Source organism: Sminthopsis crassicaudata, chromosome 1 (assembly GCF_048593235.1).
Source record: "Sminthopsis crassicaudata isolate SCR6 chromosome 1, ASM4859323v1, whole genome shotgun sequence".
NCBI lineage: Eukaryota > Metazoa > Chordata > Mammalia > Dasyuromorphia > Dasyuridae > Sminthopsis > Sminthopsis crassicaudata.
This window is the reverse complement of record NC_133617.1, coordinates 530,927,514-530,999,602: the sequence shown is the minus strand read 5'-3', so window position 1 is coordinate 530,999,602 and position 72,089 is coordinate 530,927,514. Positions and strand designations below refer to the sequence as shown.

At 34.0% G+C, this 72,089-nt stretch overlaps 2 protein-coding genes across 5 annotated transcripts; one reads left to right on the top strand and one right to left on the bottom strand.

The window, feature by feature from the left end:
* Nucleotides 1–26,577: 26,577 nt before the first annotated feature.
* On the bottom strand, nt 26,578–41,446 carry LOC141560608 (dnaJ homolog subfamily A member 1). Of its 4 annotated transcripts, none has more exons than XM_074299161.1 (10): nt 41,416–41,446; nt 40,429–40,589; nt 37,545–37,686; nt 37,126–37,303; nt 34,374–34,478; nt 32,991–33,218; nt 32,005–32,119; nt 30,431–30,546; nt 30,022–30,122; nt 26,578–27,200 (listed from the first exon to the last, which is right to left on the bottom strand). In XM_074299161.1, exons 3-10 carry the CDS (start codon nt 37,674–37,676, stop codon nt 26,982–26,984), a joined length of 1,194 nt encoding a protein of 397 aa, XP_074155262.1. In that variant the 5' UTR covers nt 37,677–37,686; nt 40,429–40,589; nt 41,416–41,446; the 3' UTR covers nt 26,578–26,981. The 4 variants fall into 4 exon arrangements, with proteins under 4 accessions (XP_074155262.1, XP_074155337.1, XP_074155425.1 ...); XM_074299236.1 differs by having other exon boundaries at nt 41,322–41,430; XM_074299324.1 differs by having other exon boundaries at nt 40,717–41,424.
* Nucleotides 41,447–41,467: 21 nt separating this feature from the next.
* Nucleotides 41,468–69,374, top strand: SMU1 (SMU1 DNA replication regulator and spliceosomal factor). The gene is made up of 12 exons (XM_074299024.1): nt 41,468–41,618; nt 42,672–42,882; nt 49,370–49,522; nt 53,616–53,726; nt 54,328–54,456; nt 56,046–56,165; nt 57,417–57,533; nt 57,921–58,048; nt 58,588–58,714; nt 63,426–63,593; nt 65,152–65,304; nt 68,831–69,374. Exons 1-12 carry the CDS (start codon nt 41,593–41,595, stop codon nt 68,927–68,929), a joined length of 1,542 nt encoding a protein of 513 aa, XP_074155125.1. The 5' UTR covers nt 41,468–41,592; the 3' UTR covers nt 68,930–69,374.
* The last annotated feature ends 2,715 nt before the right edge of the window (nt 69,375–72,089 follow it).

Here is a 72,089-nt window from a genome sequence, read left to right as displayed (position 1 = left end):
TCTGAAAAGTAGGAATTATTATCACTCTCATTTCATAGATGAGGAAAATGAGACAGTCAGAGGTTAAATAATTTGCCCAGGATCACAAAGCCAATCAATGTCTGAAGTCAAATTTGAATTCAAATCTTCCTGACTCCAGGGCCAAAGTTCTATCCAGTGTGCCACCCAACTACTACAAAAAATAAATACAAAGAAATGGAGGCAACCATATGCTTACAGAAGTCTAGAGGCTGGATGGGAGAACCTGCCCCTTCCTGCACCTGACTCTTAGGAACAATTAGAAATAATCTATATGTTTCACAGGCTGAAGAGAGACAGAGAAAAACAGACAGATGGAGGAGCCTAATCACTCACTTCTATATGTCTTTTCTGTTTTCCCCAAGTCATCAATTCTTTTGGCTTGGTAGCTAAATAGGGTACTCAACATCATTATATAATAGTTTCCTGTCCATGTCCTGAAATACTCCACCATACTACTCCTCCCCTTTCCCCAAACCTGCATTCTCCAAGCTTCCACAGGGTAGAATGATAACAAGAGAATATCTGTGCATGCTCTAAAAAGGCCCTCTAGGCTCTGTGTAACCTAGCACAGTACACATATCCTAAGGAAAAATTGGTATTTCCCATTGCTACTTTCATACTCTCCCATTGCTATCATCACAGCCATATTTTTTCCTCTGAATTCCAATTATGAACATTTTTCACCCTAATTAAACCATGGCTACTACTGTATAGTGGCTTCCCATTCTCCTTTCTTTCTGAAAGAGTTTAGTATCTGGCCCACCTTCCTCAATTCCTGTCCTTATGCTAGGGAACTTCAAAATCCATACTGATGCTCCCTCAAATTCTTTAACCTCCAAATTCCTTAACCTCCTCAATCTCCAATAGTCAATAAACATCTATTAAACAACTATTATATGCTAGTCACTATGCTATGTGCTAGTAATACAGATATTAAAAAAGATAGCTACTACCTTTAAAGAGTTTAAATCTTTTGTACCCAAAAGAAACTTTAAAAGGAGGGAGTTACCCAGTTCAGGGGTAATCATAGAAGTTTGAAAGTAGAACAGCTAGGTGAGAAATAAGGAAATTCATAAAATTTATGAACTGCTCTTTCCATTTACCTTCACTCACACAATACATTAAAATTTACCATTACTCATAAATCTTCTACAACTTAAAAAAATAACTTTTTTAAAAACCTCAAATATTTCTTTATCTCAGAGGTTCTTAACTTGCTAAATAGATTTTATGGGGTCCTTGAATTTGGATTTAAAAAATTAAATCTCAATTTTTAACTAAACTACATTAAATTAAATAAAGCATTTATAATCTGCCAACACTGTGTCAAATACTACAAAAGAAAATATAAGGGAAAAAACAGATACTGATGGGGACATAAAAGGGAATTGAAAAGAGAAATGTAGAAAAATTTAGCAAGAGGGTAAAGTGGGAAAAGTAATCTGCAGTCAGGAGTTGAATTCAGTTAGAAGTAAGCAATGATAGTTTGACACTTCCTCAAATAGAAGTTGTTAAGAGGAGCTCATCAATCAGAGGAAAAAATGCTAGAAGTAGAGTAGAGGCATCTCTCTTTTGAGAAGATTGTTGGTGATGAGGTAGAAAAGTAATCTAATGTCAGGAGTCAAGCTGGTTTATATGACTTATGAATAAAATTTAGCATTTCTTTTAATTATGAATTTAGGCAACAAACCACAGTAGTATTAGCCTTCACTTTCTAAAAAGATCCAAAATACAAAACAGTTAAGATACCTCAATTATCTTGCTGTAATTTCCTGTCATTCCATCTTTCCCTATTCCTCCTTTCTCCTAAATCTATTCATTATGCCAACTTCCAGTTCCTTTATCCACCCACACTTAGTACTTTCTTAGGCAGTTATCCCTGCTATAATTTCACTTTTCTCCTTTCCCAGAATCCACTTATAACTAAGCAATTCAAATCCAAAATAATCCATCTTCTAATCTAGTAGTCCTTCAACTTTTTGTTTCCAGGGTTCCATACTTTCATACTTCATACTTGAGTATTCAAGGAGTTTTTGTTTATGGGGATTATAGCTATTGAAATTTACTATATTAGAAATTAAAATATTTAGTATTATTATAAAAACATAACTAGTTTTGACCTCATGGATCAGCTTCCACCAAGGGATTCATAATTTGAGAATCACTGTTTTAATTCTTTCTTCTCTCTCGATCCCCAATCCCTCCCCCACCTCACCTCATCTTCAATCTTTTCTAATGACTATTTATCCCTTGCCAAATCCCAGCCATGGGTTATTCCTTCAATCTGCCTCCTCTACTCTGAAGGAAGACAAGCAACTGTGCTAATTGGGTACACTATAAATTTATGTTATGTAATTTCAACCATGCCCTCACTGCAGTAATGTAGTCTATCAAATGTAGCAGTCCCTCTGCTACAAACAGAAATCCTTCTATTTTATTTTTCCCTAATTGATTTCCTATCTCACTCCCTCTAATAGCTATTCCAAACCTTCTCTTCTCCTCTCAAGCCTCCCAAATCTTCCTCTCCCCATACTGTCTCAGCTAAGGATGTCACCTCTTTACTGAAAAAAATGAAACTATTCAGTATGAATTTCCTCTCCTCCCCTAATCTTCATCTCAAAATCTTTGACATTCTCCATTTTTGTCCTTTTCCCTAATATCTGATGATGAGATTCCAGAAAGGGCTTTTGGCACTTTGCCACAGACAGTTCTTTTATATCTGCCCTAGAAACCACCTTTTACAATCTTCTCTAGCATATTTTCCTCTCAATCAGCACCACTCCCTTGTCTTCAGCCCTCCTCCATCCAGCTTTTCTCCAATGCCTTCAAATCTGTCCATGCAAAAAAAAAAAAAACAAAAACAAAAAAAAAAAAAAAATTTACTTCAAGAAGACGCTACAACTATCTTATAACTTTCTTCTCAACTCTGGCATTCTTTGATTTTGTGAAATAAAGCTTGAATGCTGAGAAGAAAGCCAGAAATACTTATATAAGGCTAAAAATGGAATTGGACACTTACAGATAAAGTCTAAAAGGTAAGAATGTAGGTAGAAAGTTTGCAGCCAGAAAATTGGAAACATTCATATAACGCTGCAAATAGAACTAGAACATAGGAAATGTATATAGAAAACCAAAAATATGGTTAGAAACCACATAGTACATCTAGACTGTTATAAATATAGTTGAGATATATACCAATCCAACTAAAAAACTGGAAATGTAGACACAATGCTATAAAAGTAGCTAGCAAGCTAGAAAAAAAAGGTAGAAAGCTATAAATATAGCTAAGAAAGCTACAAATATCCAGAAATCTCAATGTCATGAATTGGAACATGAGTGGATGTCCATCAATTGGGGAATGGCTTAATAAGTAAGGCATATAAAAGTAATGAAATGTTATTGTAAAGAAATGATGAACAACAGGCTGATTTCAGAAAAAGCTTGGAAACTGATACTTAATGAAACATGCAGAACTAGCAAAACATTGTACATAGCAACAAGATTGTGTGATGATCAACTATGATAGACTTGGTTCTTCTCAGCAATTCATCAATCCAAGGCAATTCCAATAAACTTTGGATTAAAAATGACATCTGTATCCAAAGAGAAAGCTATGAAGACTAAATGTGTATTGAAGCATAGTTTTCATCTTTTTTTTCCTTCTTTGTTTTCCTTCTCATGGTGCCTCATATGGAAATATGTAAAAAAAAAAAATGAATGTACATGTATAACTTTAAATAAAATTTTTTAATTTTTAAAAAATCTACAGTCATAATGGAAATAATGTTTAAAGACTGCAAACTTAACAAGAACTTTATATTTGAAGCTAGAAACCTCAAAAGAAATTCACAAATGCAATTAGAATGCCACAAAATCATTGAGATAGCCACAAACATAATTAGGAAACTAGACATTAAGATTTCAAAAGACACAAATAGAGCCAACAAGCAAGAGGTACAACTGACAAGTAAAAAAAAAAATTAAAATCACAACTAGAAAATAGAAAACAAGTTTAAAAGTGAAAACATGTTAAAAACTTACAAATAAAGCAACACATATATCTAGAAATACATATATGACAGGAACATTGGAAATTTAGTTTCAAAGTTCAAAGTCATGTCAAAAAGTTTCACATACAACTTTAAATTTAGCATGAATTCTCCAAGTTAGAAATTTTAAAATATTCCTATAACATCAAAAGCCATACTAAACTTTATGTGCTATTATTTGAATATAGAAATAAGAACAGCAATTGGGGGAGTTAAGATGATAGAATAGGAAGGAGTACAACTGAGCTTTACCTCACTACTCCAAACAGATCCAAAATGTAAATCTCTTTTGTAAATAACAAGAAAAAATTATAGTGAATCATTTTTCCATAGAGATCTCAAATCTTTGGATAAAATTTAGAGCAACAAATAAATTTAAAGGACAGTAAATATAGCTAGAATGTTGGATATCTAGTTACAAAGTCTGCTTTTTATCTTCCTAGTCTCAATTCTGCATCTGATCTTCAATCTGATCTTCAAATCAGCAGTATAATCTGAGCTTCAGTCTGAGCAACAAACTTGTAAGCTTGCCCCAGTTTGAAGTACAGTATACTGCTACTTAACTTTGCCACTTATCAGCCACCTAGAAAACTTTCTTCTCATAGTGACAAAACTGCAGGCTCTTTCTTTGTCTGGGATTCTTATGTTATTCCACTGCAGGCTTCAAATTAAGTTGTAACCTGAAACCAAGACCCCCTCTAATCTAGAATCACAGATATACAGTAATAGTTTGATTCTGACGTCATTCAATCAGGGTCTCTATTGGTCCCAAAGCTGGTACAAAATGAGGGAAAGAGGAAAAAAAAATGAGAAAGAAGGAGCTAAATTAGAATATGTAGGCATCTCTTTCCAGGGTCCTAATTTCCTTGCTAATATCCCATTTCTCCCCCTCCTAAACTTCTAGAATGGCCATTTTTCTTACCTCCACCTATTAGAATCCCTGGTTTTCTTCAAATCAAAGTATGGGTAACTATCTCCTTTGGGAGGCTTATCCTGATCTCCCCAGGATTAGACCTTCTCAAAAAAATTACTTTGTGTTTTGTATATACTTGTCTGAGTACATGTGAAAAATATGTATAAGCTCCTGACTGGCACAGACTATCTCCTTTTTGTCCTTGTATCTTCAGAAGCTACAATAGCACAATGCTTTGTACATAGTTGGCAATAAATGCTTGTTGATTTGAATTAAATTGAATTTAGTAGTTTTTTTTCATTACAGGAAGGATGCAATCATGGAGTTTACTCCAGACAGAAATAACTGTGTGGTTTTTCTTCCTTTCTACAATATCATGGAGAAAAGAAAAAGCAAGAAAGATTGAAGGACCATTTTTAAATCAAGTCATGTGAAATAGAGGAAGCTACCCATTGCAGAAAGTAACACTTCTCTCTGGAAGGGTTCAGTTCTTATTAGTAGAGTTTAGGAAGCAAATTAATGCTATTTATTGGATAATCTAAAAGTAGTGAGTTAAGGACCAGTATAAAATCAACTATTCAAAAGCTGTCTAGAACTCCTGAAGTACTAGGACCTTCTTGGAGCACAGCATTTGCCCCTGAAGAATTCTGACACTTCAAAAAAATTACAGAATGAATTCAATGCAATCCCAATGATTAAAACCAGGTTTACATGAAGTAGTGATTCCTAACCTTTGAAATTTAGTCAACAGAAGAGTTGGATGTTTCCTTTTTTTTTTTTTCAAAAGTTTACTCTGTGTTTCATCATTCTTTAAAATATGAATGCAATTTTAGAAATGGGTGTGTAGCTCCCTGTAGGCTATTTCTCCATATCTAGCTCTCTTATCTACTACCAAAAGTCACACTCATCAGAATTGCTTCTGCCTCAACTGTTAATTGGACTGATTACCTAAAAAATGTGACTGCTCTCTTCTCTGATACAAGATGTCATTCATGACATCAGGGAAAGGGACAAGACATGATACTTTTCAAGGGCTTGGTTCCTCTTTCATAACTAACTCTCTCTTCTTTACTACAGAGACTCTGCAAATCTATCTTCTACCCCAACCATCTATGAAAGAGTATGACTTGTTTTTTAAAGGCCTTCAGAACCATGTCAGATCCTTAGTTGGCAAATGGTTAGCTGCCTTCTAATTCTATCTGTTTTAGTCACATAACTTCTTTGTATCCTGAAAATGGTTAACCAAGTATAAACTCTTCTTTATACTTTATTTAAAATATTAACACTTCTTTGTTTTTGTTACTCGACCCTTATCTTCTATGATTTCTTCAACGTGGCTGAATATGAGAAAAGAAAACAATAGATTAAAACATTTTGCTCAACTCCTCCCTCACCAAAAAACAAAAACAAAAAACAAAAAAAAACCCATATTTAATTAACATTTATAATTGTTGACATTAAATGCCTCTCACTGTACAGGATCCTGTTCTTTTTGCATTTTCCTGCATTATTCTGTCTAGGATTTAAAGGAATAAAGTCAGAGTTTCTGCTTCATTGCCACCTTGATACTTCCTCTTAATTAGCTCTGTGGAGTGAAACTATACACATAAGCACCCCCAGGAAATTAATTCTCCCCAGCCAAGTATAGACTGATTCTGTTTGGTTTGCAGTTGTTAGAGGCTATGTGGTTTTATCCTAAGGTAGCAAAGATCCTTTGAAAAATACACCAGTCTAAAGCAATCAAATCTCAAACACCTTTGAATAGATCATTCAGGATTTGTTAGATTATAGCATTATACACAGATTAAGTTAGATTATAGCATTTTATTTATATGTATATATAAGCATTTTACACAGAAGCTGATAGAATTCCTATATTTAATATTCAGTAGTCAGTCCAGCCATCTTCCTCTTCATGCCAACCCCCTTCTCTCTCTGAATGAAGAGGTTTGATCTAACCAATCTCCCACACACCTGTGATAGAAACCAAAGTTACAGGTGACCTTGACTTTCTGTCTCTAAAGCCATTCTTCTAACTTGTTGCCTCATACCCGGACCTTACCTTCTTGCTCTCCTTAATTTTTAGAACAGCTTGTTCTCAGATTCCATTTTGCCACCATCCCTATTGCAATGTGGAATAGACTTACCATTGATTTAATAAATTCAATAAACATTTAAGTTCCTACTATGTACGAGGTCCTGTGGCAAATGCTAAAGTTAATCTCACTAAGTCTCTGCTGCCCTCTGTTGATGGTGATTATGGAAGACTAAAGACTCATGGAAGAGTGTTTTAAAATTCAAGAAATAGTAATTTATTAATTGGGGTGAAGCATCCTTCTGAACAAAGAAAATGAAGGCATGATTCAAGTAAAAACGTTGAAAGCATTTAATGGGCGAGTACAGCAAACAAGCACATGTAGGGAACAGAGGCCTGGTCCATGTACTTCAAATATTGGGGGTTTAGAGAACAGTTTATATGGCTTTACAACAAAGAGAGGCAAGAGAAGAGAAGAAAAACAGAGTATGGGGCATGAGGATGTTTGTGCAAACTTTGACCATTTAATACTGATATGAATCCCTTTGAGCCAGCTCTGTGGTATTAAGCAAAGATGTTCCAGGTTCACCCCAACATGCAAATGATCACTGCTTTGTCATACTTAAGCAACATTGATTTTGATTCCCAGGTTATTGCAGCCTCTCCTGAATAATAAGGGAGCTCAAGCAAATCAAGATGATTAGTAAACTCATTATTCATTCCATTTCTGCCTGATAATGTCCTCTTCTGAAGTCCTTATTCTCTCTAGAACCAAATCTAGTCAGTCTTCCATGAATAAAAGGTATAATCATTTTTATGAAAGAACATTAATTTATGAAACTAAGGTCATTAAAAAAGTTATTATTTGTGAATTCTTATTTAACCCAATTAAGGAAGGTTGTTCTTTGTTCACTTTAAATAAGATTAAAAGAGAAATCCTTAGAGTATTTAAATGTTTAAAGAGGAAGGAATTGGTTTCAGGAAGAGATTTCCTCCAAGGTGTCCAGTGTTATTATTGTTCTATTTGGCAAATCAAAGACCCTAAACTTAAACTATATATCTTGCTTTATGTTGCTGGGGAAATTTCTCCTGTTTCATGATTACTATGATATATAATTGGAAGTAGCTTAAGGAATATAGAAAATTCTGATTAACAAAAAGACTGGACTACTCTCCTAGTAGAAAGACTTATGTATTTATAAATTGTCTCTAATGATTTTTGGTTAAAACACTTGGGAAAGCCCAGTTATGAATTAAAGCATTTTATCAACAGTATATTAACTGGGGCAGCTAAGTGGTTTTGCAATGGTGAAGTGGATAGAACACTAGTCCTGAAGTCAGGAGGACCTGAGTTCAAATTTGGCCTCAGACACTTAATACTTCCTAGCTATATGGCCCTAGGCAAGTCACTTAACCCCAATTGCCTCAGCCAAAAAAAAGGTAACAGTATGTTAACTGAATAAAGAATCTGAAATAAAGAATCCAATCATTTCCAGTTCAAAGGGAAGAGCTGAAATGAAGATAGAGGCACCATATCCTCACCCATTAAAAAAAAAAAAAAAATTAAAGCAGCAAAGAAGAAAGAATCCAATCACAGAAATTTACTATGGAAATAGGGAAAACAAGAATTCATCTTCAGAGGAAGACACTAAAATAAAAGAAAAAGCTTCTTCTGCCCGAAAGAGTAGTATTAAATGGCCTGCCCAGAGAAAATTCATAGAATAACTCAAAATAAGAATTTAAAAATCAAGTCAAAGACACTGAGGAAAAACTGAAAAATAAAAAATAAAAACCATCCAAGAAAAACAAGAAAATTATGGGAAAAAAATTATCCAATTAGATAAGGAGATATACTCTTAAAGATGAAAATAACTCTTTGAAAGTTAGAATTGGGCAAGAAGAAGTCAGTAAGGCTACAGAACAGATTAAGAAGAAAAAAAAGGCTAATTGGACTGTGTGTGTGTGTGTGTGTGTGTGTGTGTGTGTGTGTGTGTGTGTGAATGAGTATATGTGTGGTGGGTGGGTGGGTGGGTGGGTGGATGTATCTATTAAATTTATCTTTGCTTAACTATATAGCCTGCTTGGGAGAAGTGAGATGGGATGAAAAAGGAATAAAGAACTAAGTAAAAAAAAAAAGTATGCAGCAGAGAACAAAAGAACAATCTACAAGGAAGCAAAGAAAAGATGGGACACTAATTTCTTCTATTATTATAAATCCTTTCTTGAACTGGAAATTTATTATCATATATTTTGAATTCTCCTTGATCTTCTGGTTGGCACATAATAGTGTTTTGTTCTGTTCTGTTTTGTTTTATTTTCTTTTCTGTCTTTCTTTTTTTCTATTCATTTTTTTAAATAAGCAGAAATTTAAAAAAAAATCCAATCATTTTCCCTTAAAGTCATTTCATTTCAAATTCAACTATTTATTAGTAGTTTGTATTTTGTAGATTTTATCTATAAAGGCTTACAGATTTATAAATATAATTAGTTCATGTGTTACATTTGACATCTGTGTCATTATCCTTGTGTTTATAATAGAGGGTTTGCTTATTTGCCTGTGAGTCACAGGTTTTATTAAAGATATGGCTGATAAGATCTAACATGTCCTCCTTTCTTCCCTCTCCTTAATAGATCTTCAAAGAGGCAGTCAGAGATAATTTGCATAACCCAGATTAACTGCCCTAGAGGAAGATGGGAGCTAGAAAGAAAATTAATGTGCCTTCCTGAGAAATCAAAAAAATTCAATGAGTTTGAATTATATCATATAGACCATATGCGGGAAGAGAAGGCAAACAGCTATTGAGTCACTATAAACTAACCTGGAATGAAAAACAGATATTCATTTGAGCCCATCAAGAAAGGTGCAATCATACAGCAATCTGAAGAAAGACCCTTTTTCTGAAGGATGGAATTATAAGAACCAAGTATAAAACAACAGAAGATTTAAATAGGCCAGACTTTTAAAGAGCTTTTAAAATGTCAGCTGAAGCTCTAGTGATCAAAGGAAGGGAATCAGAGAAACAGATCTAAGGATCACAAAAGTAACAAAGAGAGCAGTAGGAATTGTGTAAAGGATTCATGATCCCTGCCAGGAACAAAGAATAGTGAAAGAAGGAGAGCAATGACAAGAATAGAGTAGCTTAGGAAAGAGGGATGATACAGACCACTGAAGTGTAGGACAAATCTTGACATTTCCCCTGACATTTCTCTGAAAGTTGTTGTGTATGTCAGAGTAAAATGTGCCCCAGCCATGGGATGGGAGAGACTCCTAACTACTTTGTAAGGTCCTATATATATAAATATAAATATGTAAGTAAAACTAGTCTATATTTTCAAGCCTTGTGATCCCAAAAGCTTTTAAGAAGAACTAGTAGCTATATTTGAAGGATAGACAGATACTTGAAGACTTTGAAATTTCAAGTTTCTACCTGAGGAACAATAAGCCAAATAAGTGAAAAGTTCCTAAAGTATACTAAGTCCTTCTGTGTTAAAGTAAGTACAAAGGTCAAAGTCCAAGTGTGATTTTATGTCAAATGTATGCCTTAATATGTGTTCATAGTGAATTTATTATATTTTAAAATCCAAAAGAATAAAAGTCATACCTTCTTACAATTCTAGCAGTTCAGAACTACACATCTTTTTTTGAGAATGACCCATAAAAAATATCAATTGAGGATGACATAAATAAAAATGACAGAATACATTGTGTACTTTTTAAAAATATTTTATTTTTCCAAACTACATTTAAAAACAAATTTTCACATTCGTGTTTTTAAGTTTTGGATTCCAAATCTTCTCCCTTCCTCTCCTCTCTTGCACAAGGCAAGCAAACTGATATAGGTTATACATTTACATATACATGTACATACATATAAATATGTATGCAAAATGTATTTCCACATTAGTCATGTTATGAAAGAAAATGCAGACCAAAAAAAAAAAAAAAACCACAAGAAAAATAAAAAAAGTTGTTTTTTTAAAAAGTAATACTTCAATCTGCATTCAGACTCCATCAGTTCTTTCACTGGAGGTAGAGAGCATTTTTCAACATAAGTCCTTCAGAATTGTCTTAAATCTATGTATTATTGAAAATAGTTGTCATTTACCATGAATCATCATATAATATTGAGATTACTGTGTAAAATGTTCTCCTTGTTCCATTCACTTTACTTTGATCAGTTCATGTAAGTCTTTTCAGATTTTTCTGAAAGTATTCTGTTCATAAATAATGACAAATGTTGGAGGGGATGTGGGGAAATTGGGACACTAATACATTGCTGGTGGAGTTGTGAAAGAATCCAGCCATTCTGGAGAGCAATCTGGAATTATGCCCAAAAAGTTATCAAACTGTGCATACCCTTTGACCCAGCAGCGCTACTACTGGGATTATATCCCAAAGACATACTAAAGAGCGGAAAGAGACATATATGTGCCAAAATGTTTGTGGCAGCTCTTTTTGTTGTAGCTAGAAACTGGAAGATGAATGGATGTCCATCAGTTGGAGAATGGTTGGGTAAATTGTGGTATATGAAAATTATGGAATATTATTGCTCGGTAAGAAATGACCAGCAGGAGGAATACAGAGAGGGTTGGAGAGACTTAAATCAACTGATGCTGAGTGAAATGAGCAGAACCAGAAGATCACTGTATACTTCAACAACAATACTGTATGAGGATGTATTCTGATGGAAGTGGAAATCTTCAACATAAAGAAGATCCAACTCACTTCCAGTTGATCAATGATGGACAGAGGTAGATACACCCAGAGAAGAAACACTGGGAGGGGAATGTAAATTGTTAGCACTAATATCTGTCTGCCCAGGTTGCATGTACCTTCGGATTCTAATGTTTATTGTGCAACAAGAAAATGATATTCACACACATGTATTGTACTTAGACTATATTGTAACACATGTAAAATGTATGGTATTGCCTGTCGTCGGGGGGAGGGAATAGAGGGAAGGGGGGTAATTTGGAAAAATGAATACAAGGGATAATATTATAAAATATATATATATATAATAAAAAAAAAGTATTCTGTTCATAATTTTGCAGAGCACAATCATATTACATTACAATCATATATCAACTTATTCAGAACTTTTCCCAATTAATAGCCATCCCTTCAATTTTCAATTCTTTGCCACCACAAAGAGTTGCTATACATTTTTTTCAACAGGTAGGTCCTTTTCTTTATTTTTTTATTTTTGGGGGGATTTAGATTGCTGGATCAAAGGATATGCACAGTTTTGTATACAGTTCCAAACTGCTCTAAGTTCATAATTCTACCATCAGTGTAGTAGTATCCCACATTGTACACTTTCAAAACAAAAAATAAAGATTATAAAACTATTTAGTCTGTAGGTATAAAGAATTATAAAAACATGTTTCAATTCTATATTATGGGGGGGGAGTTTTAGGCAGAGTAGAACAGTAGAAGTAGGGATGATGCACAGTGAGACAGAGATGCAAAAGAGGGACAGCTAAAGAAACATGATGCATGGACCTCCCTATCTCTAGCCTCAGAAAGGAACTACAATTTGTCATGAGTTACCGTCCCCTATTCTTTTCTCCTCAAATTCACTCATTCAACCATTCAATAATATTTATTAATGACATATTATAGTGAAATGATTATAATTAGCACTAGAAGAGATTAGCAGTCAGTTATGAGATAACAGTATGGTACTGTAGAAGGAGCAACTGGGTTTAAATGTCTCCTCTTTAGCTTATTGCCTAAGTGATTTTGGACATATTACTTTCTAACCACAAGAGGCAGCTGGAGAGCAAGTTCAGTCACTGGTAGTTCACCATGTTGCTAGGTAGCATCACTGGTAACCAGTTAAAGTTTTCCTTCTAGGCTAGGATTTCTTAACATTTTGTGTGTCATGGACTGCATTGTAATCTAGTCAAGCCTATGAACCCCTTCTCAAAATAATTTCTTATTGTTTAGTCTTTTTTATTCATTTCTGACTATGACCTCATTTTCTTGATAAAGATAGTTCATTAGTTTCTCATTTCTTTTTCGAGCTCATTTTACAGATAAGGATAAGCAAAGTTAAGGGACTGGACCAGAGTCACATAGCTAATAAATATCTGATGCCAGATTTGAACTCTGGAGAGTGAATTTTCATGATTTCAGGCTCTGCATTCTATTCACCATGCCAGCCATCTGCCCCAGTTTTTTTTTAATGCATAAAATTAAATATTAAGAATTACCAAAAAAAAAAAAAAAAAAACTTCTAGTGAAATAAAATTTTTTAAATATTTTTAAAAAAACAAATTCATTGATATTAAATTCTGAACACCTGGTAGGCTATCATACAAAGGAGAGGTCCTTAGTCGTGTATCCTTCCCTAGGGGCTAGTTTTCAAAATGCAGAGAACAATCTGCCACTCAAGCTTCTTTGGCTAATATGGCATTAATTTTTGCTCACAATATGCAGCTTTCTTTGTTGTGATTGCTTTCTGAAAAAGAAAAAAGAAGATATCTCTGACCCTATCTTTCTACATTTGACCTCTGATATTTCTGCAAGGCTTATGGAAGATACCATCAGTCTTCTATCTGGCTTCATTCAGTGCCATGTCTTTAGCTAAGCTGTGGCTTCACCCCCAACACACTAAGCAAAAAGTGTCTCCTATCTTTGGAAGGGGAAATTCTTTCTCTGTCTTTTCAAAACTGTGCACAAAAGAACTAAGCAAAAACAAGTTTTTAAGTATATGCATTTATATTTAAATATATGCATGTATATAATTTCAGGGGGAGAATTTTAAAAACTGAAGCTTTCTCTTTGTCAAAGTTTTCCGCTCTTCATAGAGAGTGAAGAATAAAAGAAGTAGTTAAAGGATTATTATTGCTTGACAGTGGAAGAATCTTTTACCCAGGTTCACAATTGCTTCTGCACTCCTTTGTTAACACCAATATCTATGAGTCTACCACAGTTTCTTAATCCCACTCCTCAACAAACAATTCTAAAAGGCAATTTTCTCTGACCCCCTCTCCAATCCATCATGGCCTTTCCTACATCCATCCACAGAGGTCTCATGGAGTACTTATCCTTCTTCCTACAATCCTTTTAATTCAGCATCAAGGGCAGATTCCAGAATGTGGAGGATATTGGACATAATAGGTTTCTTCCCCAGGTACCGAGTGCCCTATGGGTAAAACCAAAAAGTAAGTTACAACTTAATCTCCCTGGGCCTCAGTTTTTTCATGTGTAAAATATGATGACTAGATGATCCTTGATATTTCTCCCAGTTTTACCATAAACACAAATTTGTAGTGCTGTACAATAATTATATAATAGTTATAGTAAAAAAAATATATATATATTAAGACCATAAAAGAGCTACAAAGGGATATGTGAGGTCAGAGTGAAGAAAGATCATTTTCAGCTAAAATCAGTGAAGGTTTAATTCAGAGAGTGTCACACAAAACCCCAGAGAGCCACATGCAGAAAATGTAAAATTTTACTGGAGTCATATCCCCATCTTGTGGCCTTTTAGTATATTGTCATTAATTATATTTAAAGCAGTGGTGAGAATAGAATCTCCTGATACTTGCCCTGAAGGACAAATAAAATTTTATAGAATGACTTCTTATTCCAATCCAACTCAGTTGAACATAAAATACAGAACTGGGAAGGTTCTGATTTGCTGAGTCCAATACCTTCATATTAGTGACTATAGAAAGAAATAATTGTATGTGCAATTTCATCTCTCAAAAATGACCAATTTTTTATTCCTTCAAATTCTGTAATTCTGTTCTTCACTAAACATTATATTACAAGTCCTTTCTCTAAGACTTTGCACAAACTATATCAGAAATTCATTCCTTCCTCATCTCTTTCTCAAAGAATACATTTTGTTGTTCTTTAGTGGTATCTGACTCTTCATTACCCCATTTGGTTTTTCTTGGCATAGATAATTAAGAGTAGTTTCCCATGTCCTTTTCCAGCCCATTTACAGAACTGACACAAATAAAGTGAAGTGACTTACTCAGGATCACATAGCTAGTAAGTATCTAAAGTCAGATTTGAACTCAGGAAAATGATCTTCCCGACTCCAGGTCTGGCTCTATACCAACTGGCTGGAGATAATGTCAATATTTGGAGTAGTAATCATTTTCATAATTGAGGTTGACATTTATCCAGGCTTAATTTAGGGTAGTCAGGTAATTTAAGTTGGAGAAAGGAACAAAGTGAGAAGTATTTAAGAAAAGGAGATTTACCTAGCCATATCAGGGGAAATGATAGGCAGCAAGGATACAGTACTGGTTCAATTAAACAAAGCGCCATCCAAGAGAATATAATAAAGATGGCAATACTACTTAGCCTAATCTATTTATTTAGTGATATACCAATCAGACTCCCAAGAAACTATTTTAATGGCCTAGAAAAAAATAACAACAAAATTCATATAGAACAAAACGTCAAGAATTTCAAGGGAACTAATGAAAAAAAAAAAAAAAAATCAAATGAAGAAAGCTTAGCTGTACCTGATCTAAAACTATATTATAAAGCAGTGGTCACCAAAACCATTTGGTATTGGCTAAGAAATAAACTAGTTGATCAGTGGAATAGGTTAGGTTCACAGGACAAAATATTCAATAACTATAGCAATCTAGTGTTTGACAAAGCCCAAAGATCCCAACTTTTGGGATAAGAATTAACTATTTGACAAAAACTGCTGAGAAAACTGGAAATTAATATGGCAGAAACTAGACATGGACCTACATTTAACACTGTACACCAAGATAAGATCAAAATGGATCCATGTTTTAGGCATAAAGAATGAGATTATAAATAAATTAGAGGAACATAGGATAGTTTAACTCTCAGACTTGTGGAGGAGAAAGGAGTTTGTGACCAAAGGAGAACTAGAGACCATTATTGATCACAAAATAGAAAATTTTGATTATATCAAATTAAAAAAGCCTTTGTACAAACAAAACTAATGCAAACAAGTTTATAAGGGAAACAATAAACTGGGAAAACATTTTTACATGCAAAGGACTGATAAAGGCCTCATTTCCAAAATATATAGAGAACTGACTCTATAAGAAATCAAGCCATTCTCCAATTGATAAATGGTCAAAAGATATGAACAGACAATTTTCAGATGATGAAACTGAAATTATTTCTACTCATATGAAAGGGTGTTCCAAATCACTATTGATCAGAAAAATGCAAATTAAGACAACTCTGAGATACCACTACACATCTCTCAAATTGGCTAGGATGACAGGAAAAGATAATGCTGAATGTTGGAAGGGATGTGGAAAAACTGGAGACACTGGTACACACCTCTCAGATTGGCTAAAATGACAGGAAAAAATAATGATGAATGTTGGAGGGGATGCAGGAAAACTGGGACACTGATGCATTGTTGGTGAAGTTGTATACTCAGTTTGATAGCCCTTTGGACATAGTTCCAAAATACTCTAGGAAGGAATTTTACACATAGTTTCTCATATAAAGGTCTCATATCTCAAGTATATAAAGAACTTTGTTAGAAGAAATCTGTTAGAATGAGTCATTCTCCAACTGAAATTGGTAAAGGCATAGGAACAGGCAGTTTTCAGATAAAGAAATCAAAATAATTTATAGTCATGTGAAAAAATGCTCTAATTAATGACTGATTAGAGAAATGCAAATGAAAACAATCTTGAGACGTCATTTCACACTTATCAGACTGGCTAAAACGGTTGAAAGGGAAAGTAACAAATTTTGGAGAGGATATGGAAAAACTGGGATACATTCACTGTTGGTGGAATTATGAACTGATCCAAACATTTTGAAGAACAATGTGGAATTATGCTGAAAGAGTTACTAAACTGCCTATATCTTTTGACCCGGCAATGCCATCACTAAGTCTATTTCCAAAGATTATTGGGGAAAAAGAAAAAGAATCTATATATTCTAAAATATTTATAGCAGTTATCTTTATGGTGGTAAAGAACTGGATATTCCAAGGAATGGCTGAACAAGTTGTGATGTATGATTGTGATGGAATACTATTGTTCTATAAGAAATTATGAAATTACACACAAATATATGTGCATGTATATATATGAAGATTATTCTACATACTATATCATATATATGTATGTCTAATGGTAACCATCTCTAGGACAGAGAAGGGGGAAGGGAAGTAAAAAAAAATTTATGTAATACTTCATTATATATTTAAAAGGAATAATAAGTTTATATATATTTGCAGTTTAATATGCAATCATCTTATTATTTTCTTATTATTTTATGAAAATTATGTTTTACTCCATAAATTAAAATTTTTTAAAGTACCAAGGAGCTAGAGTCAGGATCACACAAGACCTGGCTTCTATATAAATGAAAAGAGAGCTTGGAATATAAGATTCCAAAAAGTTTAAGACATCAATTTACATTTGACAATAAATTATCCTAAAAAGCTTTAATTATATAGGGCAAAAAAGAGAGGAGGGGATCCTTAATAGAATATAAGACTTATAAGCATTTCTGATGAAAAATAAAAGGCTGAATAATAACTCTGAAATACAGTCATAAAAATCAAGAAAAGTCTGTTGGAGAGGATATGAGAAAATTGGAACACAAGTATTGTTGGTAGAATTGTAAACTGATCTAATCATTCTGGAAAGCAATACATGTACATGTGTGTATACATACAAATATAGCCCAAAAGGCTATAAAACTGTGCATTTAATTCAGTAATATCACTACTAGTTCTGTATCCCAAAGAGATCAAAAAAAAAAAACCAAAAACTTTTGTACAAAAGTTTATGGCAGCTCTTTTTGTCATGGCAAAAAAATGGCAATTGAGGGAATTCTCATCAACTGAGGAATGGCTGAACAAATTGTGGTATATAAATGTAATGGATTGCTATCGTGCTATAAGAAATGATGAGCAGACAGATTCCAGAAAAACCCTAATTTACGTGAATTGATGCTAAGTGAAGTGAGCAGAATCAAGAGAACATTACATACAGTAACAACAATGTTTTATAATGATCAACTCTGACAGACTTGACTCTTCTCAGCAAAACAATGATCTAAGATAATTCTACACGATTCATAATGGAAAATACTACCCACATCCAAAGAAAGAACTAAGGAGTCTGAATGCAGATCGAAGTGTACATTTTTCACTTTTTGTTTGTTTTTTTCTTTCTTGTGGTTTTTCCCTTTTGTTCCAATTCTTCTTTCACAATAAGGCTGTGTAAATATATATAATATGATTGTACATGAATAACCTATATCAGATTACTTGCAATCCTGGGGAGAAGGGAGGAAAAGGAATAAAGGAGAAAATTTGGAACTCAAAGTTTTATAAAAGTTAATTTTGACAACTATCTTTATGTGTAATTGAAAAAAACTATTAAGTGATGGGTAGAAACACACAAAAAGAATCAAGAAAATTCGTATAAGATGAACTTATTTGAGTATTTGGAAGGAGTTATATGGTATTATCATGCTTAACATCTGATAGGCAGAAAATTACCAAAAAAAAAAAAAAAAAATGCCCCTTCAGATCCTTAATGTCTTCAAAGGTATTTGAGATAGTTAAAGAAGAAATATGGGCTCTGGACTGGATTGGTTCTCTTCTGAGAATTTTAAGAGAGGGTAAAAATAAAGAATGTAAAAGGAATATACTAGTGTAAAAACGAGGAAGAAGGAAGAAGAACTTACCATTTTTCCTAAGAGGGGTGCATGAAAAGAAAAGTATATAACTTGGAAAGGAGTTAGGGGAGTGGGCATTAAATGAACCTCATTCTTATCTCAGATTGACAAAGGAAGTTTAACATACATATTCATTCATTCACACATATAAACACACGGGTAGTTTGGAATAGAAATATAGCAAACTCATTAAGGAAAAAGGTGAGGATAAGGAAGAGATATTAAAAGGAAAGATACTACTCAGTCCCTAAAGTCCAATTGGAAAAAAAAAAGAAAATCTATTAGGAATTGCTAAAATGTCATATTCAATTATTGCTCTGTAAGAAATGACCAGCAGGAGGAATACAGAGAGGCTTGGAGAGACTTACATCAACTGATGCTGAGTGAAATGATCAGAACCAGTAGATCGCTGTACACTTCATGTTGTATGAAGATGTATTCTGATGGAAGTGGATATCTTCAACATAAAGAAGATCCAACTCACTTCCAGCTGATCAATGATGGACAGAAACAACTACACCCAGAGAAGGAACACTGGGAAGTGAATGTAAACTGTTAGCACTACTGTCTATCTACCCAGGTTACTTATACCTTCGGAATCGAATACTTAATGTGCAATAAGAAAATGGGATTTACACACATATATTGTATCTGGGTTATATTGTAACACATGTAAAATGTATGGGATTGCCTGTCATCAAGGGAAGGGAGTAGAGGGAGGGAGGGGATAATTTGGAAAAATGAATACAAGGGATAATATTATAAAAAAAAAATTACTCATCCATATATAATGTCAAAAAAAAATGTATAAACTTCTTACCCCCAAAAAAAATTAAAAAATAAAATGTTATATTGATTCCCATCTTTTCCCAAGTTTGTCTTGTAGCTCTTGAGCTCTGAACCCCCAGAATTTCAATCTTTTCACAAGTTATGTGACATGTATATGGTCATCTTTACCACAGTGGTTAACAGAAGGTAGTTCTGCCTTTTTTTTTTACATGCAAATACATGCAAAAAAAAAAGCAAGCACAGCATTCTATCATTGTGTCATCTTAAGCTCTATGAGCTCAGTTTCCTCCTCTGTAAAATGAGGTGATTTGACTTGGTAGACTTTGGGGTGTGTTTCTATATATGATCCACAGAATCCAAAGTTTGTTTTTTCCATTGTACCATACCCTATCTCATACCAATATCTCATGTATATTTAAGGAATTGTTTCGACTCTTCATTGTACTTGGTTCTTTATTTCATAAAGCCTAACTTAAAAAAGAAAAAAAGAAAACAGAAAGATTCCTCAAACACCTCCAGAAAGAGATCCCAGAAGGAAAAACCCAAGGATCTTATCCTATAAGGAAAGAGGAGGAAAAAGGGTAAAGAAAAGGGAAAGTAAAACACTAAGAGAAAGGAGGAGGGAGCAGCTAAAGGATGAGGTGGGAGTTAGGAACAAAATACTACTAATGAGGGACAGAGTGGAAAGAGACAGGAAAGAAAGAGGGACGGGGGAAAAATAGGATGGAAGGAAATACAGAGCTGGTAATCATAACTGAATGTGAATGGTGTGAACTCCTCCATTAAACAAAAGCAAATAGCAGACTGGATTTTGAAAAGCAAATAACAAATCTATGTATTCAATCCCAAAGTAAATAGAAGCCAAAGTGGTTATAAAAAGAAGCGTATAGCAGATAATACACAGAGTTGAAGGAGCTCTCTTACTAGCAGTGACGTAGCTCAGTTTAACTAAGTTTCTAGTCTTACCTAAGGAGAAATTCCCCAAAGTCTCTAGAGTAAGAAGGCAGAAATAAGGGCAAGGTCAAGTGCTGACCCCTGTACAGGATGGCTTCTCAGAATTTTTTTCTCCTCCAGAGATCTATTTGTAAAGAGAAGCTCAAGAACCTTCTCTCAAAGCCAAGGCCAGAATTCAAAAGAAGAACTTTCCTCTCCCAATTATTCATGAAGTCTTTCTTGTTTCTCACAACCATAGGAATGTAGCAATCATTCTCTCCACCAAGAAAAGTCTTAAGTACATCAAGCTTGAGTTCTGGGTTACATAGTGTTCTCTTTTAATCCATTTTCTCCTTCCTCTATTTCCAAAGGTCAAAAAGAAGGCAATTGAAGGGGGAAAAAATGTCACACTCATCAGTAATACGATGGATGCCTATAGCAAAATGGAAGATTCTTCACATCTTTTCATCTTCTGGCACAAATTGCTTGCTTTGGGGGTAGAAGTGGGATTCAAAGTACCATAAAATCTGAAGAACTCAATAGATAACTTATAAAGCAGATGTTCTGTTCTCTATTGCTCTAGGAAGAAAGCTAGTTTATACTGTCATAGCATTCTTGAAAGGAATTATAAAATCACTGAATGATGAATGGAAAAGTAGGGTTAAAAGTTAAGAATAGTTGTTAAAAGATCAAGAATTTCAAGGGAATTAATGAAAGAAAAAAAAAAAAAAAAAAAAAAAGCAAATGAAAGTGCCCTACCTGTATCAGATCTAAAACTGTACTATAAAATAGCAGTCATCAAAACCATTTAGTACTGGCTAAGAAATAGACTAGTTGATGAGCGGAATAAGTTAGGTTCACAGGACAAAACAGTCAATGACTATGATAATCTAGTGTTTGACAAACCCAAAGACCTCAGCTTTTGGGATAAGAATTCACTATTTGACAAAAACTGCTGGGAAAATTGGAAATTAGTATGGTTGAAACTAGGCATTGACCCACAATGTATATACCAAGGTCGAAATGGGTTCATGATCTAGACAAAGAATGATATTTATAAACAAATTAGAACATAAGATAGCTTACCTCTCAGATCTGTGGAGAAGGAATTTGTGATCAAAGAAAAACTAAAGATCACTATTGATCAAAAAATAGATTTTTGATTATATTAAGTTAAAAAGGTTTTGTACAAACTAATTCAAACAAGATTAGAAGGGAAGCAATAAACTGGGAAAATATTTCCACATTCAAAGGTTCTGATAAAGGCCTCATTTCAAAAATATATAATTGACTCAAATTTATAATAATTCAAGCCATTCTCCAATTGGTAAATGGTCAAAGTATATGAACAATTTTCATATGAAGGAATCAAATGTATTTTTAGTCATATGAAAAGGTTCTCCAAATCACTATTGATCAGAGAAATGCACATTAAGACAACTCTGAAATACCACTACACACCTGTCAGATTGGCTAAGATGACAGGAGCAAATAATGATGAATGTTGGAGGGGATGTGGCAAAACTGGGACACTTATACATTGTTGGTGGAGTTGTGAATGGAGAGCAATTTGGAACTATTCTCAAAAAGTTATCAAACTGTACATATCCTTTGACCCAGCAATGTTTCTACTGGGCTTATATGCCAAAGAAATGCTAAAGAAAGGAAAGGGACCTGTATGTGCCAAAATGTTTGTGGCAGCCCTTTTTGTAGTTTCCAGAAACTGGAAACTGAATGGATGCCCATCAATTGGTGAATAGCTGAATAAGTTACTGTATATGACAGTTATGGAATATTATTGTTCTGTAAGGAACTACAAACAGAACAATTTCAGAGAGACCTGGAGAGACTTATATGAACTGATGCAAAGTGAAATGAGCAGCACCAGGACATCATTCTACACAGCAACAGCGAGATTATACAATGAGCAATTCTGTTGGATGTAGCTCTCCTCAACAATGAGATGACTCAGACCAATTCCGATGATTTTGTGATGAAGAGAGCCATCTACACCCAGAAGGACGACTGTGGAAATTGAATGTGGTTCACAGCATAGAATTTTCACTCTTTTCACTGTTGCTTGCTTGCATTTTATTCTGCTTTTTTTCTACTTTTGGTTTTTCTTGTGCAGAGTAATTTTATAAATATGTATGCATGTATAGGATGTAACATATTTCAATGTATAACATACATTGGATTACTTGCCATCTAGAGAAGGGTGGGAGGGGAGAGAAAATTAAAACACAAGGTTTTGTAAAGCCTAATGTTAAAGAATTGTCCATGCATATGTTTTGAAAAAAAAGAAAAAAGAAAAATAGAGTTGTTATTCCTGACTTTTTTCTTATTTAAATAAGGTCTAACTACTGCCTTCTCCTACATTCCTTTCACATTATGTTGTACCTTTTCTTTTTTGGTTTAGGCTAATAAGTACTTGTAATTTTAAACATTGTTTTAGCCAGTCCCAAGAATTTACTTCCCATATTTGTTTTTCCTCATTTAATACACTAATCCATCTCATAATTTAAAAAATTTATAGAGATTTTAAGGTTTGTAAAGCACTTTTGAAAAGCACATTTTATCGTAACAACCCTTGTAATTTGTAATGCTTCACGTTATAGGCGAGAAAATTGATGAGAAAAGTTGACTTGTCTATTAGTAGTGTCTGAGGCAGGACTTTATCTTTAAATCTTTCTGACATCAAGTCCAGTGTTTTATTCATTACAATACCTATGTCACAGATATACCTCTAATGTTAATAGCTTCTTAATTAAGTTTGATTTTTGGGAGGAAATAAGGCACTGAATATTTAATACAGGTTTACATTACATTAACATAGGAAGAACATGAAAAAAGGATTTGGTGGACACAGCATCCCTTATCTCCATCTGGAAATGGCAACTCACCTAGTCTAGGAAGCCCAGATTTTGTGTGGCTTTAAGTTTTGGGGCCCTTAGATGATCACGAAATTACATCAAGGAAACTGTCTCCTTTAAGGTAAAGGATTCCTAAGTTATGTACAGGAAGGAGTAAATTGCATCACAGAAATAGTGGTTGGTCCTATCATAACCTACATACATAATTGGAAATATTGAGTAGTCATACCTATCCATTTTCACTTTTTTTTTCTAATTCCGAACTCCCCCAAGGTCAAGTTTCTCCTCTTCTTAGTAAACAGGGGGGAAAAGTCTTCATTCCATTCTAATTCCATTGCTAAAACTACATAATGTAAGTGCAATATTATTTCTAATACCAAAGAAATTGGAGGCAACTCAAATATCCAATAATGGCTATATAAATTGAAATACATTTGTGTAATGGAATTACTACAATTCAGTAATTAAGACCCAAAAGTGACCGTTTCCAAATTCTTTACTGTACATAGTTCCCTTTTTTCCCCTTTCCCTGAGAATGAAATCCATATTTCTGTATTCAATTGTATTTCTCCCTTTAACTTAACATTTCCCAAAGCTATTTCAAAACCACATCAAATTCAATTTGGACATCACATCCTAAGGACATTAGTAAAAGAGAGGGCCTTCCATAGAGGACTTGATATTAATAGAGGGGCTCAGACTGTATACCCCAATATTTGGAGAATTGAGGTAGAATATGGATTCTATTGGTCTCAAAGGGTAAAACAGCATGAAAAACTTGGCATATGTATGGAAAAATATTCGAACATTTCGACTGCTTTCTTCTCAACCAATATTTAAAAGTAAATATAGAATGATTTATAGACAAAGGACTTCTAACTCCTGATATTTTTATCCCTTAAAATTACTTAAAAGGAATTCTGTATCATGGTTTGCTAAATTTTAGCATAACATTTTGAGGAATGGGTACTATGAATAACTAGCTCTATTTTGAAAGCACCTGGCTCACTAATCAAATAGAAGCATTGCAGAAAGTTTGGCTTTGTAATTGTAGAATGGTCACATGTACAAAAATGTCTGTAGCAGCTCTTTATGTGATGGCAAGGAACTAGAAATTAAATGAATGTTCAATTAGGGAATGGCTAAGGTATATGAATGTAATGGAAGACTATTGTTCTAGAAATAATGAGCAAGCAGATCTCAGAAAAGCCTGGCAACATTTGTATGAACTGATTCTGAATGAAGTGAGCAGAACCAGGAGAACATAGGACACATTAAGATTTTGAGATCTTATCAGCAGAACAGTAATTAAGCGAATTCCAATAGATCAAAGATAGAAAATGCAATTTACGAAAAAGAACTATGGAGATTAAACATGGATTGAGATATCCTGTTCATCTTTTTCCCTTTTGTTCAGAGTCCAAATATATACATATATAACATTAAATTTGCTTGAGGATCTTTGGGGGAAGAGGGTTAAAGTCACAATCTTACAAAAATGAATGATGCACTGACCCTGTAATGAGGAAGACCAGAATTCAAATCTGATCTCAGACCCTTTTAATCCTTAATAGCTGGGCAAGTCACTTTAAACCCCAAATTGTCTAAAAAAAACAAAAACAAAAACCTTAAAATGGAGGGGGGAAAAAAGGATTAACTTGCCAAGTTTAAATTTCATTCCTAAAAATTTACCCTTGCCAACTACCAGGAGTGACCAAATTTAGCCATTATTTCTTTCACTAATCACAGTTCTGTTAATCAGGTATTACTCACCATTTAAGGTTCAATCTAGTCCTTATTCTTAACCCCCCAAAAAATAAAAAATTACCATCACAAAAGCAAAGAGAGGGTTGGGGAGGGGGGTTAGGGGACAGATCAAAGGCAACATTTTTTTCATTTAATCTTCTATTGCCTTCAACAACTTGAAGAGAAACCCATCTTAAGGTTGCCACAAACCAGCCCCTTTTCCCTTTAGAAGTACTGAACTGCACACAAACACTAATGCACTTGGGTTTTAATCCTGTAGAAGTTAATAAGTATCCATTAAAACAGAAAGGCTTGCTTCACTGACTAAAGATAAAAATCATCCTAGGGAATCTACTTGTTTAGCTCAGTTTTAATAACCAAAAAAAAAGAAAGTTTCCTCTTCCAGGTACAAAGGACTATGGTTACTTTATATATGGTACATTATCCCAAAGGAAGGCATTTATCATCTCTATACTTTTTGTTTTCATTTCAAAAAATAAGCCAGTCAAATCCTAACTTGCTACCTGTTTAAGATTTAATAACCAAGTCTCAATATCAGTTAAAAGGGGAAAAACAAAAAATAAGGGGCACAATGCTACATGCTATATTTTGGGATTGTCACCAAAGAATTAGAAACCAGGTGGTGGAGCATCAGGAAAATTGGAAAAAGCTAAGCAGAAAGACCTTTTGACCTACAATCCACTGAGACACTTATTTGTGGAGTTACATTGGTTATGTTTATTGTAGTTTTTTTTTTTTTTACTCTTCATTCTTAGTAAGCAATTTGAAATGTTCTGTGTACTTGCGTTTTTTGCTCATATAGGCCCAATATCAAGTTTCTTGTGCCATCCTACATCAACAATTTACCAAAGCAGGTTTCTCCACACTTTCTCCTGAAAACCTAATAAATTGCAATTACAATGTTATAAAGATGCCTGGACATAACTTAGTATCTACCATTTACAGATTGCTTATATATCTTGACGATAAGAGATCTAAACCTTCAAAACATTTACAGCTGTTTGCAACCTGGTCAAACATTAAACTAGTTAGCCTAAGGATAACAAAATAAAACCTAAAACGAATGGCTCTCATCTTACATTTACTGTACACAAAAGATCCTCTTGTTTGTGATCTAATAAAACAAAATCTAAGTAGAGCAAAATTAACATTAGGTGGCTGTCACCCTGCATTCCCCAAACACCAAGCAATCCCCAAATAGAAACATTGGGGTTCCTAATACAGTGAATAGAGCCAGAGGTAGGGGTGGTTTTGACTAGCATTGTTTTTTTTAAATTACAGCATAATGGCAAACAAAAAAATTCATTCCAAAACCCTAAACCCTCAGATTTGGGTTTATAGTAAACTGTAAATTAAATACAATGTCTTCCTAAAGACTGGGGTTTTAAAATTACCCCTGGCATACCACATGTAATCAAAATTATTTGTTAAATACATACAACACCTAGCCAATACAGAAGTATAACAAGAAATCCCAACATGACAAACAACCATACAGACCCAAAACATCAACATCTTAAAAGTTTTCTTATGGTGGATTCAGTACAAAATTTTAATTTCAGAGCTTTGAGCTTAACAATTATAAATGCTTGTGTACATTTAGTAAATCAAAAATCAAACCTCAGTCTAAGCCAATGCATATACACACTGAAACAAAAAGTACAAGTTGTGGAAAAAAATGCTTGGGCACTTCTTTACCATAGGGAAATAATGATGTTAAACTATCTTGCACACTAAACATCATAAATTGCAAGGTCAGCATTTCATATTACTGATTTTATTAACTTTTTAAAACACAACTATAGTTGAATATTACAACAAAAACAATAGCTAGTAGTGAGTGTTGTTAAGATGATTGTAGTCCTCCACTCATTCACTATTGCATACAAAAGCCAGCATTACAATGAAGAGCATTTTCTGGCCCCCATTAAGAGGTTTGACATTGAACCCCGCCTCTGGGATGATGCTCATCATCCTCATAAACTTCTCCATTGTAATGGCGTCTTCTTTCTTGAGATGGGTCAAAGTCCACCAGTTCTACCTGATCCATATCTTCAGTCTCCTCTACTTCCTTTCTTTCAGGCAGCAACTTTTCCAACAAAGATAGCTTATCTGATGAAAGAAAGCCATTTTCTGGGAAGTTTACCTGCAAAATCAATGTTTTTTTTTAGTTAGTCTCATGTTTCTAAAACCACAGGTGAAGCACACCCAAAATGGCAGTACTTAAAACTAATGCAGACAAGATTAGAAGGGAAATAATAAACTGGGAAAACATCTTTACGGAAGTTAAAAGTTCTGATAAAGGGCCCATTTCCAAAATATATAGAGAATTAATTCTAATTTATAAGAAATCAAGCCATACTCCAATTGATAAATGATCAAAGGATATGAACAATGATGAAATTGAAACGATTTCTACCCATATGAAAAGATGTTCCAAGTCGTTACTGATCAGAGAAATGCAAATTAAGACAACTCTTGAGATACCACTACATAACCTCTAGGATTGGCTAAAATGACAGGAAAAGATAATGACAAATGTTGAGGGGATGTGGGGAAAACTGGGACACTGATGCATTGTTGGGTGGAATTGTGAATGGATCCATCCATTCTGAAGAGCAATTTGGAACTATGCTCAAAAAGTTGTCAAACTGTGTATACCCTTTGATCCATCAGTGTTACTATTGGGCTTATATCCCAAAGAGATATAAAGAAGGAAAGGGACCTTTATGTGCCAAAATGTTTGTGGCAGCCCTCTTTGTAGTGGCTAGAAACTGGAAATTGAATGGATGCCACCCATCAATTGTAGAATGGCTGGGTCAATTGTGGTATATAAATGTTATGGAATATTAGATTATTATTCTGTAAGAAATGACCAGCAGGATGAATAGAGGTCTGGAGAGACTTACATGAACTGATGCTAAGTGAAATGAGCAAAACCAGGTCATTATACACTTCAACAATCATACTATGAGGATCAAACTTGATGGAAGTGGCTCTCTTCAACAATGGGAGGATCCAAGTCAGTTCCAATTGATCAGTAATGAACTGAACCAGCTATACCCAGTGAAAGAATGCTGGGAAATGAGTGTGGACCACAACATAGCATTTGCACTCTTAGTGTTTGCTTGCATTTTTTTTCTTTCCAGGTTATTTTTACCTTCTTTCTAAATCCGGATTTTTCTTGTGTAGCAAGACAACGTTATAAATATGTACACCTATAAATTTGTATTTATTGATTTTCTTTTTATTTTATTAGAGTTTTTTTATTTACAAGACATATGCAATGGGTAATTTTTCAGCACTGACAACTGCAAAGCCTTTTGTTCCAATTTTTCCTCTCCTTCCCCCCCACCCTACCCCCACCCCCAGAGGGCAGGTAGTCCCATACACGTAAAATATGTCAAAGTATATGTTAAATACAATGTCTTACTGTAGTTAACTTATACTTTGACATATTTCAGGTGTATGGGACTACCTGCCATCTAGGGGAGGAAGAAAGGAAGTTTTTGCAAGGGGCAATGTTGAAAAAATACCCCAGCATGTTTTTTCAATAAAAAAGCTATTAAAAAATGGCAGTACTTGAAAACTTAGAACACACAGACACACATGACACAGAGACACAGGCACACACCCACCATAGAGGGTTTAGTATTCTCCAAAATCTACAAAGAAATAAGGCAGGGGAGAGAATAGAATATGGTAGGGTTTAGAAGGACATGTAAATCAACTGAGATGTTGAGGTAGATTAAAACAAATGGAATTAAGAGGGAGGGGGGAAGGTAAAAGAAGATAAAGGAAGGATCCATGGGGGAGGGGGAAAGGGAGAAGGGAGGAGAAAGGGGGGCACAGTGGGGAGGTTAAGTAATACCAAGGGCAAGTTAAGCAGAGATAAGAGAAACAATGACCATAAGTAGAATTTAAAATAAAGTAGGGATTAATCACTGATTTCAAAGAAACTAGAAAGAAATTCAAGAAAGAAATCTACATTGTCAGCCTTATTGTTTTGGATATATGTGCATATGCTATTGTAATATAAACACACACAGAGATATAGGTGTATGTATGTTTATGTATGAGGTGTCAGCAAAGGAAGTTACAAATGCCGTGTCTTATTGTATGCTTTCTTCAAATAGGAATTTTTTTACATATTTTGTCTCATACCTGATGTTCTGCTGAGAACATGACAATGTTTTCTTTTTCTGTTTTGCATTTAAGTTTTAAATAAATACATTTTTAAAAGAATGGCTTCTTTTTAGGTCTATAACAAATACCAATAAAATAAAATGCTCAATACAAATATGGCAATATAGGAGGGGCACTCAGAATAGAAATAGAATAGAAAGAATTTGAGTTATGGAAGAAGAAACTAATTTTTACCCTGACCTTTAGTTCACAAAATATAATACATCTTTTTTATATATCCTAAACATTTTATTTCATTTGATACTCATATCAAAAGATCCTCTCTTTTTAAAAGGCTTAAAATTATTGACAAAATGATTTTAGTAATTTTACAATCAATTTCTAAATCACTTCCTCTTTCAGGAGATCATTTCAAGTTGCTTTAATATTTAGTCAACTTTTGGCAAAGTGCTACAAGAAAATTTGTAATGAAAATATGTTATGAAAAAGAGTACTAATTGGAATGTGAAACAAATGTTTTTAATTTGAATTGCTACTTTTTACCCACATAGGAATTGGGAGATAGGGATGAACAAAGTACAGCTCACTCTAATCCCTTGGAACTTTTGTTTCTATGAGAAGTTGGCCTAGATGATTTCTTCCAAATTTTAAAGCCTAGAATGCTATGAACTTTTATTGGAAAATTTACATGTACGTCAAAAATCAGTTTTTGTATTAAGGCAAGTTATATAACCATATTCTCTCCCCCCCGCCCAAAGTCAATTATATTACATAAGCTGCTTTCAGTATTAATATTTTAAGACATTCGTTTTGCAACTCACCTTAAATTCAATTATTAGAATTCCTTTCTCATAAGGTCGACGATAAATTGGCATACCTTCATTCAGCACACATTTGATATCTCCATGTTTAACAATCTGACCTAAAAGTGACAATATATAATCAAAAACATTGTTGGGAGAAAATAAGTAAATAAAGGAAGTAGGATCCTTGATAATTAGAAGGAGCATTATTTGGGGGGAAAGTAATTATAGTTTCAGTCCTAAGGTATAGTATTTTCTTTCAGAAGAAAAGCTGCCAGGACTACTATAATTTCTTCTTTATAAAATACTACAGATAATTGTCAGACAAAGAAAACAAAGCCCAAATTCCTCTACCTCCCTGCCAATACAATTATTTTAAAATATTTCCTTAAAATTATTAATGTGTGCAAAATTGTTAATTACTTACCAGGATGGGAAGTAATGACTATAGTTCTATTATCAAGAGTTGTTATTGGTTTCTGAAAGCCACACAATGCTTCAACCAACTGAATATCCATACATGTGAAAAGGTCCTCACCTCGTCTATATAAAAAAAAATATACATATCACATACTTTAATAATGCTCTTTACGTTAAAAACTTGAATCAGTTTGAATAAATGTAGTTTTAAACTTTTATCTGTTAAGCTAAATTAAAGATGAAAGGACTTTGTTTTTAAAGAAATGACCTCTCCAAAAAACTGAATTATCTATTCTAATTTAAAAACTTCTTTATAACAATATAGTAGGGGAAGGTTCTCTCATAGTACTCCACATTCAAGACAAACACGTGAAGGTTATTTTAAAAAATAATTTAAAAATCCAAACAGAAATAGGAATGGAAGGGCATTTCCCCCTAATAAACTACTAGCATTTTTTCCCCTTTATAAGCCATATGGATAGCTTCTCCCCTCTTTTCAAGTTCCGAACAAATGTTTCTTTTATGTTTAATATTAAGAAAAACATTCAAAAGCTTGATAATCTGTTCTAAACAAATGTGATGAATACTAAAGAGTGATTTTAATGATTCACAAAAGTTGTTAGCACATATCCTAAAAATTAAAGCTTTTCATCTACTTTTAAAAATAAACTAATACTAATACATTAGTCTAAAATGGAATTATACATCCTACTCTATATACACCAGAAGTTCCTGGGAATATCATAGCAATTTCAAACATCCATTCTTAGAATAAAAAAGTGCTTTAAAAAGATGTCACCATTAACTTTCTCTTTTTGCGATTTACCCTCTTTTAATCATATTGATTTTATTGCTGATGCAAATACCGAGACATTAAAAAAAAATCTCATGGGACTGAAATGTACAAGGTATTCCAAAAGTCATAGTAGTGTTAAACTACTAAGACTTTTAAATCACCCTGTAAATTTAATAAACTCATTTCTGGGCCAAAGATAAAAGTGTGACAGTGTTGCATTAGTTAGAAGTTTCTACTACTAGAGTAGGCATTCAAACACCAATTAGTACACCAAATGCTTAGTTAGAACGCGAATTTTGATTTGACACATCTAAGCTGTTCAGAAATGGAAATACCAGATGATAATGAAAACTCATCATCAAGTATTCTAGCAGAGGTGGATGACCATCTGTCAAAAGATTTAAGATTAAAAGGGTAGCCTCAGAGACCTCAATCTAGTGCATGCTTAATTTTATAGGTAAATGGTAGTCCAGATTCTAACTTATCCATGGTTAGAAAAGCCCTGACTTGAGTTTATAAACTCAGCAGTTTTAAAACTGATTTAAAACTATGATTTTAAAACTATGATTTCAACATAACTCGGCAGAATGAAGACTCCTATTTTGATCTTTTCCAAGATTAGTCTAACACAATTTTCTCTTCTAAACTAATTTTAATAACAAACTTAAAATAGTTCATTCTTTTCCCCTGAAGCTAGAAGTATTTAGGAATAAAGGAGCTATCTTATACATAAACCTGATTATACATATTTGGGCTAGTTGGTTTTATTTTTTATTTTTTTTTACCGTGTAAATATAGCATTGTCCTTTTGATCCAAAACAATGATAATATCTCCTGGCTCAAGTCCTGGTTCCTGATCACCTTCACCATGGAATGTAATCTTCTGACCATCTTTCATGCCTAAAATAAATAATTCATTTTGTGTCTGTAACTTAAATAGTTCTGTAATATACACAAAAATATTTTGGAGGGGGAGGAAGGGATGCAAAGTTCCAAGAGTTATCAACTTATATACTACCTAACATATTTTAAGTTTTCAGAGAAAAGGAATCAAGTCTCTCAACTTGCTACCTTAAAATTGTTAATACTGGATACAATACTCTTTTTTAATTAGAAACTGCAAAAGTTTATGCTTTATCATAATCTATTAAAAATACTCCCTAAAGTATTTTGTAAAATTATAAAAAAATTAAATTTAATTTAATTAAAAAAAAATTAAATGCTTTGTTGCCCATAAATGTCTTTTTAGGCTTACATAGTAGCAGTGAATACATTCTATTCTTTTCCTATTCTTTTATTCCTAAAATATCAATGTTAATTACTACTTCGACACCTAACTAAAAAGAATACCTGAATTAATTTTCTAGAGTATTGCAATTGAAGTCTCTTGAGAGTTGAAGGTATTTAACTACATTTCCAATAGCCAAAATGGGATGTGGGTTTGGACCTCAGATTTCCTTTTTAAAAGTAAACCAGGTTTAATTTGTCCAAAGTCACACAGCTATTAAAAGTGTCTGAAGACAGAATTGAGTTATCTTCCAGATATTTTCCCTAGTTAACAAATCTAAATCTGATAATCATCCTATAACAATCTAAGTAGCATCTATACTTTCAGAATAATATGATACATTTTCTTGTAATTAAGTTACATATATATATATAGTAAGGTCAAAATCATAAGGATGACTGAATATAAGTGAAACATGGGCCTCTTTTTAAAATGTGTCAAAAGATTAAAAAATATATCACTTAAAAGATATAAAATACTTACCCTTGTCAATATGAACCTCCAGAATCTTCTTCTCTCGAACTATTTTCCTTCCATTACAGCTTTTACATCTATCTTTAGGGCTGATTCGTTCCCCATGCCCTTGGCATTCCATGCAAACTGATTGAATTTGCTGAACCATTCCAGGTCCTATCTGATGAATTCTTATTTGCATCCCAGTACCTCTGCAATTGGGACAACATTCTACAGCTCCTTTCTTACCACCCCGTCCTGAACCACAGAAAAGAAATTAAAATTTCAACAAGTAAAACAAATTTGTAATATAGAGTTGATTATTAAAGGTACATACCCACACACTTCAAAGCATTATCTGTCTCTTACTGAGTATAAACAGGAATTGCTAGAAAGCTGAAGATGTATATAAGATATAGGCTTACCTATGAGTGAGTGAAAAAGCACTTATTAAAGCTATTTAATTACCCTGATTAACTCTAGGTATAATTCCTCCTCAAGAAATTCACATTCTTAATTGGTGAGGGAAACATTAATAGTTCAGCTACATAAGGTAAAAGCTGGTGAAATTGATTAAGAACAGCCTTGTCAATGTAGAAGGTAGGTTAGAAGATGAAACTGTGTAGATTGGCAAAGTTTAGAGGTCTTTCACGTTTTTCAGGATTGAAATTCTATCATCCTAGTTATTACCTTAGCAATGCAATGGAGCTTGTCTACCTCAAGTCAGAGGGTACAAGATCCCAGGGCACGTGTTAGGAGCACACCTCCCCAAAGCAGATGTCAGTGTCTGCTCCTCTTTTCTACCCAAATTGTTACCTATCTAACTTGGAGCTTAATTGTTAAAAAAAAAGTTCTACAATGGCAAAACTGGCCTTCATCCACTTCCTTTTTACTTTCCTCCCTTTTCTTGTACCCTGTACTTTCCTCCTTCCTGTACCCTACTTCACCACTTTTTCTCCCATCACACTGTACCATTCACATACAATCTCTGACTATATTTCACTTTGGAATCACCTGACGCCATAAGTACATAATTTGGAAAAATGGGAAGGTTAAAAAGTAGCTCTTCACCTGGATTCCTATTCTAGTAGGCTTTCCTAGATGGAACAAAGATAAAACCACCTCATCTAACCCTCAACAAGTCCCTTTTTATCTATCAATTCTTTCTCCCCAGCATATTTTCACTATTTTCTTTTGGGAAAGACTTAGAATACAATTTCCTGCTCATTCCTCTAAAAATTTCTGCTGAATAGATGCTCTATCTCTAATGTGAAATAGCAAACATCTTGTCATGGCACCCAAACCTGAAAGATTTTTTTGAGCATAACATATTAAGTCAAGATTTCAAAGTAAAAAAGATTTTTAAAACAGGAATGTGTTTTAAGATTGTACAGAAAGATTTTTAAAACATACCTTCACATTTATCACAAATTACATTCTTTTGCAAAGCCAGTTTTCTTGTTGCACCATTATATAAATCTTCCAAGGTCACTGACAACTGATGAACAACATTTTTACCTGAAAACAAATAATGAATAGCCTTATTAAAGTACCCATATCTTTTGGTTTTAATTTCCAATCTATGGTATGTAAGTCAACACAACCAATCTAAAATTTGGTTCCACCGTGTGTCCTGTGTAGATTATTAATACTAGATTTCTTTCTTCCTACAAGTTCTACTTTCTTACTGGGGATCTGTGCAGGAAGAGCTCAATTGCTAGGTGACACAATGGACAGAATACCGGCCTGACTTCTGACTTCAAATCCGGCTCAGACATTTGACACTATTTGTGTAATTCTGGGGCAAATCACTTTAATCTTGACTGCCTTTTATTTAAATTAATGCCTTATTGTTTAAATTATTAAAAAAAAAAAAAAAGCCAGAGCCCTCTAAACTACTATTTCAACAAGGTACACATTTTTTTCAACTTCTTACTTCCTGTACTCATCTCATTTCTAAGTTTTAAGATCTGCCATGAGTCAAAGGGGACACAGCACATGAAATCCTATTTGAAAGTTCAAATCAAAATTAAAACACAATAGTGAAATTTTTTTTTTTTTACCAACACGCTCAAAAAGTTTTAATCACAACCTAAAGTGTATTAAGTAATCTTTTATTATCTGAGCACTATGAAATTTTAAGGTGGTGCAGGTACTAGACTTATAATTAGGAAGAACCAAGTTTGAATTTTGCCTCAGACATTTACTGGTTGGATGACCCTGGAAAAATCATTTAACCTCTTAAAGTCAGATTCTTCTGTATAATAGTGACAAAATAACTCTCACAATGCTGTGAGGAGAAAAATATACACAAAACTTTAAAGAAAAGCTTCTAAAGCAATTATTTGGCAACTTCTAAAATAACTACTAAGTAATATTAATAAACATAAGTAGAATATCCCAACCACTAATTCTGTTGAAGTTAAATCCATGTCTCTATACTCTTTAGCTATTGTCATCTTTCTTCAGAATGTAGAAAATAGATCTGATATTCATGACATCATAACTTAGACCACATTTGAGTACTAATCTATTTTTACTTGGCTGCTCTTAAAATGTGGTAACCTGAACTGGAGAATATTCAAACTTTGATTGGACCAGCATCAAGATTAGGGTAGTCCTTCCAGTGAACTTAAATATGTTTCTAATTAATATAACCCAAAGTTAAATGGCATTATCACAAGCTTATTTAAAAACTGTGTCCCAAATCTAACTTTTCCCCATTAAAAAAACTATCAAAATCTAGTCTCCCCTTACTTGTTTAATTGAAGTTTTGAGTCTTAACTTAAGTCACTGTTATATTTGGTCCTGTCAGTATCTGAATGCCCCGTGTTTTTAGTTTTAAAAACATAGTAAAACACTCTTAAAAAAAAAAAAAAAAAAAAAAAAAAAAAAAAAACAAACCAAGAACTGTGTAAATCTTGCCTTTAGGATGAATTATTATTGTGAACTAGACCTTAGGGTCACTTGACTAATACCACAAGCAGCAGGGAGATCTGATCTAAGATTAGAACAATGGAACAAGGGATAAAAGGGGTAGATCATAGAATCATAGAACATGGAACCTTTACATATAAAGGACATGTAGAACCCCTTACTACACTATGAAAATTGAGACCCAGTTTTAACCCAAGCCCAAATCAGACTCAATACCAGGTTTTCCATACTTTAAAGAAAATACAACTTTCTAATGGGGAAACCCATTAGACCATAAATAAAATCTCCACTTTCCATATTAACTTAATTCAAGAGTTAAGGTAATGTGGTTCAACTGCTCTTTCTGACAAATAAAAAATTGACTAAACAGAAAAGTCTTAAAAAGGAAATTACCAGACCACTTTAATCAATGGCTTAGATTAGATTACTTTCCCCAATTATGAGGTAGAATTTGAGTTCAGGTCTTCCAGACTACAAAATCCAGTTCTTATAATATCTTATAATAATATTATTGCATAATACCCTGTTCTCTATGCTAAACTCCAAGCTTTTACTTTCCTCATCTACCAAAGAAATTATTTTTAAGTGTGAAGAGAAATTCAAAAGAACACATGGACAATGCCAGGTATGTTTTTCGTACCTAAGCTTATTTGATTAATTTTTTTTAAAGGAAGAAAAAACCCTCAAATCAACAATGAGGAGCGATGAATGGGAAAGATAGCAGCAAAAGCTTACAAAACTTGACATACCAAGAATAGTCATTAATGGAATATCAAATTGGAAGAAATTCTCTAATAAGCACCACCACAGCATATAAGTTCTTTTTGCTTCATTCTATTCAAAATGTTGTCAATAGCTTTAAGATGGTTAGCTTTTCAAATTGCAGATGTCATAAATTGCCACCTTGCCTCCATTTCTACCCTCCAAAATAATTCCTGTCAGGTAACATCAGGAATCCCACAGAAATGCAGACAAATCAGACAGATAAGATGCTGAGGACTAATCAGCACTGAGGCTTGTGGTTTCGTTTTCAATCTACATAAATACATACAGGATAAGTGAGGGTTGCCCAATTAAAGTTGTTAAAGTAGTTATGTTTTTAATGAACTTTTAAGTACAACAAAATCAGTGTAACATTGCAATCATATGTTGCTGTACTTGAATAAACTGAAGCCTAACAATCAGCTCTCCCTAGTATTTTCTTCATTCTAGATGGGCAAAACCTTACCTCTCCGTTCCCTTTGCATTCTTCCACCTCCTCCAAAAAACATGTCAAAGATATCCATTGGAGAACCAAAGCCACCACCAGAACCACCCTCTTTGATGGCTTGTTCTCCACCTTTGTCATATAAGTCTCTTTTCTTTGCATCAGAAAGCACTTCATAAGCTTGAGATATCTGTTTGAACTATTTAAAAAATAAAAAAGGTCACAAAGGAAAATAAGTTCTTTTTAAGACCAAGATCTCATTTCACATTTACTATAAGTTTATATTAAGCTATTAAAATAATTCCAAATATACACAAAAATGGAAAATAAAAATTCAGACTAGAATCTGTAACAAAAATAAGACAAGTGTTATCAAAGTTAATTGTATCACAGAATTTTTCTTTTGTTCCAGTTTGGCCTATACTAAGAACTTTATTTACCTTTTCTCCTTCATTTGGATTCTTATCTGGGTGATATTTCAAGGCTAGTTTTCTATATGCCTTCTTCAGTTCTTCCTGGGAGGCATTGGGTTTTACCCCCAAAACATCATAATAAGTAGTTTCCTTCACCATTTTGGATAGCCTGCAATTAAAATCACAACTTTAATTTGAATTTAAAGTTTTTCACCTTAAAAATCAATTGAGACCACCTAATCAGGTTATACACATTTCAGAATGTTATAACCAAGCCAAGATCCAACCTGTTAAGAATTGTGTCACATTTCATATGCCTAAATATCGATTAATCCAGCACACAGCAAATCTTAAAGCTTTTAACTATTAATGATCACAATCTTCCGTAATTTTTCACACTAAGGCTCATTTTCCCCCCTTCTCATACCCTGAGATGTAGAATATGTGGCTATAAAAACAATGTAAATAAGCTGAAAACTTTGGAACTGAGGGCTTGCTACATACACAAGCATGCTATTACCCAATATTTACTAAGAAAAATCTTGCAAGATGCAGGGCTTACAGTGACTAGTGCACTAGGTATAGATGTGTCTGAAACCTTGTACACCACAGTCACCTGTTTTCCATACAGTTCCTGGCCAAAGATAAATGCTTAATAAATGTCTCTTGACTAACAGATACATGTAAATATAAGACCCAATTACTACCCACTTAGACTCCTGTAATAGTCTCCTAACAGGTCTTTCCCCTCCAGCCTACACTTATTAATCCATCCTACAAACTGCTAGATTGACCTGCTATTGACATATCTGGTCATGTTCCTCTGACAATAAAGTTTGGAGCTCTCTGCATGGTTTTCAAAGAATTCTGCAATTTAGATCTTCTAATAAAATGAAATGTAAGAGAAATAACACAGGGGACCTCCCATTCCTTGGTTCAAAAATCACTTTCACAAGTATAAGACAGGGGAGGTCCAGCACAACACTTTATGTGGGAAAGATCAGAGGCTTTAGCTCGCCTCCTTTCTGCTCTGGGTTGGTTCAGCATCCCTTCGGAGGTAACCTGATGCTGCTCAGTTCTCAAGAGGTTTGTCACACTGATGCTGAACTTTGAAAGACTTAAAAACTTTGATCAGCACAATGATCAACAACCATGATTCCAGAGAACTCATAACCAAACACGCTATCTTTTTCCTGTCAGAAAGGTGATAGAATCAAGGTGCAGAGTAAGCCATAAAGAAGACATGTCTGAACATAGCCAAGGCAGGAATTTGTTTTGCTTGATGATTAAGATTTATTATAATGATTTTGTTTTACTTTCTTTTTCAATGGAAGGAATGAAGATGAAAGGAAAAAAATATACTTTTATTAAATGAAATTTTAAAATAACTTTTTAAAGACTATTATTTTCATGGGATAATTTAAGTCAGATGATGAAGTTAGAAGATAGATAGCAAAGGATATAATCTCAAAAGCTAGGCTCCCCACCCACCTTAGGCCATTATTAACTCAACCTGCCATGCTTATTTACAGCCTGGTCACCTTAGAGCTCATCTTTGTCATCACAATGGAAAATTATAAGCTTCTTGAGGGTAGGAACTGTCTTACTTTTCTATGTATAACCCCAACACTTAATTCAGGCTTTGCACATAGCAAATGATTAACAAATGTTTTTCCATTCAGGGGGCTAGTCAAGTTTGCAGCACTTAGCCAAGGAAATCCCACCAAGCAGTGTTCTTTTTATTCCTTTTTAAAAAACTATGCACAAACCAAGGCAACAGCAGCATGTTAAAGGACAGGCTGATTTACTGAGGGAAGATGACCAACAAAAAAGTTAAGATCTTTAGGGAAGTAGTGTCCAGGGGGTCTCTATGAGACTGTCAAATGATTGCTCCCTTCCTCCCTCTGCAGGGAGGACATGGAGTGAAGAGGTGCTCATTTAGGACCTAATTTATTACTCGCACATAGTCTCCAAGAAATCCACCTTATTGATAAGCCTCAAAACTACCCAATGGCTCATTTGATTAGAAGCTGTTCATAAGATCCTATGTTTAGAGAGGGAAACTACCTTTGAGCTCAGCTAGTCTCCCTCACCTACAGGGGTTATATGTTGAGAGTACTGTGCTTGAAGGTCCAGAAGACCTGAGTTTTCACTAGCTCCTCAAACTAGCTATGTGCCAGCTCCTCTGGCAAGTCATTAAAGGTTCTTAAATTCAACATGTCCGAAACTAAATTTATTACCCTTCCCATTAAATCCTTCCCTCTTCCTAACTTCTTTTACTCTTGAAAGCCCCACATTCCTCCCAGGGGAAGGGAAAAGAACAAGCAAGCATTTATTAAGTACCTACTGTATGCCAAGTACTATGCTAGACAATTCAGAAATATTTTCTTTCTTGATCCTCATAATGACCTTGAGGAGTAGATGTTATTATTATTCTCATTTACTGAGGCAGATTTTTAAGTGTCATACTCAGAATCACACTGCTGGTAAAGTGTCCATCTGAGATATATTTGAATTCAAGTTTTCCTGATTCCTGCTTAATCCTATCCATAGTCCCACCTAACTGCCCATTCCCCCAGGCTCACAATCTAGGGATTTTCCCTGCCTCCCCTGTAGCTATTCTGTTTTTAAATCCTTTAGAATTCTATCTTTGTAGTATCTCTGGTATCTGCCCCTCTCCTGTGCTAAAGGCTGCTCTTTTGGCCTTCCACCTAATCTAGTAACAGAAGCCTGCATGAAGAGTCTCTGTCACAGCTCTCTTCCCACTCCAATCTGTTTTCCACTTAGCCATCAAAGTGATCCTCCTAAGATCCAGGTTGGAGCATGTCACCCTCTTTTCAACCCACTGGCTCCTTATCACTTCTACTATCATAGATGAAATCCTTTGGCTTTTATAACCCTTCAAACTTGCCTTCTTCTGTTTTTCCAGTCTTTTTACATGTTGTTTTATGATCCAGGGACATAGGCCTTTTTGCACAAACACTCCCTATACAAGGCGTTTAATGCATTGATTAGTACTCATACTAGGATACTCGCCCTCCTTTCCTTCTTCCTTCTCATCTGGACTAAAATCTGTAAAAGAAAAGAAAAATTTTTTTTCACTAATATTAACTAAGTTTGTCATGGAACTTTTGTGCATAGTCATTTATAGGGTATATCTCCCATTTGATTATGAAATTAGGGGCAATTTTTGCTTTACCTTGCCTCTCCAGAAATTGGTATAATAATGGTTGGTAGACAGTAAGCACTTAATAAATGCTTGCTGATTTGGTGTGACTGTCTTGTCTCTTGCTTCCCTTACTACAAGCTTTGTGTTGAAAAGGTTAAAAGTAGGTATAATCATAGGACATTTTTAAAAAGTTTTAAAAATTGATACATTTTTATTTTTTGCATCAATACACCTTTTTAGGCAGACAAGGTCTGCCCATGTATCTACTTCTCAAAAGACTTTCTCTGAATTTCTTTAATTTATTCTGCAACCCACAAGACAATTTTTCTGCTTAATTTCCATGGATTATGCATGAATAGACCATTATCTAATTATCTAAGCTGCCTCAAGAAGTCTCTTTAATGACGCCTAGGACCTGGGTTCAAATTCTGACTCGACCCTGGGTGAGTCACTGCCCCTTTTTGTGCCTCAGTGTCCTCGTTTGTCATATGCGAAGATTGGTCTAAAAAGTACATTCCAGTATCTTATGTGTTACGGCTTAGCTTCCTGTATAAAATGAGGAGGAAGGAGATTTCTCTTCTTAGTCCTTTCCTAGTGGTAAAATGCTAATTATACAAAAGATCCAGCTGAAGGACCTTAAGCTAAAAGCAATTTAGGGCATCAATTCCCGCCGCCTCGACCCCTTTCGAAGGCCCATCACGTGACAGATGGCGACTCTTCTTTCCTTACCTTCCCCCATTCGCCTAAGGAGCCGGAGGTGGGGGAAGGGAGTAGACGCCAAGCGGAAGTGACGGAGTAGGAACCGGAAGTGGGTGTAGTTATCTTCCCCCAGCCTCTTGGCCCGTCCTAATTGAGCTCTTTCCCCTCACATTCTTCTAGTTTAGTGTTAGGTTTTCGAGAGTCAAGATGTCTATTGAGATCGAGTCGTCCGAGTGAGTATCGGGGCCTGGGAAAAAGCGAGGAGAGGGAGGGCCGCGCCCGCAACGGAGGAGAAGGAGGCGGGAGACTAGGGACCTATCCTGCGGCCTGGAGTCCGTGTGTGGTCTGACGGGCCAGCCTGGAGGGGGAGCGTCCCCTCAGCCCCCATCTCCTGCCGCTTCTTCCTGCCTTGCTTTAATACGGCTACGGGAAGTTACCAGTAACCTTAGGGTCATGGGGCCGAGAGTTCGGAAAGGACCCCGAAAAGGCCTCTGGCACTTTTTATACATGAGGGAACTGGATTTTTTTTTTTTTTTTGGCACTATTTCCTCTCAGCACCTTACAGTGATAAACACTGAGCCACTATCACCAGGGCTTTATTGGGTGTGCAGGCTAGCCAGCCTGCTTCTTGCTGTCAGCTTATTCCCCAGGTGGATTCGCTCTATCTCCCTCCCTCCCTCCCTCCCTCCCTCCCTAGTGTTTCAAGCTTAAGACCCTAACTTCCTCCTTTCCATTTTTCAATATAGTTAATACCTAACTAATAACAAAGCATTTTTGCATATTAAGGTAAGGAGAGCAAGTCTAGAATTATTTATATAGAATTTATATTATATTATATGGAATTTATATTATAATTTATACAGAATTACATATATTTTTATATGTAATAAAGAATTTAAAAGTGAGCGATGAAAATCGCACAATGGAAGAATAGAAAGTGGTGTTGATTTATTTGTGGTTTTTAGCAAAAACAAGTTTCAGCTTCTGGACGAAGCACTGGCCTGGCTAGCAAATTCCCTGGAGCGTGAATCTGTTAACCTTAGGGTTGTGTGTTTTTCTTGTTTTTAATGAAAGGCAGTGTGATATAAAGGAGAGAGGACTGGACTTGAAGTCTGAAAGACCTGAGTTCCAATCCCATTTCAGTTTCTTACTAGCTGTTTAACCTCTCTCTACCTCAGTTTTGTCATCTGTAAAATTAAAGGGGGTTGGGCATAGTTGTCTCATCCTTTACAAGGACAAATAGGTGATCCTATAGTTAAACTCCTGGTATGTGTCTTCTTTTTTAGTGTCATACGTCTCATCATGCAGTACTTGAAGGAAAATAGTTTACATCGAGCCTTAGCCACTTTGCAGGAGGAGACAACTGTGTCCCTGAATACTGTGGACAGCATAGAGAGTTTTGTGGCAGATATTAACAGTGGACATTGGGATACCGTTTTGCAAGCTATACAATCCCTGAAATTACCAGACAAAACACTGATTGATCTCTATGAACAGGTAAAAAATTAGCATGATTCATCTCCTTTAAAATAAAAATTATTATGTTCTGACATGAATGCCATTCAGTTTTTATTTTTCTAGTAGCAAAAGATTTAAAGAATTGTTCTTAACTCATTGTGTTTAATACATTTTAACTTTATTAGAATTAATCTCCCTTCTATGGTCAACATTCTGTCCTTCTATCTCTACTGTTGTCTTAACTCCTCCTAAATTTATTCTTCATCCTTATTCTTCCTGTTAGTTACTCTTGGCCTCATTTCTCTTTCCTACAGTTTTAGCCCTATGTAAACCAATTCACTGATCTTAGCGATTTTCTATGTCTTTTTAAGCCCATTGTTCTCTGCTCAACCCTGGTCACTCTCATCATAACTTTCCTTTCTACCTACTATAGAGTTAATGAATGCTGCTGCAAGAAATAGTGAAATTACACCGACTGAATCCACAACAAATACATCTTATTTAGCCTCTGTTGATCTTTTAAATACTTCACAATCCTTTTCTTTCAGTAGCTATTGTAAGCTTCAAGCTTCCAGCTTCTCCCCAATACATCTCAAAAGATCTGCTTTACTAAGAGCAGACCATCTGAATGAACACTCCATTTTTTCCTCTACATTTCAAAACATTGTCTTTACACTCATCCTCAACTCCTTTTTTCCTATCTCAAGAGAATGAAGTGATCCTTCTCTTTGTAAAGGTTAATATCTAATTTTGTGTCTTTGATAGTTTTTCCTTCAACTTATGCTAGTTTATTGTATCTCACATCTTCATTTTTCCTTTATTGCCTACCTTTTTCCTTGCCACCTTACAAATATATTTCCCCTATATTAAGTGATCCTGCAGTATCTGAAAGTTACTATCCAGACATCCAGATCTCTCCTCCCTTTCAGTTCTGAAAGTGCTGAAAAAATAAACTACATTTGCTTCCACCACTTCCTACCCATTTTCTCCTCAACCCCTTATAATGTGACTTTCAAGTTTCTCCATTCTGTCATAAAAATCACTGTTCAGACTCCCTCAAAGATCACTAATAGCCTTTTAATTGCTAAATCCAGTGGCCTTTTGTCAGCACTCATCCTTGACAGTATTTGGTCATGGCTCAACCTTCTGAATTCATATGCTTTCCCTGGCTTCTGCTATCTCAGTTTTCTTTCTCCTTTCCTGATCAGAAAAAAAAAAAAATCTTCAATTTGGAAGTTATGTAAGACTCCATACCAGTAGTGCAAGGCTGAATCAATATTGGGAAAACTATAAGTATAATTGATAGTATTAACAACAAAACAAAAACAGAATTCATATATTCAGTGACAGAAAAAAAAAAAAAACTTTGACAGACTACAATACTCATTCCTGTTTAAAACACTAGGAAGCATAGGAATAAACAGCTTTCTTTAAAATCAGTAATGTGTGTGTGTGTGTGTGTGTACACATATAAACTAAGATCAAGCAATACCTGTAATAGGAATAAGCAAAAAGCCTTGAAGTAAGGATGTCAGTTATCGCCATTAATATTCAGTCTTGTTCTAGAAATGCTAGTTTTGGCAATAAGACTGAAAAAGATGTTGAAGGGATATACATAAGCAGTGAGGAAACCAGTGTATCACTTTTTGCCAGTGATATGATGGTTTACTTAAAAAATTGTAGCATCGACCTAAAAAACTAATTGAAATAATTAACAACTTAAGGAAAGTTACAGGATTTAAAATAAACTCACAAAAATCATATTGTGAATAAAACCCAGCAGAAAAAGAAAGAAAAATTTAATTTTAAAATAAATTACCAACAGTGTAAAATACTGCCAAAACACATTGTATAATTTATATATTTTATAATTATATAAAGTGCTCTTTACTTAAATAAATACATATCTAAATAATGAAGAAATATTAATTGCTAATGCTAATTAGCAGGCTGAGCCAATATAATACAAATGATAGTATCACCTAAACTAATTTATTCAGTGCCATATTAATGAAATTACCAAAAAATAACTATAGAGTTGTTTTTTGTTTTTTTTTTTTTTTAAATCATGACAATTCATTAGGAGAAACAGAAGATCCAAAATATTAAGGAGAATAATGAAGGGAAAAAAACTAGAAGGAAAGGAGAGAAACAATACCATATCTCAAATTATACTTCAAAATTGTGGTTATCAAAACCATTTCATATGAGGTAAGAAATAGATGACTCAATGGAATAGATTAGGTATATATTATGCAGAAACAAATGAGCACAGTTGCCTAGTGTTTGATAAATCCAAAGATCCCAGTTATTGGTCTCGAACTCATTATCTGACAAGAATTATTAGGAACACTAGAAAGTAATCTAGCCAAAACTAAGCATACATCAACATCCTGCATCAAATCAAGATGAGCTTTAAATGAGTATATAATTCAGATATAAAGCATGATATATGCAAATTAGTGGAACATGAAAGAAGTTAACTTGTCAAATTTGCAGAGAAGTTCACAAGAAGTAAAATAGATAATTTTGATTATATAAAATTATATTTTTTTAACAAAGCCAATGCAACTAAAATTAGAAGAAAAGCAGAAAATTAGGGGAAAAATTTAGCAAGTTTTTCTGATAGTCATCTTTTCTAAAATATCTTAAGAAACTGTCAAATTTATAAGATTAAGAGGCATTCCCTACTCAAATGATTAAAGGATATAAATAGGCAAGTTTTTGAAGAAGGAAATCAAAGCTATAAATTTTATGAAAAAATGTTCTAGATCAGTGATGATTGGAAAACTGCAAATTTAAAAACCTTACACTCATCAGATTGACTAAATTGAAACTAGGCTCCAAAAGCTATGAAATTCTACTCACCCTTTGGGGTGAGTCATTTACTTTTTGCAAAGTTAGGCTACAAACCAAACTGCCTAAGGTCAAAGAAAGGAAAAGGACCCATATGTTTACAAATTTTTTTTAAATTAATTAACTTTATTATAGCTTTTTATTTACAAAACATATGCATGGGTAATTTTTTCCAACACTGACCCTTGCAAAATCTTTTGTTCCAAATTTTCCCCTCCTTCCTCCCACCCCCCTCCCCTAACTGGCAAGTATTCCAATCAATACATGTTAAAATATATGTTAAATCCAATATATGTATACAGTTATCTTGCTGCACAAGAAAAGTCAGATCTAGGAAAAAAAAAAAAAAAACCTGAGAAGGAAAACAAAAATGCAAGCAAACAACAACAGAAAGAATGAAAATGCTATGTTGTGATCCACACTCAGTTCCTACAGTCCTCTCCATGGGTGTAGATGGTCTCTTCATTACTGACCAATTGGAACTGGTCTGAATCAGTTCATTGTTGAAGAGAGCCACATCCATCAGAATTGATCATCAAATTGTTGTTGCCATGTACAATGATCTCGTGGTTCTGCTTGTTTCACTTAACGTGTTTACAAATATTTAAGTAATTTTAATAATTCCATCAATTGGGGAATGACTGAACAAGTTTTGATGTGTGAATATGATGAATAATTCGATGCTATAAGAATGATGGAGATTGTTTCAGAAAAACCTGGGAAGACTTCTATGAACTTAGGCAGAGAGAAGTGATCAGAAGCAGGAAAACAATGTATACAGTAACAGCAATATTATAAAAATAATTAAACTGTGAAAAAGTAAATGACTGATCAACATAATAATCTATCTCAACTCTACATGTCTCATAATGAAACATGCTACCCACTTCCAGAAAGAAAACTAAGATGTTCCCAGAGTACAGTTTGAAACATATTTTTTTCTTTCTTTTTCTTGAAACAAGGCTAATGTGGAAATTCGTTTCATATGTCCACATTTTTTTATTATGGGTTTTGTTTTTTCTTGCCATTTCAGTGGATGGAGGAGAGGGGATAGGAGGAAGGATAGAATTTGGAATGAAAATAGAATTTAAAAAAAAAAAAACTTTTCACATTAAAAGACAGAGTCTAACTAGCTAATTCAACTTGATCTAAATAGAGATCCCCTGTGCAACATTCCTAAAGAGGGAATCATCTAGCTTCTACCTACAGATCTCTAGTAAGCAAGAATCTCTTACCTGATAAGAATCCTATTCCTTTTCCCATAGGTTCTCATTAGAAAAGTTTTTCTTGTAGTACCTCTACCTCTTGCTACTAGTCTATCCTCTACAGCCAAGCAAAACAAATTTCTCTTCCACATGAAAACCTTTCACATATTGGAAGAGAGCTACCATGACTCTCTATATAAAGAACCTCCATCTTCCTATGACGTGATCTGGAAGACCCTCCCCTCATTGCCCTTCTGAATATTCTCTAGCTTAAAATGTCCTTCCCAGGATGTGCCACCCATAACTGAACATAGTACTCCAAAAGTGATCTAATTGTGACAATCCACTGAGACTTTTTCTCAATGCTGTGTCTCAGCGCAACCTTAAGGTCTCTTCTCTTGTAAAAGTTATGGATAAGAGTGATAATACTCATATAACCATAGTACAAAATATCATAGTAATAAGGATGTACTGCACGCCAGCAAAAGAAAACGTTTTCTGGTTTATTTTTCTCCTCCCAGCTTCCAAATATTTCCCCAATGCTTTGTCCTAGGGTTTTTCCTCTTTCCTTTCTATATAGTTTGCCTTAGTGATCTCTATCTATTTCCATGGATTCATTTTGTCACGTTTATGCAATTATTGCCAATTGTATAAGTCTAATCTCTTCCCTGAGTTCCCTTAATCCTACATATCCCAACTACAGGTAAAAATCTCCTACACATCTTTGATTATTTCTTCTCCCCCATTCAATCATTTGTCAAGAACTGTCATGTTTACTTCCCAAGCATTTCTCACATTCATTTGTTTTTCCTCATTCTCACCACCAACATCCTATTTCAAGCTCTCATCACCTCTAAGCTTTAGCGCTATAATGGACTTTTCGTTGATCTTGCTTCTGTTTTTTCCTCTGTCTTTAAACCATCTTTCACATATCTGCCAAAATAGCCTTTCTAATAGGTCCAAACATGTCATTTTTCTGCTCAACAGTCCTATCTGAATATGCTTTAGCCTGGCATTTAAAGCTTCCCAACTTAGGCCTGTTGCCTTCTTTATTAGTGAGTTTTCACATTTCTTCTCTCAGTTACTATACTCTTCAATCCAACAGAGTACCTGTCACATTGTAGACATTTAATGAATGTTAATTGATTAAAAATACTAGACAGATATTCTCCAAATTCAACATGTTGCCTCCCACCTCCAAGCTTTGAAACAAGTCATTTATTTAGTTTATACTCCTTCATCCGTATCTTTCAGAAATCTCTCTTTTTCCTCATCTCCCAATCAAAAGTGTTATCTCCCCACTCAGATATTTTTAAAGCATTTGTTTCCCTCCTTTGCCCCCATCACTCCTTTGTATTTTGTATATTTGTATACCTGTTACACACCAACCTCAACATTATATTGCACAACACACATGCATATGCATGCACACGCACACATATACATTTTTCTCCTCTCTGAGAGAATATAATGTCTTTTGAGAATAGGAGCTGTCTCTGTCTTTGTATCTCCATCAGGTATGTAGGATAGTCCTGCACATCTTAAGTACTAAATAAGCTCCTTAAGGTCAGTACTTTTCACATTTGTCTTTGTGTTATGCTTAATAAATGTTTGTTGACTGAACTGCTTAAAGTAAAAATGGAGAAATTACTTCATATTTCTTTTATAGTTGAGCACAATCTTTATCAAATGGAAATCCTTGATATTGATGACTGCTGACTGATCAGGGTGGTAGCTGTGTTAGTTTCCCCAAACAAGACAACAATGAAGTTTTTTCTTTTATTGACTTCTTTCACTTGAATACTTAGAAGCCATTGTAGGCTTATTAATTGGCCTAATTTCAATATTATTGTGTCTTGGGGAATAAGGAGGCCCAAAGAGAGGGAAAAGGATGGGGTATAAGTCATTGGAAGAGTTAGAACATACAACATTTATCGATTGAGTTCACTATCTTATAAGGACATGGTTTGTGGTGCCCAAAAATAATTATAATAATAACATCAAAAATTACTGATTACTGATCACAAATCACCATAAGGGATATGATAAATAATGGAAAAAGTTGAAATATTGCCAGTATTATCCAAATATTATGACACAAACAATGTGAGCACATGCACTCTCAGACTTGCTTGAATGTGCTTGACATAAGATTGCTACAAACCTTCAATTTGTTAAAAAAAAAAAAGTAATATCTGCAAAGCAAAACATAATAAAATTATGTGTGCCTGTACTTTATATGCCAAGAGGAAGGAAAACTAATAGATTAAAAAAAAAATTATAACTGGAGATTGCAGGATTTATATGCAATGTTGTAATCACTTTTGTAGGCCAATCAGGTTTAAAAAATTAATTTCCTAACAACTAATCTCTTAGCGATATTTTTAGCTCAAAAATGTAACTGAAGTTTTTAATTAAAAGAAGTCTTTGAAAATGCTAATTCTTTCTTTCTCATAATTGTCTAGGTTGTCCTAGAATTAATAGAACTTCGTGAATTGGGTGCTGCCAGATCTCTTCTAAGACAGACTGACCCTATGATCATGTTAAAACAAACTCAGCCAGAGAGATATATTCATCTTGAGAATCTCTTGGCCAGGTCCTATTTTGATCCTCGTGAGGTAAGCTTATAACATTGAAAATATTAGCAAGTCTCCTACTATGTTTCTGGGATTATTTTTCCTCATTAATTTAAATTTTTTTAATACCTATATTATTAGAGGACTAAAGAATTAGATTGCAAGGGACCATAGGAGTCATCTAGAGTTTCTTAACCTATTAGTGTCCATTTTTTTAAAAAAATATTTTTATAGATACAGCTAGGTGGTGTAGTGAATAGAGAACTAGCCCTTAAGTTAGGAGGACCTGAATTCAAATGTGGTTTCAGACATTAACACTTCCTAGTTGTGTGACCCTAGGCAAGTCACTTAACCCCGAACAACCTCAGCAAAAACATAACTGTATTTCAGCATCATTGGTTGCCTTTATGACATTATACATTTCATTTCATTCATTTAAAAACATTCTGAGAAAGGGGGAGGGGAGTCCATAACAACAAAAAAAAAACAACCCACTTATTAAAACTAACTGATCTAAACCAACTTCTTAATATAACAAATGAGAAAAAATGAAGCTCTGTGGATTATATGATTTTCCTAAGATCACATAAACATAAGGCAAAAGTAGGACAAAAACTCAAGACTTTTGAATTCAAGTTTCATGTTCTTTCCACAACACCCCCAGAAATTTGCATCACTTAATCCTTTTAAAATCTATTTTCTAAATATTTCCTTTTAAACAAAAGATAATTGTGTACTAGCTAAAGTAAAATTGTTCAGAAAATTGTATTAAAACTCTTGATAGACTTTCCATGTTAACATTGATACTTTTTAGACACAGTTTTCTACAGGAATCTTTGGGATATATATTTAAATGGATGAAAATATGTATTGATATACATACCAAGCCACCAGCCAAAGATTTTCTGTAGTGTCTCAAGTGTGAATTATCTTTCTCTAAAAGGTTCCTATCTTTAATTAGCATGAACATGATATTTGAAATCCAGCTAATATAAAAGCATAATTTTAGTAATTATATATCATATTTACATGGTACTTTAAAAATTCTTTGCTCGCTCTATTAGTTGGCAATACATACACATTTAGCTGAAGGTTCCAAAGTGAGGATGCCCAAGGTTCATGTGGCTTATGAGTGGTAGAGATGGGACTTTAATTCGTATATCCAAACACCAGTGTTCTTTCCTACTACTTCTCAGTAGTTTATCTTCTTTGTTATTACCAAGATGTTTAGCTCTCGATAATGGGCTGGCTAGGAGTAAGAATGTAATAGTATCAGAATGCATAAATAATAGGAGAATAAAAGTGATGCTCTTAAATTTCTGAATTAATTGGATGTAGAATGAATGGATAAAACACTCTTGATTACAAGAGTTATTAGAGTGAAAAGTTGTCATGGAAATATATTATCAAACATTTATTAATGCTGTCTGTATTCCATTCCCTGGGAATGCATAGACAAAAATGAAACAATTCCTTCTCCCAAGGAGGTTACATTCTATCAGGGGAGATAATAATGTTCATGAATAAAAATCTTTACACAATAAATACAAAGTATATTTGGCATGGGCAATAAGGTTCTGGCCAAAAGTGAGGATTAGGAAAGGTTTCATATAGAAAATAGCACTTGAGCAAAGTTTTGAAAGATAAAAGATCTTCAGAGGTGGAAGTAAGAAGAGAATAGACATGCAGGACACAAAAAAGGATGTGGAGTTGGGAAATGCAGTTTGTCATTTGTGAGCAATACAGAAAGCAACTAGTTTTTAATAAGACTGAAAAGTTTAGTGGAGGCCAGATTATGAAGAGTTTTAAATGCTGTACAGAGTAGTATTTTATCTGAGAATCAATAAATCAAGGGTTCTTAGTCTTTAATTTAGAAAAAATCATTTTACTAGAAGAGTAAGGATAGATTTAGAGAAGGAAGAGACCAATTAAGAAGGCCTGTTTGGAGAACATAACTTCATCTGCAATGCAAGTGTAAGACGAGGGCGCAAACTAGGTTAGTGGCCAAGTAATAAGAAAATGCATTAGATACTAGAAATGTTTTACAGGTAGAAATGGTAAATTTTGGTAACTAAATGGATATGTGGGGTGAGGGAGCATAAGGAGTCAGAGGTTGGGAACTTGGAATCTTAGAAGGGTGGTGATACCCTCATCAGAAATAAGGAAATTCAAAAGAAATATGGCTTTGCATCCCTGAAGTCAGGAGGACTTGAGTTCAAATCTGGCCTCAGACACTTAATACTTCCTGGCTGTGTAACTCTAGCAAGTTACTTAACCCCAATTGCCTCAGCAAAAAGAAATAAAGAAATATGGTTTTGTCCAGAAAGATAACAAGTTCTAATTTGGACATGCTATGTGAAAAATTCACCTAACAATTGGAGATCTGCAGCTAAAACCCAAGGGAGCTGGATAAATAAATTTGAAAACTGTCTGCATAAAGATAGCTATACTCATGGGAACTAGTGAGTTCACTGAGGGTGAAAGATTAGAATTGGGCTCAGAACTTAATGTTAGGTCCATAGTAAGGAGACACAATAGAGATGATGAACCCACCAAAGGAGTTGAGGGGGAAAAAACAACAGCCAGATGGGAAGGAAGAGAGTCAGGAGTATCACAAAAACCCATAAAGAACTAAGGGCCAGACCAGGAGGAAAGAGTTGGGAAAAGTGTCAGATCTTAAACAGTAGTCAGGAATGAGGTTTAAAAGTCTTTCATATTTCCATCATCCTTGTAGTCCAACCAAATTTAAATCTCCTTCAGTGGCAACATTCCTCCTCCTGTCCTGTGCATTTTTGTTGGCCATATATGCAATGTACTCTCTCTTCCCCACTTCCTCATAGAATCCCTTGCTTCCTTCAAGATACTACTTAAATATCCCAACTGCTCATGCCCACCTTCCCTCCCTAACTGCCTTACATTTATTTTGTATTTATTCCATATGTATATATATTGTCTTCCCCAATAGAATGTAGGCTCCTAGAAAATAGCACTATCTATTGTGTCCCCAAGCTCAGCACAGTACTGACACCTAGAAGTCATCTTACAAGTGCTTGTTGATTGGTTTAGCAGTTGTTTAACAAAGTTTAACACTTTGGAAGGAGGTCTAAAAGCCATATTTCAAAAGATCAAGAAGTGAATGAGTGAGAGGAGAGGAAATGGAGACAGCTAGTGGATATAGATTTTCTAAGAATTTTGGTGTGGTAGCAGAGAAAGATACAGAGTGATCATTAGAGAAGGTGACAGACTAATAAGGATTTCTTCAGGGATAGACAAGATTTGGATGGATTTGCAAGAATCAGGGAAGGAAACAGTAAACAGGGAGGTATTCAAGTTAAAAAAAGAGGAGGGATAATAATGGGAAAAGATGGAAGGGAATGAAATCAAAGATGAGAAGAAGGATCACCTCTTCATCAGAGACTAGAGTAAATCAAGAAAGGAGTGAGACATGATGACATGGGGGGGGGGAGGGAATCCAAGAAACAGAGAAAAGGCAAATGACTTCTCTTTTCTCAGTAATGCTTGTTAGGTCCTCAGTGGAAAAGGTGGCAGTAGTGAGAATATGTGATGGAAGGCTTGACAAGAAAAGAGAAGTTAAAATAACTTCAGAGAATGAACTGGAGAACAACTGGGGAAGAGAAAAGGAGGGGGAAAGTGTTATCTTGCTATGTAGTGTGATGAGTCTCCTTTTTTGAAAGCTTTTAACAATAGTATGAACAGTGATCAGCAGTTACTTAAATTGCTTTAAACATAAGAATGTACAAAGTGATTTTATGTTGCCATTCTTCTTGTCTCTGAAAACTAGGTATGCAGATTCAGTACCTTTTTTTAAAAATAAACCTATAATCTATAGTTCAAATAGTTTTCCACATTGATACTTATAACATTTTCTTTTACTTGATAGATTAACATTTTTTAACATAATTTCAGTATTATATTTAGTTTCTGGCATTTTTCTTTCTGCTATTATGATCCCAACATAATAATTTATACTTATATAATGTTTTTAAGATTTAAAAAGTGTTTTCTTCACAAAAATCCTTTAAGGGAGATCAAATACTATTTATTATCCCTATTTTATCAATGCCTCATAACCACTTCTTCCTGGAGTTATTTTTCACTTCTGGCTCTTTACCAGGCATATCCAGATGGAAGCAGCAAGGAAAAAAGAAGAGCAGCAATTGCACAGGCTTTAGCTGGAGAAGTCAGTGTTGTACCTCCATCTCGTCTTATGGCACTGTTAGGGCAGGTAAAGAACTTTGCATTGTTGTTTATAATTGACTTTACAGATTTAAAAAGGTCTTTCCCCCAGGATATTCTGCTTCTGTGTAAAAGTCTGATCCTTCAAGAGTACTAAGAAAGGTACACAGAAAATTAAATTAATTTAACCCTTCCTTTTTTATTAACACCTTTTGTTTTTGTATCATTTCCATTTCTAAATATATCTTTTCCCCAGAGATCCTTGCCATGTTACAAAAAATTGAAAAAGAGTTGGGTTTTTTTTGTTTTGTTTTGTTTTGTTTTTTAAAGCAATATATTTACTGAATCTATTATGCTGTGTTACTTCCCACTTCTGCAAAAGAGAGGGAATTGCATTTTATTCTTTATTCTTCAGGGTCAAACTTGATCATTATAATTACACAGCATCCAATTTCATATTTCTTTTAACATTCCTTCTTTACTGTGTTCATTATTTTTTTAGCATCATGAATAGCCTTGAACTGTGCCATTCTGTGTTTTGAGAATTATCAAAACAAAAATCTACTACGGTTTTTAGGGTTAGGGTTAGAATGTAGAACAAATAATGTTTTCATATGTTTTAAACTGAATTTCTTTAAATATCTTTTTAGGCTTTGAAGTGGCAACAACACCAAGGTTTGCTTCCTCCTGGTATGACTATTGATTTGTTCAGAGGCAAAGCAGCCGTAAAAGATGTGGAAGAAGAGAAGTTTCCTACCCAGTTAAGCAGACACATTAAGGTAGAGAACTTAAAACATTTTCTTTTACTTGACAAATTAACATTTTTTTAACATAACTCCAATATTATATCTAGTTTCTGACATACACCTCTCTGCTATTAGAAATATTGCAATCCTAATCCCAAACATAGTAATTCATGTTATTCTCATTTACATAGTGTTTTAAGGCTTAAAAAGTGCTTTCTTCACAAAAGCCCTTTAAGATAGATCAAGTACTTTCTACTGATGAAAATAAGTATTTATTTAATTCAATGAGGGGGATTCAGAGAAGGTTCAGTGACTTGCTTATAGATCCAGAACAGTTTACAGTCAGACCCAGGATTTGAACCCTGATTTTCTAATTTCCAAATTCAGGCAATTATTATTTAAAAAAAAAAATGAGTAATTTAATTTATTGTTAATTCTTTATTACATAGATTAGTAAAAATTAGAAAGATAAATCTGACATAATTTCTAGGGGTTTATTTGCTCAGCATTATGTTAATTTTTTTTCCTATGCTATACCATTGATTATCAGCTGGCTTTTTTCTACTGTTCAATATCTGCATTATTCATGAATTATTTTAGAAAAGTTATAATCAGTAATTTTGCCATTTGCATTATGTTGCAGTCTCAGGACTTTATTTTGTAATCCCTATGTGTGTTCCAAGTTAAACTTAATACAAATATTGCAAAGCATTTTGCAGTCCTTTGAATCTTTATACAGCTTGTTGAATTGGTCTTGTGTATTGCATTTCAACTTTCACATTAAGATTGTTTTTGGTAAGTATCTACTAGTTGAGTGTTTTTTTATAAACATGAAGTAGTTAAAGAGAGGCTTTGTAACATAGTGAGTAGAGAACGAACCTGCCTCTTATCACAGATAGGCAAGTTATATAATTCTACAGAGCTCTAGCTAACCCAAAGACTGTGAGAGAAGACTATGTCAATGGAAGGATTTTCTTGTTAGATAAAATCAAGACCCTTTGAGGGTTTACATCCATGATCATGTAGGTAGTATGTGACAGATGCAAACCCTGAATAATTAGGCATCTAAGTGGCAAAGTGGATAAAATCCTGGAATTAGAGTCAAGAAAATCCAAGTTAAAATCCTGCCTGAGACACTTAAGTAATGAAAAATACCTATATATGGGAATTTATAATATTGAAATTGTCGCTTTTAATAAAGAAATTTGGGATGTGTTCAGATGTGCCTCTGAAAGGTGAAAGTGACAACCATAAATACCTATCCCTAAGGTAAAATTTAGGTAGAATCTGATATAGTCTGTTGAAACTAGTGGCACTTTTTTCTTATTAGTCTATTATTGAACTAAGAGGCCTTGACAGAAATATCATCTAAGAAAAGGACTTTGCTTCTGCCAAAAAAAACCCTTGGAATTCCCAAAAAAAAAAAAAAAAAAAAAAAAAAAAAAAAGACCCTTCAGAAAACAGACATTTGCCTTTCAGTTTTTCCTTCCCAATTTTCAGTAAGACCAACCAAGGAATTCTTCGTTTATTCTGAGAGTCCAGCACTGCCAGAGGATGGTTGGGGGGTAAGGGGGTTGAGCCTTAAATAAAATATATGTCTTCTTTATTTTTGTTTAAAACAGTTTGGCCAGAAATCACATGTGGAATGTGCTCGATTTTCTCCAGATGGCCAATATCTGGTCACTGGCTCTGTTGATGGATTCATTGAAGTATGGAACTTTACAACTGGAAAGATTAGGAAGGTAATGTAAATTTACAGTTCTTAAATTTTCGTAGTGAAAGAGCAAATGGCTACAGATAATTTTTTTAAGCTATGAAATCTGAATTCTTAAATGTGGTAGAGAAAAGAATATTCCTAAAGCTATCAGAGACTGAGTTGTTAAGAAAATGGAAGACTGATGAAACAGTTCCTGCCTTCAAGTAAGTTACATTCTTTTGGAAGAAAACCACATGTATGCAGTGAAGTAAATAGAATGTAGTTTTTGGATGGAAGGGAACTAGTAACTTGGAAGATAACCACTTGAGTGAACTTTAGAAGTGTCAGGGTCATGTGACCAACAAGATAATGCAATTTTTCTCCAGTCCTTATGACCTCTCAGACTTCTCCAGAGTAAGAGTTACTCAAAAGAGATAACACAAATTTCAGCTATCTTCCAGTTTGATTCCCCAAGAACTTAAAAATAAATTCAGGGAACTAACTGCAGAAAAGGTAAATCCTTAACTATTCTCATTTAAAGTAAAAAGTTAGATTTTTATTTTCCTCCATTTATCTTTAATATTTTTTTCTCCAAATTGGGATTTTTTTTTCCTTCTGTAAACACAGCACTCTCTCTATTACCTTCCCCTTTCCTTTCCCCTTTCTCCTCCTATTTCTCTACAGAATGAGACATTTCTTCCCAATTAGAATGTGAGTTCTTTGCAAATATGGATTATTTTATTTTTAATGCTTCAATCCCCAGCAACCTAGCACATGGTTATCTCAAATTAAATTGTGCATCCTCTTATCCAATGTTCTGAATTATTTATATTGAGTTATTTTCATAAAGAGTTTTATTTTTTTGTAGGGAAAAAAAAAGTGTAATTGAGTTAGAAAATATGTTCTCTGTTCCCGAGACACAGAAACTGACTTGTCTGGATCATGATGCTTTTTGTCAAGGCACTACTTCTGACTTGGTGGCAATTTACCCAATGCATGGTACTTAAGGAGATAACAGCTCCTAGAATGCTATGTATATACATCCAAACGTATAAATTGATAACACATATCACTAAGCCACATAATCTTGACATTATTTGCATGGCTTTTTGGCCATTTGAATAAATCAAAATCATATACAGAACTTAGTGATGTGGAGTTTTACAGAATGTGAAAAAATTGTTCCTGTTTTTAAGGAATTTACCTTTTGAAATAAGTGGTATTTGCTAAACAGTCCAATTACAGCTGCCTTCATTTTTAGTTTGTCTTAATAATGGTTGAATATCATTTTCTTTAGGATCTCAAATACCAAGCACAAGACAATTTTATGATGATGGATGATGCTGTACTATGTATGTGTTTCAGCAGAGACACAGAAATGTTAGCAACTGGTGCCCAAGATGGAAAAATAAAGGTATGAATTAATCTTTCTCACAGATAGCTTCCAAGTTCTATTGTAACAAGACTAGGAAACTGTATAATGATATATTTATCATTTCAGGGGAACAGGGGAACAGCTGATGCTTTATTGCTTTGATTTTTTGACTGATAGATTGTTAGGGACCAAGATTAAGCCAAAAGGAATAGTCCCCTAACTAATTAATTTAAAGTATTGAACTAAAAGGATACAGCTATTGCTGTTTTATTTAATTCAGCTAATCATTTCTGAGTTATTTTCACATAATTTAGTTGTCAAGACACATTTTTAATAACAGACACACAAACAGGAATTAGTTTTTGTTGGTTATATATGATAAAAGGAATGCTCTTGCAAACTTAAGCTTTTTTTAAATTTCTCTAGGTGTGGAAAATACAGAGTGGACAGTGTTTACGAAGATTTGAAAGGGCACACAGTAAAGGTGTCACCTGCCTCAGTTTCTCTAAGGATAGCAGTCAAATCCTTAGTGCCTCTTTTGATCAAACAATCAGGTACTTTTGAATGCAAAAATATCAGCGTTTTAGTATAAGTAGAATAATGTTGTAGGACACTAAATCATCCCAAGTATTATAACTTAAAGCATTTCAAAAGTATTTCTTTGTAAATGACTTCAACACTAGATATCAAAGGTGGATTTAGAAGGTCTCTTAAGAAAACTGTTTCCTAATTTTAAACAATTTTTCCTTTCACCTTGACATTTCATGCATTATAATTCCATGTCAACAAAGTGTAGTCCAAAAATCTGATAGATTGTACAAAGAAGGCTGGATTTATAGTCTGCTGACCAAAATTCAAATCTGCCTATGACTCTTATCGCTTTTGTGATAATGTGCAAATCACTTATCTTTATTGAGCCTCAGTTTCCTCATCCATAAAATGGGTATAATGCCAGTAATACCTACCTTCCAAGGTTGTGGGGATAAAGTGAAATAATATGTGTGTAACGCTTTATAAAGCTTAAAGTGTTCAAAGAAATGTCAGCCATGGTTGTTGTTGCAATGATTTCTTTTAAAAATTTATTCCATGACAGAATACACGGCTTAAAATCTGGGAAAACCTTGAAGGAATTTCGTGGTCACTCTTCATTTGTTAATGAAGCTACTTTTACTCAGGATGGACATTATATAATCAGTGCATCATCTGATGGCACTGTAAAGGTTAAGTAGTTTGCCATTGAAATAGTTTACTTTGGGATATCTGTTTCATCTTCAGTCTCTTAAGTCTTAAAAGTAGTGAAAGCTACCTGTCACTCCTGAATTCAATTTATCATACTCTTTTTCTTTCTTTTTTCCTTTTTAATTTAATTTTTTTCAACTAATAGAAATCTATTTTCTCACTTCCACCCCTCCATTGAAAAAGAAAACCAAAACCATTTAAACAAACATGCCTAGTCAAGAAAAACACATTCTTATATTCACGATGTCCAAAAAGTGTCTTAGTCTGTATCCTGAGTTTGTCATTTCTCTTGTCAGGAGATTGGTAGTGTATTTCATCATTGGTCCTTTGGAATCATAATTGGCTGAGAATTCTTAATTCTTTCAGAGTTGTTCATTTTTAATGAATTTGTTATTGTATGTATTCCAGCAAGCATTTATTAAGCACCTGTGTTGCACTAAGCACTGTTCTAAGCCCTGAAAATACAAAGACCAAAAAAAAGGGTTCTTGTCCTCAGAGAGTTTATATTCTATTGCAGTGAAATAGTATGTACCTAGAAAATTAAGTTAAAAAAAAAAAAAAAAAATTTGCAAAATGTATTGAGAAAGAAACAACTAATATTGTTATAACTCTGATTTTTGTTTAAATTTTGACTGTGGCAGGAGTGATCTCATTTTTTCCTTTCTTTTTCCTCCTAAATATATAGCTCAGTGCCAGGCATATAGTAGGAGATTAATAAACACTTGCTGAGGTAGCAGCTAGAGGAGTAGTAGATACAGTACAAGATCAGGAAGACCTGAGTTTAAATCCAGCCTCAGACATTTAGCTGTGTGATCTTGGTTAAGTCACTGAATCCCAACTACCTCACCAAAAAATATAAACAAGCACTTTTTGAATTGAAAAAGTTGTTCAAAAAATACTCACAATTACATCATAAGGCTTAATTGAAGAATCTTAAGAGTCTTTAGCCTGGAAAAAAAGAGGACTTACAGAATGTATAATTATTGTCTTTGAATATTTGAAGGGTTATCATGTAGAAGAGGTATAACATTTATTCCTTTTAACCTCAGAGGGGAGAATCAGGAATTGTGGTTAGGAATTATAAGAAAGATTTCTCATCAGAAAGAACTTCCTAAAAATTAGCGCCATCCAAAATTAGAATGGATATGCCAATCCATGCCATGATAGGTAGTAATTAGGTTCCTCGTTACTGAAAATATTTGAGTAAAAGTTCAGGACCCAGTTGTCAGGGGTGTTGTAGAGACACTTCAGAATTCAAATTGGGTTAGATTTTTTTAAGTCAGCAAATTATATACTTTAACATATACTAACAACCATGGGGAATATTTAAGAAATAATTAAGAAAGGTGATGCCTTTCAAGAACATGCAGTCAGATTGGGAAACAAGCAATATGAGGCAAAAGGACTAAGGAAAAAATAATTTAAGACTTGATACTGAAGTTCCACTTTAGGGGGTCATAAACAGTTAAATCCAGCATGTTTTCTATATTCATTCATTCTTTTACACACAGATCCATATATGCCTAAATAAGTTGTAATGTATAAAATATTTAAGTTCTTAATATCGTTACTTAAGAGTAATTCTGGTGGCTAATCAGTGTCCTTGATTGGTAGTCAAAGGAACACTGTTAAGTATTTTGAGCTAGATTTCAAGAGAGTATTATACTAGCACCGGTTTCTACACAATATTCAACATTGTTCTATGCCTCAGTAGATAAAAAAGAAAATTGTACATGGACCTGCAAATCTCTATTATGTACTGATTCCTTTCCTTTTTAAGTAATAAGATCTATCTACATTACCAACCAACATAACTTTCAAAGCTATTCTACATTTTTGAAGAATTTCCTTTTTTTTTCTCTCCATGAAAATAAAATAGAATCCCAAAATATACTAAATGATTTCTCAAGGTGTTACCTGATTGCTAAAATCATCTTATCTTCAGTCTACCAAAGGTCAGCATGAAACAGTAATTATCATATATATGCATCCTTTTTTTTCTAATTTTTGCCAAGGAAAAAGGTTTAGTGAAGACTTAAGAAAGAAAAGATGTTTGGAATAGGCGCTTTGGGAAATAATGATTTTTTAAAATTGTTAAGTGATGGATGGGAAAAAGGTTTTCTACAAAGTCCCAGTTCAAGTTATAAAATGTAAATCTATAAGAGACAAAATCAGTTTTTCTTCTCTATCACTGAAAGCATTCTGGATACAGCTGGAGTTGTCATGGATATTAAAGTCAGCAAGTCTGATCTGAAAGTAGCCATAGGAAAACTTGGTCATTCTTCCTTCTCATTTTGAGAGCTCATTAGAATGATTGTAGCAGCGGCTTCCATTGGAGAGGGTTGCCACAAATGAGATACACTTGAGTGATAGCTACCTTTCATTTCAATTACTGCTAGAAAAGAAGCAATTGTAAGGAAGCCTGTAAGGGAGAGTTAAACATGGTTAGCAGTTGGGGTTAAGCAGTTCAAAAATAGGAGGGAGATGAGCCTCTCAGAGGAAGCAACAGGAAAAATGTGATTCACCTACTATGAGAAAAGAAGTTTGTCCATCTAGGGGCATATTATTGTCCCATTTTATTCTGCCCTCAGACTACATCTGGGATATTGTGTTTAATTTTAGGAAGGATAACTGATAAGTTTGGAAAAATCCTGAGGGCTCGTGCCTCAGGAAGTTAGTTGAAAAAAATAGAGGTAGAGTAGCTAGATTGCATAACAGATAGAGCACTGGCCCTGAAGTCAGGAGAACCTGAGTCCAAATCTGGCCTCACACATTTAACACTTCCTAGCTGTGTGTCCCTGGAGGGTCAAATCGCTTAATCCCATTTGCTCCAACAAAACAGAAAGAAAAGAAAGAAATAGGGGTATTTGATCTGGAAAACAGAAGATTAGGAGAAACATGAACACTTGAAGTGTTTAAAGGAGTGTTAGAATTTTTTTTACTTAATATTTCTCCTACTTAATTTTTTTTTTTACATTTATTTTAAAATTTTTTTAGTTCCAGATTATCTTCCTTATCTCCACCATCAGCCCCCATTAAGAAACCACACATTTCCATAAAAATCGTGTTATGAAAGAAAACCTACATCTTCCACCCTAAAAAGAAAAAACAAAACCCTCAAGAAAAAGTTTAAAAGAGAGAGAGAGAGAGAGAGGGTGGTGCTTTAAATCTAAATTCTGACACAATCATAGTTCTTTCTCTTGGCTTGGATAGAATTTTTTATCAAAAGTCCTTAAGAGTAGTTGTGCATCATTGTATTGCTGAGAATAGCAAAGTTATTTACAACAGGTCATCCCAGAATATGCTAATCCTTTGTGTACAATTCATTTTACTTTTCTTGAGTTGATGGATGACTTTCCAGGTTTTTTTTCTGAGAGCATCCTGCTCCTCATTTCTCATAGAATAATATTCCATCATAATCACAGACCACAAAAATAGTATTAGAAAATGGGGGGGAGGAATAAATTTCTTCTGGAAGAAAAAACTTAGAAACAGATCTATCCTATGCTATGAGCTGCCCTCAGGCAGACTTAAATTTTCCCTCTCTCCCCTCTCCCCTGGATTTAAGCAGGGAATGGAGAATCTTTTTCAGTTTTGTATTATCTAGTTGGCTTCTCCTTTCTTACTCTTTAGATATTAATTCCTTACCTAGGCTGTGGTTCAGGATAATCATAAATCCAGAAAGAAAGCAGAGGAAGTAGTGAAATATTATTGTGGTGATGATGTCTTTATTAGCTCGGCCTTCCCAGAATAATCATAGAACTAACCTGTTAGTACATAGAGCTCTTAATGTGTAGCTGGATGTGATAGGAGCTCACTTTTAAATCACTGGTCCTGTCTAGACCCAGAAAAAGTAAGACCCAAGACTTCTCAACTCTGCTGGTCACTGATAAACTGAGGTCACAGCTCAGGGCAGGTCCTCACTGACATAGTAAGGTTCCCCTTGCTTTCTCAGAGCCTTTCATTTAGGACTTTTCAAGAAGAAATATAGAAAGGGAAATTCTACAAAAAGGATTGGCCTTTTCTGGCCAATCTAGCTATAGAACCCTAGCTATCCGGGTCTAGTTTAAATAGCCTTTAGCCATGGAAGAATGACAAGAATACTTGATTTGGAACCAGAGAACCCAAGTTCAACTCTCAGCTCTACTCCTCATTTTAATTTTTGTGACATTTGACAAATCACTTTACTATTCAACATTTCAGTTTCCCAGTCTGTAAAATAAAGGATTTGGAATATATAGTTTCTAATCTCCCAACTCTCTGGACCTCTATCAATTCTGAACATTCTGTTAAGTACATGATTCATAAAGCATTGAAGGAAGTGCAAGGAGTTAAGATAGAGAGGTCCATCATTTAGTGTCCTTTTGGTAGAAAATCATACAAGAATGATTTTAGCTAAGCTGCCATCATTTCTGCTTTAGTGACTAAGAACTGAGGAAAATACTATTTCATATTCCTCTCTAGCTATCCATTGAAAACACCAAACAAGAAGCAAGAGGAAGAAGCATAGATAATAATGAACAGATACTTATTGAGCAATTGCATAATACATCAAGTTACCATTAAAAAGCTGCTCATTTTTTTGGTTTGTGTTGCTTAAGCTGGCCTTTAAAAAAAAAATTGATTTTTAGTCCCACAATAAAAGAAACGAATTTGTTTTCAATTACTTTCCTGTGTTTCTTGTTTTGATAGATTTGGAATATGAAGACCACTGAATGTTCAAATACTTTCAAATCTCTTGGCAGCACGGCAGGTACAGATATCACAGTCAACAGTGTTGTCCTCCTTCCTAAAAATCCTGAGCACTTTGTTGTGTGTAACAGATCAAATACAGTAGTCATCATGAACATGCAAGGCCAGGTAAGTGATGAGAAAATATAGTAGCAGTCAAACAATGCTGGCTCCTTCAAACAGTAAATTTTATGATTTGTCATTTCATGCGAGCTTATGCTAAAAAAATTTCTCTTTGTGTTTTCTTTGGTAATGTTCTTTTTCCGTCATATTTATAAATTTAGTTTGCTTTACATAAAATTATTTAAATCCCTTAGATTTATAAAGCATTTCTTTAAAAGTTTCCCCATGGCTTTTGTGTCCCACTATGTTATATGCCTTCCTCTATTGTTATATATAGTCCAGGCTTCTTAAACTTTTTTCATCACAACTCATTTTTGCCCAAGAAATTTTTATATGACCCTGAGTATATAGTTTTATAAAACAGATATATAAATCAAACATTTACTATAATCATATTTCATGACTCCCCACATTCAGTTACAAGACCCCATATGGAGTCACAAACCACAGTTGAAGAACCTGGGATTGTGGAATTTATTTGCAAAAGTTGCCAAGCATATATCTTTGCATCTAGTAAATGGTAAACCTAAATACTAGAATTGTAACTTATTAAACATTCAACATAATGTAACTCCCCTAACCTGATTTGCTATCTTCACTCTTTTAGTTAAGCTTAGCAATTTTTGTCACATATTTCTCTATTCAATTTTCGTGTTTATAGAAAAGTCATTATGTAAAAACTTACAGAGAAATTTCCCACTAAATAAAATAGCTCTTGACCTTTAAAATGACATAAGCTAGCAAGGCAAAGATAACACATTTCTTTCAATTGATTGTTTCTATGGTAATTGATTTTTGTAGTGCTCTATATAGAAATTTCCTCTGCCATTGCAATTAGCATCTTTATAACAGTCTTACAGAGTTTCTGGGGAACTGAGATTTAGTGACTTGATGAGTGTCCTGACTTCTGTTTTTAGATGCCAGCTATCATCAGGTTATAAAAGATTAAATTAATAGTGTTTTAATTAACATTTTTAAATATAACTTGACTTTGTTCCAGTAGTTTATTGATTTAAAAGGCTACAGTGATCATTCACAGAAGTAACAGAGTTGCTGGGGAACTGAGATTTAGTGACTTGATGAGTGTCCTGACTTCTGTTTTTAGATGCCAGCTATCATCAGGTTATAAAAGATTAAATTAATAGTGTTTTAATTAACATTTTTAAGTATAACTTGACTTTGTTCCGTAGTTTATTGATTTAAAAGGCTACAGTGATCATTCACAGAAGTAACAGAGCTTAGTAGACTAAATCATAGGATTTACATAGAATTTAAACTTGGATCTACTATTGGGCTCAGTATATTCTAAGCTCTCTTTGTGTCTTTGAATTACATTCTTTAAAGTAAATTGGGCTAATTCAGACTACCAATTTAGAGAGATTATGAAGGATTATTCATCTTATTCTACATGGTTCATAAATGAACAATAAAATGTTCATGTCACAGATTTTTTTTGTTTTGTTTTCTTTGTTGGAAGAGTACTGAATATTTTTCATTTTGACTGCACAGTACCTAGCACAAATCTATACTGGGTTCTTAATACATGCTTTTTCACTGATTGTAGATTGTCAGAAGTTTCAGCTCTGGTAAGAGAGAAGGTGGTGATTTCGTCTGCTGTGCCCTCTCACCACGTGGTGAATGGATCTACTGTGTGGGTGAAGATTTTGTGTTATACTGTTTTAGCACAGTAACTGGCAAACTAGAACGAACTTTGACAGTAAGTATTTTAGCTTCTTTGGCTATCTCAAGGAGTTATATCAAGGCTCTTGTCCATTCGTAGCTCTGAAATTCTTGAATTTTTCCCTAATGAATCAAAGGTTATATGTCATTATTGAATAGATGAATAATAGAACCAAACAGCTTAGAGCATCTGCAACATTATCTCTTTAAATATATTTGTATCATAAATATATAATCTAATAGAGCATCATTAAACTGTAGCTTAACTGCTAATACTATAGGGTCATGTCACTTTTAAAAACTTTTGCAGGGCAAAAATTTCTAGTGTCTCAGAAGGAACTTTATGGATTCTCTAACTCTGTCTAGAAAAATCAAGTAAGCCCTTTATGGTTTGAGCCAAAAGGCATTATGAAATCATAAAACAAAAGATAATAGATTCAGTATGTTCTTCAAGAAAAGTTTTAAACATGTGATTGTTTTTCATTTATTTTGCTTAAGAATATATGGGTGTGTGTATATATATATATTAGATTAGATTAGATTACTTGCCGTCTAGGGAAGAGGATGTAGGGAAGAGAGAAAAAATTTTGGAACACAAGGTTTTACAAGGGTTAATGTTGAAAATTATGCATTATGCTTTGAAAATAAAAAGCTTTAATAAAAAAAGAAAAAATTCTAGAATTTAAAAAAAGAATGTTTTAAAGGAGAGTTCTTTGGGAGAATGGAAATAGTGTGAAATAACAGCATTGTTTAAATATATATATATATACATATATATATATAAACAAAATGCTTTTGAAAGATTAAAAAAGTCTGAAGTTTCAAACCAAAATGAATTAAGTTACTTTTTGAATATAGATATTTGGGATTTTTCCTTTACACTTGGTCAGTATACTTGTAATCACAGAGATTCTCCACTTGGGGTCTGTGAATTTGAGTTTTATATATTTTGATAATTGTTTCAGAATAATTGATTTCCTTTCTTTTGTATTCTTGTGTATGCATGCATTTAAAACATTCTTACAATGGTAAAAAGACATCAGTAGGCATTTCTCAGATTATCAAAGGACTCCATGATACTAAAAAAGTTTAATCTGTTGAAATAATTTACTCTTCCTGACAAAATCAGCAGAATCAGAAGAAATAAATACACATGTAGTAATGAAAAAGGAAAATGTTAACCTCATGAGCCAAATGGAGTCTGGCAGTTCATAGGGTGATATGTCATGACCATATTGCCTTCACTCTCTAATATGTATGTAAATAACATTCCAGAATTTGTTTTATAAGAGGAATCATCAAACTAAAGTGTCATATCACTGTCAAATAGGTTTTAGTGTCTAATAAGTGGGTGCTGATTTTTCAAAAGCCAGTACAAACCAATTTAAGTGTAAAAAAAACAGGACAGGAAATGGAATAAGCTCCTGGGTTCCCTTCTCAACTCTTGTCTTCGATCCTTCAACTTTACTTTTTGGCTTTTAAAATGAGAGGCTTGAATTAGATGGCCACTCTAAAGGTCTGTGTTTCTACATATAATTTAAATTAGCTTTTCATTTCTAGAATTGTTTTTAAATGGATATTAGTTTTGGCAGAGTCATAAGAAATACGCAACATAGAAGGTCATTTAGCTCTGAAGTAGGTTCACTGTGCTATATAAAGGAGTTATTGTATGTAGATTCACTGTGTAAATAATACCTATGTTCAGTTCAGTCATGACTTCAAGCATGGTCTGATGTAAAATCAGTGACAAAACTGGAAGAGAAAAAGAGTGTCAGCAATTGTAGTTTGCTAGCATTTCATATTGTATTTTATTTTTATATTGTACTTTACCAGAATTTTTATATTTTAAAAACTTTAAACTTTTGAACTCTAAAATCTTTGAACTTTTTTCAGAAAGACTTAGTTTGTTCCTGTTAATATATTGCTTGTGTACTTTGTGTATGGTCTAAAAGAAAAAGCAGGAGTGTAGGATCTAGAGGACCTCAAGTTGACAGGTGGGAGTGTGTAACTCACCTGCATCACTGAGTTCTGAGATTAAATAAGAATTATATGTGGGAAAGCACTTTGTTAACTGTAAAATATTATGTGCATACAGAATGTAAGATAATAGCATGTTCCATATACTAGCCTGGTATGATTACAAATCAGCCCTAAAACAAATGTGAAATACTTAATTGCAAGGTATTTCATACCTACTATTTCATTTGTTCTCTACAACAAATCCTCTGAGGTAAACAGTACAATATTATCATTCCATTTAAAAGATAAAGAACCTGAATCTCAAGGAGATAATTTGCCCAAGATCCCACAGCTAGCTAAGCAGCAATTCTGGGACAAAAGTCCAAGTCTTTTGATTAATACTAGCACTATTAGACTAGCACTTTCTTAATAAATAAATAAATGAATGAATGAATGAATAAAAAAATTGTAATCCTAGGCTCTTTGTATTATGCCATATTACTTTAGTGACACCTCAAACAACTCATCAATCTTCATCCCCATTCCTTTGGAGTATAATAGATTTAACCCTTTGTTGTGTAAAAGATTCCACCATTTAGGTGGAAACATCAGGGAGGTGGAATTTATACCAAGATTCTTTTGACTCCAAACCCAGTATTCATTTCTCTTTAAAACCATGCCCCTCGTTCTTACACTGAAAACTAAACCTTGTCTTGTAGCTACAAATTTTCCTCTCACCCCACTCTACCTTGTCTGTGGTCTACACCCACAACCAAGAAGATAAACTACTGTTGTCCCCAAACCACCCTGAAGTTCTGGAATCTGGGTTTCTATCATTCAGACTTGATGATGGGGTGATGTTGAAGGGAAAGCAGGAACATCTTACTTCTTTATTGGCATACCATGAAAGACAAAAGAACATACTTAAATGACTTAATCTTTTAAAGCTTTTTGTCATCTTTTGTGAAACAATTGGGGTCAAGTGACTTGCCTAGGTTAGTTTCTGAGGTTGAATTTGAACTCTTGTCCTCTGACTACAGGGTCAGGGCTCTATCCACTGCACCACCTAGCTGCCCTATTCTTAAAGGATTTAATAATCCTTTGAAATTGAATTTTCCTTTTTTAGAAACCAAGTCCTAAGCTACATTAGACTGCAATAGACTCTATGCCACTTAAGTCATAGGCCTAGGCTTTAAATTAAAAATAAAGTAAAAACATGGACTGAAAAAGTTTGTTTGCATTTAATGAGTTACAAAGTTGAGTCCTAGTATTGTTCCAGACAGGAGTCTTTGAGATGAAATCATGAGGCTTACATACATTAAATGGTTTCATCTAGATCTCTTTACTTTTTCATGCTTTTGATACTATCTTAACTTCAGGGTGCCATATGAGGAACATTAATTCATTTTTTATGAAACACTATATTTTGGGCATCAGTCTTTTCCTTTGGTAGAATAAGAATAATGTTCCCTAGAAATATTAAGGAATAATGACTGATCACATAGATTCTTTTTCAAGAGAAAAGTAGGTGAAGCAATAATAAGGAATTCATATTACTCATTAAAATTGACTAGTCCTAACATTTGGATTTTGTTTTGTTCTAGGTTCACGAAAAGGATGTGATTGGCATTGCTCACCATCCCCATCAGAATCTGATTGCTACCTACAGTGAAGATGGGCTCTTAAAGCTCTGGAAACCTTAATTTCATGATTTCATTTTTGTTAGCCTGAGAGTATGCAACTTAAATGGAAACATTTATGTGTTACTTTTTTTGTTTTAATTTTTTAAGGGGAGATATTGCCTTAAAATGGTATGAGAGTAATTTTTGCTAAATTTCTCATTTAAGTAGAAGTTACCCTTTTTTGTATATTTTTTAAAATATTAGCTGATCTGCTTCTAAAGCAGCAGATACTTAGTGGATAGTATGTTTTCAGTAATCCTGTACTTAAAGAGTGAAACAATGTCATTGCTATAACAGGTTCCACTCCTTTTGATTATTTGTAATGCCAGTTAATATGTGCTTTCCAAAGGGAAACTTGTAAATAATGAGTGAGCTCTGATTTTCCATCATTGTTAATTAAACATTTTCAGTTTTTGTTTCTTTGAAATGCTTTGATAGAATAAAATTTACCATCTGCATAAGGACACTTTTGATGTGAACATTTCCCAGAAAATGATTTTATTGATTGCTCTGATAAGTGCTTCCTTTAGACAGATTTCTCTAACATTTACAGTAGCATCAGGTAATACTACAGCTTAAAATTTTAAGACATTAAAGTTTGCAAAATGTCATAGATGCATTTTCTCTACACATGAGAAAACTGAGACTTAGACAGCAGAAGGAACTTGTCCCTGGTCACACAGTATCAGAAGCAGGATTCGAATACATAGAGAAAGGAGATTGTAATGTCATTGGTATAGAGAATTTCCAAGCAGGAATCTCCTTCTACCAATGTATGTCATCACTTTTTATAATTCCCATGTATTTGAAGGTCCTTTGACACTCCCTTCTCTCTCATTTGTCGTTATTTCTCCTTTTCATGGATTATGATGAAAACCATACTCACTGACAAAACCAGCACTGGAGCCAGCACCTCATAATTGTGGGGACAAAAAAATTAAACCAAGGAGTGTGGAGGGAGTGGACCCAGGAGCCCAGAGGAGAAGAAATATTCTAAAACTGGTGTCAAGCTCAAATAGAAATGGGGGCTTCTAAACCATACATGAGATCCCTGCAAAGCCACAAAGAAATTTTGTTAAATATTTCTCTATTAAAAATTTATAAATTATTAAAAATAAATTATATTATTATTAAAAAAATTTTTCCCCCTTCCTCTGAAGCAATTGGGGTTAATTGACTTGCCCAGGGTCACACAGCTAGGAAGTGTAAAGTGTCTGAGGCTGGATTTGAACTCAGGTCCTCCTGACTTTCTCTATTATATTTTAATCTGGGGTTGGGCTGCACTTCGGAGTATTGTGAGGGCTATGTATTTGACAATTCTGCTTTGAAACAATTTTGAAAGATACCTGATTCTGAACAAGAGAAAGAGGGTCCTGATTCATCAGTTTTGCTACAGACTTCCTAATTTTGTTTTTTCATAGCTAGAATTATGTTCTAACTTAAAAGGAACTCTTTTTTTTTTTTTTTTTTTTTTTTTTTTTTCTCCCTCAACTTTCCTATTTTAAGAAAGTCCCACACCTGGTTCAAGAGGTTAAAAGTCTGAAGGCTCTCTGTCTGTGCCTTTCCTGGATCCTTCTACTTGTGACCCACTTCTTTATGAAGCTCCATCTCCAAAAAATGAAGCAACTTCCAATTCCTCCAATGAAGTTTTTATATTAATCCCTGCTATTTTTTAAGCTTTGACAGCAAGCTTCATTTAATTCCTAATATCTTTATTTTGTATGACCACAAGTCTTGAAATAAAAGTTCTGGGTCACTAAAAAGGCAAATAATGTGTGAATAAGTCATAACATCGGAAAAGACATTGGCCTCACAATCCATTTAAAGGATGTCGCCAGATGATCTAAAAAAGAAAATCAGATGTGGAGTAAGAGTGAAGAATAACCTATAATCTGCCCTGTTGATCTCACACAATGTTAGAATCACAACAAATCTTCATGAATGACTTTTAAAAAGTCATATATAAATCAAGAGTTACTCAAAATGAAAAAATAAGGATAAATTGCCATCTCCTCCATGAGAGGGAGTGCTCACTATGAAAGCCATAATGTTTAAATTTTGGGGTTTTTTCCTTTATCATTTTTGTAGGTATTCAATTTGTTTCCCATGAATAGGAATCATCAGTGTGCTAGATAGTCTCCACACCCCCCAAAAGAGAAATGACTATTCATTTTTCTATTAGCTCTTCAAGACTTTTCAGCCCTCCACTCTTAGACAAAAATGATCCTTATCCTAAAGAATCTGTTAGATTCATAAAGGCATACTAAATTATGTTTAGTCCTCAGAATCCATCAAAATATTAAAAGTTTTCACTGAAAGAGCAATAAAGCTCTTTCCCAAAGATAGCTAAGGAATGCTAAGAAAGGTAGTAATTATCATATCCAGAACTATCCAGTGTGTCCCAATACTAAGACATAGGAAAATTAAACAGTGATGTCTAGTGCATCATTTGACATCATACAGTTCTCCCAATTAGTCCAATGTAAGGCAGAGTAAAAACTAGTATTTTGGGAAAAAGCATTAGGAGGAAACTTTACAAATCATGAAGAGGCCCATAATAATTTATATGAAACCATAATTTTAGTCCAATACCTGTGACCCAATCAGTGGTCACATGGATATAGCTATTACAACTTGCTATTATTATGGTCTATATAAAGTCTTGAAGCAAAGCCAGCTACTAGTAATTTGTAATTCTTTTCAAATGCTTTATAAAGGTGGGTTCACTTATTTTTCCCAATAGTAATTGTTGGTGTTTGGTATTTTTCTGTCCACAAAGTGCTTCACATATGCCGTTTTATTTTAATTTCACAATCTATATAAAATATTCCATTTTACAGATGTCAAAATTGGGGCTCAGATATTGAGGTAGTTTGCTCAGTTTTACACAGCTAGTCAACATCAGAACTAATTGTATATATGCATCCATCTAAAATAGCATTAATATGGCTGATAGATTTCTCTCTTGATCAAACCTTTTTAAAGTTTGACTTTGTCTGAAATCAGTGACTACTATTACTACTACTACTATTTTTCCTAATGTTATTCCTGACCATTGTTATTGTGTTGAGTACAGTGGGGTTAATATTGGACCCAGCCAGGATCCACAGGGGCAATCAGTGTCCTAACCTATCTAGGCAGATAACAAGAGCCCAGACATCAAAGTATATCCAATTAGATG

Coding starts and splice junctions, on each gene's coding strand:
- LOC141560608 (XM_074299161.1), bottom strand. CDS start 37,676: ATGGTGAAGGAAACTACTTATTATGATGTTTTGGGGGTAAAACCCAAT. Junction 34,479..37,125: donor AATGCAAAGGGAACGGAGAG/GTAAGGTTTTGC, acceptor ATTTGTTTTCAG/GTAAAAATGTTGTTCATCAG. Junction 27,201..30,021: donor TTCTAATAATTGAATTTAAG/GTGAGTTGCAAA, acceptor TTGATTTTGCAG/GTAAACTTCCCAGAAAATGG.
- SMU1 (XM_074299024.1), top strand. CDS start 41,593: ATGTCTATTGAGATCGAGTCGTCCGA. Junction 49,523..53,615: donor CCTATTTTGATCCTCGTGAG/GTAAGCTTATAA, acceptor GCTCTTTACCAG/GCATATCCAGATGGAAGCAG. Junction 56,166..57,416: donor CAACTGGAAAGATTAGGAAG/GTAATGTAAATT, acceptor CATTTTCTTTAG/GATCTCAAATACCAAGCACA.